The sequence below is a fragment of the Lactuca serriola genome, chromosome 4 (genome assembly GCF_051521515.1).
Source record: "Lactuca serriola cultivar US96UC23 chromosome 4, Lser_US96UC23_V15, whole genome shotgun sequence".
NCBI classification, from domain to species: Eukaryota; Viridiplantae; Streptophyta; class Magnoliopsida; order Asterales; family Asteraceae; genus Lactuca; species Lactuca serriola.
Window position 1 is genome coordinate 360,794,504 of NC_136411.1, and position 72,089 is coordinate 360,866,592.

General features: G+C 37.6%; 2 protein-coding genes across 2 annotated transcripts; both read left to right on the top strand.

The window, feature by feature from the left end:
• The first annotated feature begins 26,504 nt into the window (after nucleotides 1-26,504).
• On the top strand, nucleotides 26,505-39,219 carry LOC145100744 (uncharacterized). Its single transcript, XM_079037893.1, has 5 exons — nucleotides 26,505-28,129; nucleotides 28,247-28,379; nucleotides 37,741-37,874; nucleotides 37,959-38,100; nucleotides 38,832-39,219. The coding sequence occupies exons 1-5, from the start codon at nucleotides 26,591-26,593 to the stop codon at nucleotides 39,161-39,163; spliced, it is 2,280 nt and encodes a 759-aa protein (XP_078894019.1). The 5' UTR covers nucleotides 26,505-26,590; the 3' UTR covers nucleotides 39,164-39,219.
• Nucleotides 39,220-50,151: 10,932 nt separating this feature from the next.
• On the top strand, nucleotides 50,152-50,640 carry LOC145099720 (putative serine/threonine-protein kinase PIX13). The gene has a single exon (XM_079037243.1). The coding sequence runs from the start codon at nucleotides 50,152-50,154 to the stop codon at nucleotides 50,638-50,640; it is 489 nt and encodes a 162-aa protein (XP_078893369.1).
• The last annotated feature ends 21,449 nt before the right edge of the window (nucleotides 50,641-72,089 follow it).

Genomic DNA, 72,089 nt, shown 5'->3' on the forward strand with positions numbered 1-72,089 from the left:
CTTATCCAAGTAGGTACTCTGACTAAGTCCTATGAGTCGTTTACTCCGGTCTCTCAAGATCCTTATCCCTAGAATATAGGCAGCTTCTCCTAGGTCCTTCATAGAGAAACTCATCGAGGGGCCCAGATATCATCTTCTAATCCAAGAAGGAACATATAAACTTTGACTCGTATGTTTCTTCTACCACTCATTGAATTACACACAAAAGCAAGTTTTATAACATCGAGTTACCAATGCGTTTACTTACAATTCATGCATAACCAACTCGGAAGTGACAAATCATATCTCTAGGTTTGAAGAATTATATGATATTACCATCTCACCATCACTCGAGATAAATTCCATGAAGTGATTCCTGTGAGCGTGGGTTGTGTCCAATGCTCAGAACCTATGAGCACTCATGATTGTTGTAGCCATGTCCAACACCTTAGACCTCTACAACCAATCATGATAGTCTTGATTCATACCTACTTCCGACATATGACCGACTGTGGATGTTCGAATAATATGATATACCAAACATAATTATTCTGGAAGTCAAAACATGCAAAAGAAATATAGTAAGTGATTGACAAGAGATAACAACACTTTACTCATAAATAAAACACCTTTTTTTTTATCATCTAATGTCAATTACAGTTTACAAATTTCAAGGTTATCTAACTACTAAATCTAATATCATGCTTCAGCCCTATGCTCCGAGCATGCTGGAGATGCTTAACCCGAGTTAGTCCCTTCATGAGGGTTCTGCTGGATTCTCATCCGATGATAACCTCTTTGCCACGAGGAGTCCTTCTTCTATTCGATGTCTAATGAAATGGTATTTTCTGTCGATGTGTCTGGATCTCCCGTGATCCCATGGTTCCTTGGCTAAGGCAACAACACTTTCACTATCACAGAAAATTACCATTGGCTCTTTAATAGCTGGTACAACTCCAAGGTCTCCAATGTAGTTCTTCAGCCATATCGCCTCCTTTGCTGCCTCGCTAGCTGCTACATACTCTGATTTGCAAGTTGAATCAGCCACTGTCTCTTGCTTGGAAGTCTTCCAAGAAATTGCTCCTCCGTTTAGAGTAAAGACCTAGCCTGACTGAGAGTGGAAATTATCCATATCAGTATGAAAGCTAGCATCACTATACCCTACAAGTCTCAATTCTTCACTCCCACCGAGGGTAAGAACCCAATCCTTAGTCCTCCGTAGGTACTTGAGGATATTCTTTATTGCAGTTCAGTATGCCTTTCCAGGGTTCCCCTGATACCTGCTAACCATGTTCAAGGCAAAGGCTACATCAGGTCGAGTACACGTCATAGCATACATGATCGATCCTACAACCGAAGCATAAGGTATTCGACTCATTTCTGCTATCTCAGCCTCAGTACTAGGGCTTTGTGTCTTACTCAATCTGGCGTTACTCTAGATGAGTAACTCTCCTTTCTTGGAATCCTGCATGTTGAATCTCTTCAGCACCTTATCCAAGTAGGTACTCTGACTAAGTCCAATTAGTCGTTTACTCCGGTCTCTCAAGATCCTCATCCCTAGAATATAGGCAGCTTCTCCTAGGTCCTTCATAGAGAAACTCTTCCCAAGCCAGGACTTAACTTCCTGTAGAGTTGGGATGTCATTTCCTATGAGTAGTATGTCATCCACATACAATACCAAAAAGCTAAGTATACTCTCACTATCCTTGACTAATACACAAGATTCATCTTCACTCTTAGAAATGCCAAACTCTTTCAAAGAAAATATTCCTTCCGTGAGGTGCTTGCTTTAACTCGTAAATGGATTTCTCAAGCTTACACACTTTATTAGGGTACTCTGTATTGACAAAACCATCTGGCTGACTCATTTAAACATCCTCAGCCAACTCTCCATCAAGGAAAGCAGTTTTGACATCCATTTGCCAGATTTCATAGTCATGAAATGCAGCTATGGCTAACAGAACCCTAATTGACTTAATCTTGGCCACTGGGGAAAAGGTCTCATCATAATCAACTCTCGGAGTTTGTGAGAAACCCTTTGCAACCAGTCGTGCCTTATAAGTGTGTATATTACCATCCATGTCGGTTTTCTTCTTGAAGATCCATTTGCACCCTACAGTCTTATGACTAGGTACATTCTCAACCAAGTTCCAAACTTGATTATCATACATGGACTGTATCTCGCTTTCCATTGCCTCTTTCCACTTGGCTGACTCAGGGCCTGCCACGGCTTCCGCATAACTGTTAGGTTCATCCTGACCTATCAGTGTCTCCTCACTGATAATTGTATCACCTTCCGCAGTAATATGGAATCCATAGTAATGCTCAGGTGCATTCCTAACCCTTGTGGAATGCCTCAGAGGTAAAGACTTGTCAATTGGCTCAATAGGAGTTTCCTCCTCAAGTTGAGTGCTAGGGTTTGAAGTTCCTTCACCACTTGACTCTTAAATTTCTTCAAGTTCAACTTTCCTCCCACTGTTTCCTTGGCTTATGAACTCTCTCTCTCGAAAGAACACCCTCCTAGCTACAAAGACCATATTTTCACTAGGTCTGTAGAAGAGGTAACCAAAGGATTGCTGTGAGTAGCCGATGAAAATACACCTCTCGCTTCGAGGTTCGAGCTTATCATGAGTCTTGCGTCTCACGAAAGACTCGCAACCCCAATTCTTGATGTGGTCTAGTTTGGGTACTTTACCAGTCCACCTCTCATGAGGAGTTATGGCAACTTTCTTTGTAGGGGCCAGATTAAGGATATGGGCGGCAGTCTCTAAGGCATACCCCCAAAACGAGATTGGTAGTGAGGCTCGACTCATCATGGAATGAACCATGTCTAACAAGGTCTGATTATACCTCTTAGCCACACCATTCAACTACGGTGTCCTGGGAGGTGTCAATTGTGAGACAATCCCACATTCCCTAAGATAGTCGAGGAACATTGAACTAAGATACTCACCACCTCGATCAGATCGAAGCATCTTAATGTTCCTGCCCAATTGATTCTCGGCTTCCTGTTTAAACTCTTTAAACCTTTCGAAAGTCTCTGACTTATGCTTGATTAAGTAGACATATCCATATCTACTATAATTATCAGTAAAAGTCAAATAATAACTATTAGCATCCCTTGTGGCATGTTTGAAGGGCCCACACACATCCGTGTGTACAAGATCCAACAAACCTTCACCCCTCTCACAAGAACCTGTGAAAGGTGACTTTGTCATTTTTCCAAGTAAGCATGATTCGCAACTATCATCTGACATTAGGTCAAATGACTCCAGGACTCCATCCTTTTGGAGTTAGCCTATGTGTTTCTTGCTTATATGTCCAAGACGACAATTCCATAATGATGTTTTTTCCAAGTTATTATCATTAACAGAATCAATACACAAAACATTATTTCTAAAGTTATCAACCACAAATACAGTTTCATACACACCATCACAAGGTAATGCTTTAAAATAAAAAAACATTATTAAAGAAAGCATTAATCGAACCAACTTCATTATCGAATGAAAATGTGAAACCTTGTTTATACAATGCATGAAAGGAAATAATATTTATTGCCATTTCTGGCGAATAACAACATTTATTCAAATATAAATTAAACCCACTACTTAGCGATAAAGTATAAACTCCAATCTTGGTGACAGGTAAAGCTTTCCTATTCCCCACGATTAAGTTTATTCTTCCTTGCTCCACATTCTCACTTCTTCTTAGTCCCTACAAATCAGAACATATATGAATACCACAACCGGTATCAAGGACCCAAGAGTTAGAATGGGGTGAGTTATTAGATAAGATAGTGTAAATACCAGCATGGTTTGTTTAACTTTCCCATCCATCACATCTTCCTGGTACTTTGGGCAGTTCCGCTTCCAATGTGATTTTTCATGGCAATAGAAGCATTCAGCCTATTTTGGGTCAGAAGAAGGAGTAACAAAACCTTTCTTGGTTCCACTTGAAGAGGAGCGATCAAGGGTCCTAGTCTTGGTACCCTTCGAAGAGCTCTTCCTCTTCTTCCCTTGACTTTTCCCGATTGCCAGAACCGGGGCGAAGTTTGGAGTAGGAGTGTTAACAACCGACTTCCCCTTAAGACTTGTTTCTGCGGTCTTGAGAAGTCCTTGAAGTTTGCTGAGTGTGACCTCTTCCTTATTCATGTGATATATCATGCGAAATTGATCATAGCACGATGGTAAGGAGTGCAAAATGATATCTATTGCAAGCTCCTCAGGGAAGTGCACATTAAGCTTCAGCAACCGATCCACATACCTTTGCATTTTCTTCATGTGGCTCTTGACGGACTCTCCGTACTTCATCAAGGTTGTTATCATGGAGCAGATGATTTCATACCTCTCTTGTCGTGCACTTTGATGGTATCTTTCCATCAGATCTTGGTGCATTTCAAAAGGGTAAAAGTCCTCATAGGACTTGTGGAGTTTTGCTGTCATGGTGGCCATCATGATGCATGCTACTTTGGTAGCATCCCTTTCATGTGCCTGGAAGTCAGCGGTCTCCTAAGGAGTTGCAGTGGTCTCATCAATCTCCTTAAGCTCCGTGTCAAGGACATATTCTTTGTCCTCGTAGCGGGTAATCATCCTAATGTTTCTGATCCATTCATTGAAGTTGGATCCATCAAAAGTGACTTTCCCACACAAGTTCATAAGGGTAAAGGAGCTATTAGGATTAGAGCTAGAAGCAGCATTGTCTGAAGACATCTGAATGAAGAGAACAAGATTAGTTTAGATATTAAGAGAGTCCTTAATAAAACACTTGTAACGACCAAAAATTTCAACCAATTTAAAATTTTCGAAAACAACCCGATTCCATTAAAGTTATTACAAAAAGGTTTTCAATACAATTTATTTTAAGTATTCCCAGAATCTCATCACAACATAAACACGAGGAGCGGTACGATCACGCCTTCGCCTTGCCACGGTCTCCTGAAGAACCTGAAAAACATAAAACCACAACTATAAGCCCGAAAGCTTAGTGAGATATCCCCAAAATACCAACCACGTATACCATACATGCATAACATGCCATAACATATCCGATCACAGAACAGCCACGCACTTCGGGTCTACTGTGTGACTGGTCCGCCGCACCGGCCAACAGTCCACCTGGTCCACCCTCCGAGTCTAGCCATATACCTCGAGTCTGCAGTGTGATTGGTCCGCCCGCACCGGGCCTTCAATCCACCTGGTCCACTCTCCGAATCTAACCACATACATCGAGTCTGCGGTGTGATTGGTCCGCCCAAACCGTGCCTTCAATCCACCTGGTCCACTCTCTAAGTTTACAGTATGACTGGTCCGCCCGCACCGGGCCTTCAGTCGGCCTGGTCCACTCTCCGAGCCTCGGCACGTCTGGTCCGCCCTCTTGGGGCCTACAGCCTATCCGGACCGCTTGTTGGGCCTTCGGAACAACCGGTCCGCCCTGGGTATCTTGGCCTACAACACAAAGCAGGACCCGCCTCAACCTAACTCCAGTCCAAACAACCATGTGCACATAAACATACAATCATATAGCAATTCACAATCAACAAGCCGATCAAACATATCACATAACATATCATCATCCTAACCAGGATACCGACCTCACCGGTCACTAGCATAGCATCACCCTACATATCAGGATACCGATCTCAACCAAGTCTCTAACATATACCATCCTAGCTACCAGGATGAAATATATCAAAGCAATAACATACAACAAATACCCGGATCTCAATCCGATAAAGGGCCACCCTTGGTGCCTTAGACGCTGTTGATATAGTGAGGATAACTCACCTCGAAACTCCCGACTGAACAGATAACCCAAGCTGCTCCGATCACTGATACGATCTCCACCACTGGACAACCACCAGGGCACTGAACTCAAAACAATATCCAACAATTACCAAAATGCCCCTGGAACCACTGGTCAACCCTTGGTCAAAGTCAACCCCTGACTGACTCTACTCGCCGAGTCAACCCGATGACTCGCTGAGTCCCCATGCTCAGAAATTCCCCAATCCGCGACTCAACTCGCCGAGTCACCCCGAGACTCGCCGAGTTCAACAACTCTGAATCACACAACTCACTGAGTCATCCCCTGGCTCACCAATTCGCGGCTCAACCAGAAAAGATTGGGACTCTTCGACAAGACTCGTCGGGTCCAAGAACAGACTCGTCGAGTCTAAGGCTAACTTCAACCTACTCGCCGAGTTGTTTTTCCAACACGTCGAGTTCCAGGCCACCTCATCCAACTCGCCGAGTTGTTCTTCCGACTCGTCGAGTCCCAGCCTATGAGTCCACCCATGTGACTCGTCGAGTACTACCGGGTCTGAATCCATATAGAGGCTTTCCAAGCCATGCAGATGATCCAAACCATAGATCTACCCTTCCTAAGGCCATCCATCACGTAAAGTGGCAAACTTTACGTGAATCCAAGGAGATCTAGGCACTTTACACTCTAGGGCTAGGGTTTGGGACAAAATAGCTCCTTCAAACACTCATCAACAGGGACTTTATGACATATAGGACCATCACAAGCTTAGATCTGAAGTAGCATCCTCAGATCCAAGCTTCTATCTCATTTTAGATGTCATACCAACCACCACACATGAACCTATGAAGAAAATAGCTTAAGGAAATGGTTCCTTACCCTTAGAATGAGCCCAACCAACTGTAGATTGTTGATTCCACCAAGCTTCCTGATACAAGCCTCCAATCTTCAAGCTTAAAGCACCAAATATCCTTCTCCAAGCTCTAATTCACTCAACAATGGGTTTTCCTCACGAAATTCGGGCTTCTGGAACTCAAGGGATGATAAGGAGGCTGGGGAGGAGACATAATGTTCTTTATATAGGGTTTAACCTCCGGATTTAGGGTTTTCTCCACTCAGCACCAACTTGCCGAGTCCACCCATGCTACTCGTCGAGTTGGTCACTTAACACGCGACTAGAGTCGCGACCCTACTCGCCGAGTCCACTCGTGGACTCGCCGAGTCGCTCTTTCCCATTTTACTCTTTTAGCCCTTCAACTTTACTCTTGCTATTCCGAGATGTTACAATTCTCCCCCACTTACATTAGGCTGTCAAAGCCTGCGGCAATTCAACTCCAGAACTACTCCCGTAATGCACCACCTGGCATTAACCATGCCAGGCTCCTTAACGCTCAACCATCGAAACCAGAAACTCACTTTCTCCTTTCTTGCGGTGTCCTGACCACCATCTCAAGCCGGGCATCGGCTTTACCCTCTGATAACTCCACTTAACAACTGAGTACTACTCATGATGCAACACTGCTCCAAATCACAACCATCACTCGACCCATATGAGCTAGAAAATAACCATGCACCACCGGATTCCCGATCCGAGTCCAACTCTAACAATTCTGCTGACAGAAAGACTCATTCTTCAGAGCAACTCCCATGAGTTCTCCTCTTGCAATCACATACACATGCTGAACTAGCTCTAGCACCCTCAGGTTGGCAAAACCCGATACACTGATGACATCTTCAAACATCCCCCAGGATGAACCACTACTACATACGCACTTCCCTGATCAGAATCACACTGAGAGCCCGAGAATCCCTCCCTGCATCCCTTCCGAGCCTATTGGTTCTACACCCGCAGAATTCCTTCCGCGACCTCAGCAGACATTCTAAACCGGATGTGATTCCATTCCACTGCCGCAAACACGCTGCTCAAGGACCATACTCGGATCACTCTAATCATAACTCTGCTCTGCCGATTTCACTTCTGTGAACTTGCACTCCCTCTCGGAGTTACACACCTCTCTCTTTCCTTTACCAAGGATCCACTTGGCCGCCTTGTCACTCCGACAAGTGCCACGGTGCTCGCCCAACGCTACACCACTCCCTCATAGCGTAACCGCTATCCATCCAACACACATGCTCTGACTCTGATCGCAGGGACTCTCAAGCCCATGCACTATCTCAACTAATCAAGATCACTACCCGGGGCCAGACCTCCTAATGCTATCACACCGCAACATACACAGTCCATATCCTCGAACCGATCTAAAAATACCTGCAGAGTCTTCAGCATGACTGGACCGCCTTACCAGGCCTTCAGCCAATCTGGACCACTCTCAGAACCTTCAACCAATCTGGACCGCTCTCAGTGCCTTCAGTCTGGATGGACCGCACTCCGAGCCTTCAGCCTGACTGGTACGCCTACCGGCCTTCATTCTATCCGGACCGCTCAACTAGCATTCATCATTCCGAGCTATCTCTCTGAGAAATCCTCCCATGCATAACGTTCTAGTCCTCTAGGGGTTCCGAACTCTATCTCCATCACACATAATCGATCCCGGCCTGATCCCAGGCCCTCCACAATCAAATGCCCTAGGTCTGTATCCCGCCCAGCATGCCCGACACTTTCTCCTACCAGCCTACACTCTGGGCTGACAGAACACTGCTGAATCCCAAACAGCTAAGCACCCTCAAATGCTCATCGATCTTCCGGAGAATTTTCCAATTCTCCCCCACTTATAGCACTGACTATCAAACACCGGTCGCCATTACCGACCACCCAAAACAACCCTACACAAAACCAACACTTACATGCGGACGGCTTCCCACAAGCATAAACAACCTTAACAAAATCCCATATCAACACTGATTAACCCGCTCAAAAGAAACTCAATCCGCAGCAAACCACTCCTCAGAAAGCAGATGCTACCCGGCCTTCAGACCAATGCCAGGTTTCCACTAACAACCCCTCATAAAAGATAACCACAAAATTCCCAATACTAACCCATAACCATGCCATAACCCTCAAAGAACAACGAATACCACACCGAGAACCACACAAGGGTACTAGCACATAAACAATACTCCACAATACTCACAAGATAACAAGACATCAAGGAAGAAACATACCCGCAGCTGCATCCAGCACTGCTCTGACCTCCTCTGCTGTAAGCTGAAAAGCACGACCCTGAGCCCTTGGGGGCTCCGCTCTACCCTGACCTCCACCTGTGATCCTCAAAGTGGCCGGTGCTGGAGCCTGCACCGGTCCTGCACCGAGCTGTGGACAGTTGACCCTCACATGTCCGACCAGATGACAATGATAACAAATCCTCAAATCCCGAACCGGCGTTGACTGCTGACAATCCCTCGCGTAGTGCCCCTCCTTTCCGCACTTGCGGCATGCACCACCGGACCTACAAACTCCGGTGTGACCCCTCCCATACATCCCACAAGTGTGGCTGCTCAGATCTCCCACTCTAGCATCAACGGTCTTGGACCATTTCGGCGCCGGCTGCGACTGCACCGGAGCCTGCCTCAGCTCACGCAACTGCAACTCAATCTCTAACTCACGCCGCCTGGTGGCCTCCTACAACTCCAACAAGTTCTCGCACCTCTGCGTAGACACAAACTGTCTGGTATCCCTCTTGAGCATGCTTAGATATCGAGACATCTGAGCCTGCTCCGAAGCGAACTCTAGGCAAAACATCGCCCTCTCAGTGAACATCCTGGTGATCTCAGTCACCAACTCCGAATCCTGCTTCAACCCAAGGAACTTCTGAGCCAATCTCTCCCTCTCAACTCGTGGAACATAACGAGTGTTGAACATCTCTCTGAACTGATCCCATTAAACCGCAGCCCTCTGCGCATCCGAATATGACCCCGTGGTCAACCTCCACCAATCCTTCCCCGAGCCTCAATAGGTTCAGAGCACACCTCACCCTCTGATTAGCAGGGCATGAACACGTGAAGAAACACCCCTCCACGTCCGATAACCATCTCATAGCAACAATCGGATCCTGAACTCAATCAAAGGTGGGAGGCTTCGTATTATCGAAGTCCCGATACTGAAAGCCCCGACCAGCTCCTCCCCCTGCCGCTGCTACAGCCGCTGTAGCCGCCGCGACAGCCGTCTCTGTGAGAGCTGCATAGCGCTCACCAAAATACTCAACCATGGCAGTCTTGATCGACCCAAACAGTTCCGGCAACTCGGCCCGGAACAACGCAGCAACCTCATCATCCTCGCATCCAACTCGCACGTGCTCATCTGACCAATAACCTCGGGCGGTACTGACCCGCCGTGAACTCCCTCTCCTGCTCCCGATCCTGACTCGGATCCACTCCTAGCATGCCTCGAAATCTCCATACTGAAAAAACACCACAAAATCTCAGACACTTCCCACTATCTTGGGAACCAACTCTCTCAACCCAACCCTAGAGGTCAAGGTTTCCCTGATACGCGTATGGGTCCTATGCTTTCAGTAGTACGGGCCCATACTACCTTCAACACTTACCCATATTTGTATGAAGTACTACCACAACACCCTAGTGAAAACATACAAACAAGCGCTCAACCCTCACCACTAGAGGAACACTGGAAATCTCCCACAAGGAAACCCTAGGCTACAGGCATCACAAATCAGGCAGCATTATCATGAAATCCTAAAGATCCCTAGCCTGACACTAGCATGTTGTTCTATCAAAGCTCAAAACAAATATCATGTATGGTATTTTAGGGTTACTTACTGGCTCCGGCTGATCGTACCTCCGCGTCCTCCTTTACTCATTTTGAAAAGCATTTTAAATTCTCTTTTGAAAACTGTCCTCGATTTGAGACTGGAGTCACACGAGTGTTCCTCCAATTCACTCAAACCAAGGCTCTGATACCAACTTGTAACAACCAAAAATTTCAACCAATTTAAAATTTTCGAAAACAACCCGATTCCATTAAAGTTATTACAAAAAGGTTATCAATACAATTTATTTTAAGTATTCCCAGAATCTCATCATAACATAAACACGAGGAGCGATACGATCACGCCTTCGCCTTGCCACGGTCTCCTAAAGAACCTGAAAAACATAAAACCACAACTGTAAGCCCGAAAGCTTAGTGAGATATCCCCAAAATACCAACCACATATACCATACACGCATAACATGCCATAACATATCCGATCACAGAACAGCCATGCACTTCGGGTCTACTGCGTGACTGGTCCGCCGCACCGGCCAACAGTCTACCTGGTCCACCCTCCGAGTCTAGCCATATACCTCGAGTCTGCAGTGTGATTGGTCCGCCCGCACCGGGCCTTCAATCCACCTGGTCCACTCTCCGAATCTAACCACATACATCGAGTCTGCAGTGTGATTGGTCCGCCCGCACCGGGCCTTCAATCCACCTGGTCCACTCTCTGAGTCTACAGTATGACTGGTCTGCCCGCACCGGGCTTTCAGTCGGCCTGGTCCACTCTCCAAGCCTCAGCACGTCTGGTTTGCCATCTTGGGGCCTACAGCCTATCCGGACCGCTCGTGGGGCCTTCAGAACAACCAGTCCGCCCTGGGTATCTTGGCCTACAACACAAAGCAAGACCCGCCTCAACCCAACTCCAGTCCAAACAACCATGTGCACATAAACATACAATCATATAGCAATTCACAGTCAACAAGCCGATCAAACAGATCACATAACATATCATCATCCTAACCAGGATACCGACCTAACCGATCACTAGCATAGCATCACCCTACATCTCAGGATACCGATCTCAACCAAGTCTCTAACATATACCATACTAGCTACCAGGATGCAACATATCAAAGCAATAACATACAACAAATACCCGGATCTCAATCCGATAAAGGGCCGGCCTTGGTACCTTAGACGCTGTTGATATAATGAGGATAACTCACCTCGAAACTGCCGACTGAACAGATAACCCAAGCTGCTCCGATCACTGATATGATCTCCACCACTGGACAACCACCAGGGAAGTAAACTCAAAACAATATCCAACAATTACCAAAATGCCCCTGGAACCACTAGTTAACCCTTGGTCAAAGTCAACCCCTGACTGACTCTACTCGCCGTGTCAACCCGATGACTCGCCGAGTCCCCATGCTCAGATATTCCCCAATCCGCGACTCAACTCGCCGAGTCACCCCGAGACTCGTTGAGTTCAACAACTCTGATTCCAGTCACACACAACTCACCGAGTCATCCCCTGACTCACCGATTCACGGCTCAACCAGAAAAGATTGGGACTCTTCGACAAGACTCGCCGGGTCCAAGAACAGACTCGTCGAGTCTAGGGCTATCTTCAACCTACTCGCCAAGTTGTTCTTCCAACTCGTCGAGTTCCATACCATCTTCATCCAACTCAACGAGTTGTTCTTCCAACTCGTCGAGTCCCAGCCTATCTTCAAGCAACTCGCCGAGTCCACCCATGTGACTCGCCGAGTACCACCGGGTCTGAATCCATATAGAGGCTTTCAAAGCCATGCAGATGATCCAAACCATAGATCTACCCTTCCTAAGGCCATCCATCATGTAAAGTGGCAAACTTAACGTGAATCCAAGGAGATCTAGGCACTTTACACTCTAGGGCTAGGGTTTGGGACAAAATAGCTCCTTCAAACACTCATTAATAGGGACTTTATGACATATAGGACCATCACAAGCTTAGATCTGAAGTAGCATCCTCAGATCCAAGCTTCTATCTCAATTTAGATGTCATACCAACCACCACACATGAACCTATGAAGAAAATAGCTTAAGGAAATGGTTCCTTACCTTTAGAATGAGCCCAACCAACTGTAGATTGTTGATTCCCCCAAGCTTCGTGATACAAGCCTCCAATCTTCAAGCTTAAAGCACCAAATATCCTTCTCCAAGCTCTAATTCACACAACAATGGGGTTTCCTCACGAAATTAGGGCTTCTGGAACTCAAGGGATGATAAGGAGGCTGGGGAGGAGACATAATGTTCTTTATATAGGGCTCATCCTCCGGATTTAGGGTTTTCCCCACTCAGCACCAACTCGCCGACTCCACCCATGCTACTCGCCGAGTTGGTCACTTAACACGCGAGTAGAGTCACGACCCTACTCGCCGAGTCCACTCGTGGACTCGCCGAGTCGCTCTTTCCCATTTTACTCTTTTAGCCCTTCAACTTTACTCTTGCTATTCCGGGATGTTACAACACTCAAATGTAATATAAGGCTAGGATCCAATCACAATATATTATAACTTAGAAGAGGTATGTCGTAATCCAAGCTATAACATATATGAAAGGTAGGTGAATGACGATTCACCAATTTCCCCCACGAAAAACGAAATATCGATATTAGGTTTTTAATTGGTTATTAGAAATTCCTAGATTCTTTGAGATTCATTAAACTTTTCAATGGCCAGTTTCAATCTCGAGTGTTCCCTCCAAGTTTTGTGACTGGAATACCAAGGATCACAAAACGAGGTGTGAAGTAACCATGCAAATCACTTGGTACCCTTAAAGTTTATCACTCCATCGATGTGTCGGTAAACCACACACGCTCCACCGATACTATAATAAACCTTAAGTCACCCTTTACCTACCTTGTTAAGTCCAAGTTAGTGTACAAGTTAACCACACACGCTCCACAAACGACTTAAACAAAGTGTAAAGTGTAATTTCATGGATTAGCACCTTATTCACATTTTCCTAAAGTAACTAATATTGGGAATTCAATAAAACATTTAGTTACTTTATAATATTCATCATACATTTAATGAGAATTTATAAGTCCTTGTCTTACCCGTTCGGCTAACGACCCTCCACCAATCAAGAAAGCGGTGGGTGAGAGTGGACACAAATTAAGTTGCCACTTTATAGGCGACAACCTTATAATATTATAAAGTATAAGGGTTGAATTTTAACTTTTAAAATTCTAAGGGTTGGAACTAAAGTTTTAATTAAGACTTTACTTGTTCCAAAACTTGAGGGCAAGTTTTGTAAACTTTCAAAACTTTTCATTTCTTGTAACTTATGAGTTAATAGAGTAATAGAGTATTAAAAACTGAAGACTCTTCATTTTTTATAACTCATGTGTTCTTTTAATGGCTTTTAACAAAGTGACTTTTGGTTTTCCATAACTTGAGGTCGAGTTATGGACTCCATTAAAACACATTATGATCATGAATTAATCTACCACATAGGTTACAAACAATTCATATGATCATCTAAACATCATAAGAACAAGAACAGGAATATGAACACTTTCAAGAATCAAAAAATTACACTTAAAACTTGTAATTTTTGATAATTGTCATTGTAAATGGGTTAGCATAAACATTACACCATCTAAAAAATGTTTTCAAGTACCCAAACAATTTAGGGTAATGTTTCTAGTCCATTTCCAGCAACTAAAATCGAAATTCTGAACACTGCAGCCTCTACTCATCGAGTGCAAGAACAAACTCGACGACTAGCTTGCATTTGGTCATGGACTCGTCGAGTCCCCCCATGGACTCGGCGAGTTCATATGAGCAGAAAGCAGAAAAATGATTTTTTCAAGCAGTTTGCACAAATAATCAACAAACAAGCCTATGCTCTGATACCACTGATGGGTTTTGAGCATTCTAACACTTCCTAAGTGTACATGCAACCCTAATAACCTTGGATCTATGTTTGTCTAATTATCATGCAAAGTTGAATTCCAAGGTTATATTCCTGTCTAGCATACATGGGGAACAATTTTTAACTTGAATGAAAGATAGAATAACATACCTTGTTGTTGCTTATGATCCTTGAAACCTTGTGAGCCTAGCACCCCAAGTGTGATGCCTCAAATGCTTCACACAACACCAAATTCTTTTGGAATGACTTTAGAGAGAAAACACATTTCTAAAATCGGCCTCGCCCTCTTGTTCATGTGTGTAACCGATTTTGGTGGAGAATATGATCCTTATATAGTGTTGACACATCTAGGGTTAGACCATGTAAACCCTAATGTGTCATGACTCTTCATTTCCATGATCCATGGGTTTGTAACTCCCATGGAGCATCCTATGGGTGGAACCCAACTTGATGATCCATGGAGCCTCTTAGCCTACTATACAAGTATGGATGATTAACATAATCAACCCATATATTTAATTAGTTATCTTTTGATCACTTAATTAATTCTAAATTAATTCTTGATCAAACTAATTAAATAATATTATTAATATATTAGAACTTGTAATATATTAATAAACCACAAGTGTTATTTCTCTCATTTAGTCTATCCAATTGCATGGTGCCATGCAACCCAAATGGACCATGCCGGGTCGGGTCAAGTACATACCAGAAATTGTTATGGACTTAGACACCTTATCCAACAGAGGTTTGTCAGTGCATGGAAAGGGTTATGGTTCATAGTCGTAGGCATAAAAACTGAAGGAATTGGTATGGTATCATTGGAGGTGATTTAGTACATCAGACTGGTTATGGTCTCAAGGGTATTCTTTCCGATTCCTGGAGTTGGGAAATCGTTGAGATTGGCAAGTAATAGAAAGATATTTTTGATAAGCACAAGCCATAGCGGTTCATGCTATATGAGGTTTGATGGGTTGGGAATCCATCAGACTTATTGGATGAAAGAGCTTCGTCGAATCCAAGTGGGGGAGAATCGATCAGAATTTCTGGGAGTTGGATCGGGTGTGGAACTAAGGCAAGTTTCGCATCTTGGTAAGGAATAGAGATGACCCAAGAGGCCATCTGGATTGAAGTTGTATAAGTTAGAAGTTCAGGAAAAACTTCCAACACCTGGTCGGCACCTTCTTTCTTATGCATAGTAGGTGATAGTTTCACTTTTGTTACTTTTTTCATAGTTTATTTCTAGTTAAAACCATCTCATTTTAGTTAAGCTTCATGCATATTTTCTCTTTTTATTATTTTTTCCTTTGTCAGGTGCTTTCTAGTCTTTTGAGCTTATTTTGCAGGATTAACTGAAGACTATTCGTTACTGGAGGTATGGAAAGAGTGTGGGACTTTTGGAGGCTTGTGGATTGCTTGTGAACTTGAGGTAGTGCAATTCGGCTCGGTGTCAATATAAGCAAGAAGCACGTTGGACTTAATCTTTGGAAAAGAAATCGAGCTACGGAAGATTGAAGGAGCATTGGATCATCATTGGAGGCTTTGGAATAACAGAATTTGGCTCCCAAGAGTTTTGCATGTGGGCTTGAGCTTAAATTAGAAGATTAGGCTGGATTGTATTTTTATTGGGCCAAGGCATGCAATCAGCGTGACCCACGCGGTCCGTGTGGATCCATACGTGGTCCACATAAATGGTGCAGAAGTGAACCCGGGTTTTGACTTGTTGACTCTATTTTTGGAAGGTTGGTGGGGTACCTTTTGGGAACTTTTTGAATCCAGAAATGAAGCCTTTTTGTTGGAGATTTGAAGCATTATTCATTACAATCACTTGGGAGGAGACTACTCTTTTCTCTCAAGAACACTTGGGAAGGCTTTGAAGAACAACACTTTTGCTCTCTAGAAGATTGGAAGATTTAGAAGCTTGGAACAATTTTTCTTCCAACTTGCATCTTGAACAATGTTTGGTATCACTAATCTACTTTTCATTTCTTTCATTTTAGCCATGCTTGGCCATACTCATATTTGGTTGACTTGGATCTAATTGCTTGAATGTTTTGGTTATTTTGAAGAACTCCTTGAACTTGTGTTGAATATCTATGATTATATTTTCTATAAAAACTTCCTTCATGTTTATATATCTCTAGTCATGAATAATGATATATGAATGTAATTTTTGTTGGTTAAATTCTTGGCTAAGTAATGGGTCTTCAATTTAACAAGCAACAACTAGTTTAAATGTTCGTTTTCATTTCATTTAGACTAAGAAAATATTTTCTCCATAGTGGTAATAATGAAAGCAATAGATTACTCTTTGGATTTGGTGACTCTTAAATCCTAATGCTAATTTATTTTCACAAAATTACATGCTTCATTAGTTTTGTGACTTTGATTTAGGAAATGTGCTATGAGCTTCTCTAGTCATTTTAATACAAAAGAAGAGTTGAGGCAAGTTATGCTTATAAATTGCTATAGCCAAATTAGATTATAGACACAAGTATTGCACCTTGATATTCTCATGATTATTTAACTAAATGTTCAAGTAATGAAAATCCAAAGTCAACCATCTTTATCTTATTAATTTTACATCAAACTCTTGTTTTTGTTGAAATTGTCTAATTAAATCTTAGTTTAATTATAGTTTGTATCAAGTAAATCAAAACACTAAAGCCCTTATTTTTAACTTATTGTCATTTTACAAGTATCTTTACAAAGATATTTTTCGTACAGTTATTAAATTGAGCAAGTCTATGTGGATTCGATCCCTTTACCACTATACACTATTTTAGTGTAAAAGACATAGGGTTATTAATTTTGTTGGCCTCGACAACCACCAGTAGGTTTGAGGATGGATCTAGATCAAGGGTCGTGTTAGGGCCTCACTGCTTTTTCTTGACTGATGAGGGTTTCAAAATTCAAAGTATGACCCAAACAGCTGGTTGGATGAGGGTTTTGACTCATGTGCGTGGAGTTGTGATGGTTAAGGTGTGATAAGGTCATGCATGGTAACCATGGTCGATTTGAAGTATTGAAGTACTGCGATGGGATTCTAGCATTCACTAGGATGAAGTAGACGAACGTTGGTGATGGTCATAAGTGTAAAGGGGAAATCAGTTGTACCTTTGGCACGCTGGCCAGGACTGTCGAGGAGTATTTCTCTGTTTTGGTTCGAGGACCATTGGGGTCCGTAGTGGACCTGGGACTCTATAGCTCTAGGCGATTGGTACTAGTGAGCGAGGGAGATCCGTGGTATAGTTAGGTGGGACCCGTTGGTGAGGCCCGTGTGATTTTGGTAAATACAAGTGGGACCTAGTCGAGATCATTGGGTCAAGGATTTGGACCTTGAATGACATAATATGTTGGGCAGTCAGTGTGTAACACATAGATGTTTATAGGCTACATAGCCTTGTTATTTAGACTCTTGGGAATCTAGTGGTTGAACAAGGTGAGAGAATGGTAGTCTCAGCATTTGTTTGGGAACCTTTATATCTTTGTCTAGGAAGGGTTGTCGTTATCAGAAGCTCTTGGGTGAAATGCAAGTGAAAATTTGTGGATCTTGGGTTATGAGTTACGTATCAGGTTAGTTTTAGGTAAGACCTTGAATCGGGTATCGTAAATGTTTTGTGCATAATTTCCATTTACGTGGGTTGAAGATCAGGGTATCTATATGCCGAGGGCATCGGTCAAAGGGTTCAACGGTAATGAATGGATTCAGTTTGGAATGGTAGATCAGGTCTTGTGACTGTGTCTTGGATTGGTTAATTATTGGTGGGCATCATGATAAGTCAAGATAGTATTATTGATTTGGAAGTTAAGTGTTGGGTAGCTTGTTATTTGGAGGAAATGTCAGGCCACTTGTAGTTGGGATTGGATAATCTCAAAGTAGATGATTTGATCATGTTGCGCAGCTCTCGTCTTAGTCTAACTGTTGCAGGGATAAGTCTCCTACTCGAAGGATTATCTGAGGCTTCTATCAAGTATAAGTTTTCTGCAGGGATAATTGGTCAGTGATTCTGTTTCTAATGGGAATCTCAATTATCATAAGTAGAGTGGTTAGTTGGGAAAATTAATTGGATGGATTCAATAATAATTCAGTACGGATGATCTGTCAGGGAATCAGACCATCTCGAGACTACAAATTTCAGATCGAGTATATGTGATTATGTTGTAAGGAATTCGTTCATCTGCTGGTTGGAGAGCCCTGCGAGGGTTGGTTTCGATTATTTTGGGAAGGTTGTGGTATGCTCGGGGTTGTTGGCTTGTTGAGATTGCTAAGAAATGATTTCGAGGACGAACTATAATTTAAGTGGGGGAGAATTGTAACATTCTGTTTGAAATTAAAATGAATAAATAGATAAATTTAAATTAAAGAAGTAAATAAATAAATAAAATTTATTATTGAATAATAGCCCGAAATCCATAATAAATTTAGCATGATGTTGGTTTTTGGGAGTTAAATGTCATAATTTTGGACTTTGGGGATTAAAGTGTGATTCCGGGGTGGTTTTGTAAATATGTTAAGTCTTTACCTGATCCGTTTTAACCATTGTTGGACCCCAATCCAAAAGGTCAAAGTTGTCAGATTTTCAATTACAAGTTTTTGTGTTTCTTCTTTTTCACAAATGGAGTTTAACTTAATAGATAACTCATAATTTTTTATGAAACACTTTAATGCTACCACATGTCTATTTAATTATCAACATACATAAAATATTGAAATTTGAAATATATCTCAACCTGGTTTTAAATCTACATATAGGTATTGTTCTTATAATTTTAATAATAGCAATCATTGTTGCTATCTCCCTTTTCTTTCCCCCGCACTTGATTTCCTTCTCTCCTTATGATTTTAGATCTCGCACACCCATAATAGTAACATAATACATTGTCTAACTTTGTTTCTGTCTATTTTGCTTCTCCTGGTATCATGTTCATACACATACAGACTAGAAGTCTACCCTTTCGTTTTGAGCGATTAATGCGTGTATAGTCGTGAGGCATAATTTTGATTTAGTCAACTTTGATATATTCAATTACGCCTTTTATCACATACATCTTGTTTTTATATTAAAATCTACTATAAACAAGTGATCCTTATTTACATTTGCTCTTTCGTTCTAAATTCGGAAACTTGATTTAAAATAAAATTTTCATTGTATTTTTCCTTATAATTAATACACAAGATGAATATCATTATGCTTATCATTTTTTTTCTATATCCAAAAAAATATATGTGAATGATATGTTTTATTATGCTTCTTCTTTTCTTTAAATACATCGAAAGTCTTGTATTTTACTATTATCTATTCTCTAAATGATTGTTTTTGTAGAAACACTAAATTAAGAATGCACTATTTTCAATGATCGATATTTTTACATGTTTCTTAAAATAACACTCTACTTTGTAATTTTCAGTGAGTTCCTAAACTCTCAACCTTGTTTTCATAAATATTCTGACTAGTAAGCTTGAATTTGTCCTGACTTAGACAATTAGACAATTTTTCAAAAGAGTAATCAAAATATTTATGTATAAATTCCCTTATTGATGACTTAAACCTGTAACCTTAATTAATCTTTATATTATTTTACTACTTCGTTTGATCGCCACACATGTATCTTCATTATCTTGGAATTATTACACATTTTGATAATAGTGAAATTATATTCATTTCAAAACGCATATTTTTTATAACAGTGAGATTTTTAACACTTCTAAACACTTAAAATGCTATCTACACAATGTGATTTAAAATATCATAAACTTTCACCACCTTTATTAGAAACAATGACTCTCTAATTATATATACTCTTCAAATATAGTTCTATTATTGTAAGAGTAACCGTAGTAGTAATTATGGCCTCGGAGATCCTCAATCATTTCGTAATTTATTTTGTAGACGACACTTAAATAGCCTTTACATTTGAGATGTACCAAAACTTCGTTGCCTACCCTTAGTACATATTTTTAGGAACTTACCCTCAATCACTTCCTTTTCATTCATGCTACCCCTTCTTATTTCGGAATATAAATTTTCCAAATATAGTAGCCAACCCAGAAGTGAACAAATTGTTCCTAATCTCTTCTTTATTAGGCGGCGAATTTACACTTGGTGCTAATTTAGATTGCAACTTAAGGATCAATGCGGATCTAACGCTCAATGTAGTTGGTGCTTCAGCAAAATTTATAACACACTTTTAAGTTAGATAATATCTAACTAGATAATCTTTTCAACTAGGTTGCCATGGTCGGATCATAATTTCCATGATCCTAATTTCTCACAATCTAGACTGTAGAACTCGAATTAAGGAAACATTACTTTGATTATAGCTAAAGAATTGGGCTCTTCCCTTGAGGAATTAACCCAAAATAATATAAGAGTTCTCCAAGTCACCACCTCTCCAACTATACAGTTGTAGTCGGCTGAGTTCTAACAGAATACGTCACGAATTGAATTTCAGGACGAAATTTTTTCAACCGTGGGAGACTGTGACAACCGTCAAATTTGAGAGAGTTCTAGATTTTAATAAACTTAGTTGCACACATAGGCACGACACATACTAGACTTTGTAACTAGATGCTATGTTATAACCTACTAAAAACTAGGAAACAAGTAGAATTGATGGATAGTGTACTTAGATTTCACATTCATAGGTGGATTCTACAACTACTTAACTGTAGTGACTATCCAAATTTGGATCACTCTTTGACTCGAACACCTTTTCATGAATCATATACACACATCATGCACTTGACCTAGTGGTATAAATTAGGTCTGAGTCTCGTAGGAACTTAAGTCAAAGTTGAAAACTAGGGCTAGTATACTTGATTCCTCAATTTTGCTTAAATGTCAGAATCATTACATAGAATGCCAATAAACCAATAAAAATAAATTACAAACATTGTTTCTAACTTGAATAAGAGTTAGGAAACACAAAAATAATTGGAAGTCTCAAAGATTCAATTTATTTTGATATCCAAAGATGTATTAAACTCCAAAACCCTAAATGCCATAAAAACTCATATTTATAAACTTTAACCTTAAAATCCTATAAAAATAATTATGAACCTTATAATATTATATTATCATAATAATTATTATGAAATACAATCAAGAAAAATAAAAATTAAGTTATTAACATTTACTCTTGATTTATAAGTCAAAAATCAAGAGTTTAATGCGTAAAAACTTGGTTAGGGTGTACATTTTATAAAAAGTTTGATATTCCTATAAAAGATTTGAATTTTTATAAAAGAAACAAGAGAGCGGTCGTCTTTCTCACCCAAGATTTTGGCCTCCACTCTCCCAAGACACTCCCTCTCTTCCCAACACACACATAATTTAATTTTTCTTCTCTCTCACACTCCACCTTCTCCTTTATTCTCTCTCATTTCTCTCTACTTTCACCACTGCATTTCTCTCTTCTCCACCCTCTAAACCACGGAATTTCCAGAAAATAGGACCCAAGAACACTCACCAAACTCAAAATCTTCTTCATCCGGTGGCGTTCTTGAAGGTAAAATCGATTTCTACTTCATTATTCCTTCAACTTTACTATTTTTCTTGGATTTTCTCCATCTTCTGCTCCATTCTATTGTAAAATCATGAACACTTGCTCACACTCACATTTTTGATGATGATGGTGGTATGATTTCACCCAAAAACAACATGCATGTTGTAAATGCTGAACTCTAAGGACCAAAACGTAAGTCAAAATCAACATAATGCACTTTTCTACAATTTTTGGGGGAAAATCACCACATGAACCCTAAGTTTTCTTTCCAAAATGATTTATGACCATTTCAAACTCATGAATGGCCTTTAAAACAACATGCATGTGATGATCTTTAAGCTTAGATGTTTGATGATCAAAATTTGTTGTTAAAAGATTTCAAATAGGTTCATAAAGGATTTATTCCCAAATAAATATCAAAAACATCTTTTCTGATCAAATCCGATTTTTCCCAGAATTCCATCAACACAATTAGAAGTTCTACAAATTTTTAGAGAATAATTCATTTTTATCGAATTATTATGATTATTGCAAGAAAATAGGGAAATAATTCATATAAAATACTTTCTGAGGTCTATAAATCCTATGTAAATTTGTGGATGACCCGCAAAGTAAATAATGACATCTCAATGAGTTTCATCGATTTTGGTTGTTGTTTATTATGGTTTTGGATTGTCTTTTTGTTTAGTTCCAATAAATCATAAAACCACATTATATAATGTGAAAATGGTATCTAATAATTTTTGCAGCTCCTACCCCATATGGAATACTCAGAAAAATATTTTCAGAATTTTTAATAATGCATTCCTATTTTCCCCCAATTTTTGTATTTATAATGGACTAATAATGGTAAATATAGTTCTACTCATCCAAAAGTCATGAAAATATACCAGAAGATCTTATAATATAATCGAACTCTAAATAAAAATTTGGATGATTTTTCTATTCACTATGCTATTTTTTTTCTATTTTCTAAGATTAAATACACTTGATCCACAAAATCGGATTACAGTATATAAAAATCACCAATGGTATTTTTCCCGGATCAGGTACACTGTAAGTGAAGTTTAGAAAAATCTTGGTAATTTACTTTAACTGTTTGATAATTATTCACCAAATAGTGATTATTCAAGAGAATAAAACAAGGAAGATAGCAAAACTAATTGAAAAATATCTTTTATATTTTTTACAGATTCTACATGTATGATAACAGCGTTACAAAAAGTTTGGGCAATTTTCGAAAGCGTCTTCTAATTATTTCCATTTTTGTTAGAATAAATGCACAAAAATCATAAAATGGGGTTAAACTATTTAAAAAACCATTTTTAAATTTTTCCCAACTTAATTATATTTAGTGGAAGTCTTATAAAATGTTTAGGAATTTTTATCTTCTGGATACTAGTTTTCACGAATTTATATTGTTATGAAGGCTTAAAAATTTGGAAAAATTAATCACATCAAAAATTCAAGGGAAAATTTATGGAAGACCTCTACTGTAATTAGAATGAAAATGTAAATTTTGATTAATTTTGGAAACTGATTGATAATATTTTTGGATTTTAGGATTTTAAAACACCTTTAAATGTATTGAAATACCCTTAATTAATATTACAAAATCTGGAAAATAATATCCAAAATTATCTTAATCACATGAGTTATAAAATTTCACCATTTCAGAAAAATGTTTGTAACTTAACAATATTAAATTTCGGCGCAATATTGGCATAACTCTATTGTAGTAGGTATACTTGTGTTAGATTTCGATTAGAGACTCACTAGTATATACCATTATTGTAGGATTCGGTAGTGGTATAAGTGGAACTTAGATCAATGCATCATTTGCATCATCTCAATGTATTGTGTGTATTCATGACTCCCCTTATTTTCGGTTTTTAAATGTTTTGGGGTGGAAAAGCATGTCATAAACTATTTATGTTCGTTGTATTTATTTTGACTGCTATGAAACTTGGTTGCTATATTTTGTATGTATATGTATGTTACTTTAATTCATGAGGACTGTATCGCAGTTAAGTCCCTGAATCATTCGACACAACTCATTAACTCTTTTGAGCCTATGGTTATTATGGATAGCACTATCAGGAGGTAGACAACTCCTCACTCGCACGATTCGTTTGAGTGCATTTTACCGTTTTATTCTCTCTGTTTGCGATACACATAGTAGTCAATAGGGCACGATTCGGTCATTACATTTGGGTTGTGAACTCATGAATGGAAACTTGATACATATATGAATCTTGTATACTTAGTTTAGCAATGAAACTTGTATACTCATTTTAGCAACGAAGCTTGTATACTCATTTTAGCAAGGAAACTTGTATACTCATTTTAGCAACGAAACTTGTCTACTCATTTTAGAAATGAACTTTATTTCCCATGAGAATATGAACGTTGCATCTCATTTGGGCAATATACTTTATCTCTCATGATGACAACGAACTTTGTTTATGCAAACTTGTTACTCATTTTTGCAATATATTTCTATTTGTGGAAACTTTATTACTCGCTTTAGCAACAATCTTCTATTCATGAAAACTTATTTACTTATTTTAAAAATGAACATTTTTTTTATGGAAACTATTATCATTATTCTGGTTATCATGATTTCAAACTATATTATGTTATAAACATGTGAGTACTCACCAACTATTTTTGTAGTTGACACTAGTTTTACATGCTTTTTCAGGAATCATCGAGTAAGTGGCACTTAGGGACACATCACTTTTAGAAGTATTCGTATGTGTTGTATTTCAATTCACATTGTAATTTCTTTTAAAGTTGTTCAAACCCATTGTAAATTTGTAATGTTTTTTAATACTATGGTTGGTGTTGTCTTTATCTTTTGCTATGAAACCCTTTGTACTGCCACGCCCTGTATTTCCGCTTTAGCGGGGTGTGACAATAAAGGTGGTTTGTGCCTGGCCTTCAGCGTAACGATGGTCCGCCCGCGCATGTTGGCCTTCCACGTAAAGCAAGACCGTCTGCAACTCACCACAAGATATGTCAACTTATATGACAAACAGGTAAACAAATACTCCAACAACACAAACTGTCTACACTAGTCTACATGTTTATGTCTAACAGTTCACTACAACATACAAATGACTTATATTGCACTCTAAACTACAACTAACATATCATATTTATGCATATTTTCTTAGACAATCATATGAAGATACCTAACCCACAACAAAAACATAATGAAATTCATGCAATGCAAAATATTCATATCTTATATGCATAATATTTCAAATAATTATCATGCAATGCAAAATATTCATATCTTATATGTATAATATTTCAAATAATTATCAGAAGTATATAAAATATTTTTTTATGTTAATAATATAATTGTTTGTCATTATTATTATTATACATAATAAAGTAAAATGTTATATGTATTATACAAATAAGCCAATATAAAATATCATTTTTGGTTATTTTACATGTATAAATAGAAATTGCCAAATATTAAAATAACTTACAACTCTTTAAATTTTTTGTATTCAATAAGTACATTCAAAAATCTATATAAAACTATGCTTTAACACTAGATAAATTAATAAACATGTTTATAAACAAAATAAAAAAAAAATATAGTTGTTTTAACTAGACAATCCCAAACACCCCTAAAAAGGAAAAGAAAAGCTAAAAATTGCATGTTTACCTCACAGATCTTCTCCCCCCTCACCTGTTCCTCATGTGTCTCCTTCATCCTCACATATTTCTTCCTTCTCTTCGGTGTTTCTTTGGAGTTTGGTACTTGTTTGTGCATATTGCTCCCATTTATTTTACTGTTGTGCAGTTGTTCGTCCACCGTAATAGTTTGTAGAGCGTTTGGATTATTTGATTTGTGTTTCTTTGGAGTTTGGCACTTGTTTTCTTCTATTATGTTGTACAACATAGATAATAAATTTGTTACTTTTGAAAGTATCTAGCTATTATCAACGACAATATGATAGATGATATGTATTTGTCTAACATAATTTTGGTTTTGTATGTTGTCTTGCATATGTAGCTAGTTTTTGTTGAGAAATAAATCAATATTGCATGACCAAAAAGACCGTGTGAATGTGAAGAAGAAGACGACGATGAGAACTGAACTCATTTCCATATGTAATAGTTGTCGTTGATTCGTTCTTCATCCTTTCGGCATCGGATCTTCTGACAGCAGTGAACTAATATTACTGCCTAACATTTATTATCGTAGATCACTAAAGCCTTGAACTAACTGTAGCATATATGCCTTCCTATTTTAATAACCTGGCACTATTAGTTAGCCAGTGATGAGAAAATGTAGTCTATTGAAAGGTCATTGTAACCTAATAGTAATACATGAGACTACGATAGGTTATTTTAAAATTTTTTGGTTATGCTAAGAAAATAATTAGAAAAGTTGATTATTTTTCGTTTTTTGTCTATAAAATATACAATTAAATTATTCTGATTCTTATTATATATTATCTGTAAGAAAATTATTATAAAATTTCCGCCGGCCAAAAATATTTGCTGTTACAAAAGAAAATTAACATGAATCGACAAAAAAAGGAAATTACTTTTAGACCAACAAAGTCGAGAGTTAATAGACATCCGCTAGCAACACAATAACAACCAGACAAAATCAGCTGTTCACTTCGGCATATCTGAAGCTCCTTTTCTGGATACAAGAGATATCCATCGTGAAGAATCAAAGGTCGGCTTAGGAGAAGCTACCCAACGATGTTATCCACGCCTATCAAAGATACAGACTCCTCTTTCATACTTCCATGCGAGACATGTCAACGTTTTACTCTTTCTGAAATTCAATCGGCAACCCAAAACTTTGACGAGGCTTTAGTAATTGGCCAGGGAGGATTCGGCAAGGTGTATAAATGTTCCAAAATCGGGTCTATAACTGAAGTTGCAGTCAAACGGTTGCACTCCATGTCCAATCAAGGAGCCAATGAATTTGAGTCGGAAGTCAAGGTCCTCTCTAAGCTCCGACATGGTAATCTCGTATCCTTAATTGGTTATTGCAAAGAAGAAAGAGAGATGATTCTCATTTATGAGTTCATACCGAATGGGACACTTGAAGATCATCTTCGCACACCTAATTTATCTTTATCCTGGTTACAAAGACTCAAGATATGTATAGGAGCAGCTCGGGGGTTAGACTACCTTCACATGGGTACATCAACTCAACATGGAGTCATACACCGCGATGTGAAGACCTCCAATATTTTGTTGGATGCAAACTTTGCAGCTAAAATTTCAGATTTCGGATTGGCAAAAGTTGGTTTAACAGATCAAACACAAACTCATGTGAGCACAGCTGTCAAAGGAACATTTGGGTATATGGATCCATGTTATTTCTACACCGGAAAATTGACAAGAAAATCCGATGTTTACGCGTTTGGGGTTGTACTCTTCGAGGTGTTGTCAGGGAGAAAAGCTGTTGATACCAGTTTTGATGAAGAGCAATGGGGTTTAGCTGCTTGGGCTCAACACCTAATCAAAGAAGGAAAGATTGATCAAATTATTGACCCGAGATTGGTTGGAAAAACTTCCAGAAAATGCTTGAAGGAGTTTGCAAGCGTAGCAGGTCGTTGTTTACACACACAACCAAAACACCGCCCTACCATGGCAGAGGTTGTGGTCAGGCTCGAGTCTATTCTTTCACAAGAAAGAGAAATCGCCAATTCGGTTGTTGATGATGAAGGATTCATTTACAAACTAAAATCTCTTTTCATTGGGAAATTAGTTGTTGCTGCAATTGGAAGCAAATCTGATTTCATTGCGCATCCTAAACCGATAGTAGCTGAAAATAATGCTGCAAAACGAAAAAATCCTTACAGAAGTTTTACAACTTTGTCATACACTGAATTGGTAAGTGCAAAAAATGGTTTTGAGGACGAGGAACATTCCCCAGATTTTAATAACTCCATTTTTAAAGGTTGGGTTGATAAAAGGACATATATGCCAAACAAAAAAGGTGCTAATGCTGCAATTGGAAGCAAATCTGATTTAGTTGCGCACCACAAACCAATAACAACTAAAGTTGATGCTGCAATAGGAAGCAATAGTACTAATCAAAGATTTAGAACTTTTACATACGCTGAATTGGCAATTGCATCAAACAATTTCAAGGACAAGGAATATTCCCCAACTTTAATGGATTTCATCTGCAAAGGTTGGGTTGATGAAAGGACGTATGCACCAACAATAAAAGGTGTTGGTTTAGCGATGTATGTTACAAAAATGGACATTCCAACACGAAAGGTACTTCCAATGTTCGAAATGATTTGGATGTGGGAGTCACTTTAAATCGCAGCCTCCTATATTTTTCATGCATTATGATATTTTCTAACTTCTTAAGTTAACAATTTGGCTGTGCAGCAGGACATCAAACTAGAAGATTTCAATCATCCAAACCTTGTAAAATTCTTGGGATATTGCTTGAGTTATCACGAACTATTTTGTGTTTACGAGGTCATTTCCGGCATAACTTTGGATAGATATCTTTACAGAGGTAAGCATACCTTCCGGTTAGTTGTAAATATCTTTCAGCCATAGCAGTTAAACCAGGTAAATTGTATCTTTTAATATTGCCGTAATCGTTACAATACATGTGTATATATTTAAGAAATACATTTACATAATCCACCCTCTAATATTATAAATATATAAATGTTCGTCTAATGTTCCCCTCAAGCTAACGTCGGGGATCGACTCTTAGCTTGAACTTTAAAAAGAGGAAACGCTGGGAAGGGAGTGGCTTAGTGAATACATCGGCTATTTGATCATGTGTAGAAATAAGTTGAACCAAAAGTTTTCCTTGTGCAGCCTTCTCTCGAACGAAGTGAAACTCAACCTCTATTTTCTTTGTCCACATATGAAAGACAAGTTTAGCAGTCAAATATGTGGTTCCCAAGTTATCGCACCATAAACTTGGAAGTTGGAACCTATTTCATTGGAACATGAAGTTCTCATAAGAGGGTTTCAAGCAAAGTTAATTAGGTAACTGTGTCAGCTAACACCTTGTATCCGGATTAAGTAGATGACCATGATACAGTCTTTTGTTTTCTAGCAGACCAGGAGACTAGGTTTGAACCAAGATACATCATAAATCCGCTGTGGATCGAGTCATCTGAGCATCCAAGCCAATCGGAGAAGGCAAGAAGGCGAGAAGGCGCTCAGGGAGTTAAACACATCATCTAACACGGAGGATGATGATCGAGAAATTAATAGGTCATGTTCAAACATACCATGTAGAAATCGCAAAATACGGAGGATGATGATTGAGAAATTAATAGTCCATGTTCAAACGTACCATGTAGAAATCACAAAATACGTTTCACCGTACACCAATGATTTATAGTAGGTGACTGCATAAATTGACAAACTTTGTTAATTGAAAAAGTAATGGCAGGTTGTGAGAACGTAACATACTGTAATGCCCCCACCATTTTTCTATATTTGATCAGATCATCAAAGGAAGCACTATCAGTAAGTGACAAAGTAGCGTTAGTGGTTCATGGTGACGGAACATGATTGGAGTGAGAGATTTTCGTTGGTCAACAACTTGTGTATGTATTTCCCTTGAGAAATAATAATGTCAGAACCTCTATGTGAAACCTTAATTCCCAAGAAATATGATAAAGGACCCATGTCTTGGACTGCAATGGATCGACTCAGACTCTGAACAATATGATCGATAGCTTTGTTGTTGTTTCCAGTGAGGATAATGTCATCAACATAAACAAGCATATACAAAAGCATACTATGAGCCGAGTAGATGTATAGTGAGGGGTTAGTTTTGGAGTCGTTGAAACCAAGCCCTTGGTGCCTGTTTCGGCCCATATAAGAACTTGTGAAGTAGACATACATGATCTGGTTTATGTGGATCAACAAACCCTTGGGGTTGTTCGAAGTACATAGTTTCCTTTAGATCTCCATGTAAGAGGGCATTTTGGACATCAAGCTATCTGAGGGACCATTGTTTAGTAACCGCGAGTGAGACAACAACTTGGATAGTTGTTGATTTTACTACTGGACTGAAGGTCTCAGTATAGTCAATTCCCCATTGCTAGTTAAAAACTTTGGCAATAAGATGCGCTTTATATCGCGGAATCGCCCCTTTTTTTCTCTTTTAATTTGATAAACACATTTGCAGTCTACTACATTGGTCTTAGGAACACGATGAATGAGGGTCGATGTGCCATTTTAGATTAATGTCGAGTATTCATCAACCATAGCTTTTCGCCGGTGTGAATCTTTGTTAGAAACGGTGAAGGTAATGAGATCTTGGATTGCTGGTTTGACGGATGTATGAAAGGATGATGGCTCTTGGATTGCTAGTTTGATGGATGTATAAAAGGATGATGGTTTGACAAAAATGGGATGGTCTTAATGGTTGTGAAGGTGGAAGGTGAGTATATGTAGATTAAGAGGGATGTAATGGTTGGCCGGGTAGGGGCTCGTGTGTCGGGTCAAGTATTGGAATTATAATTATTGAGGAATGAATGGGTTGGGTGGGGGCTATTTGAGTATGGGTGTACCGGACAAATAAGGAAGTGGTGATGTTAGGCGGTTCGGTGGAGTTGCGATGGGAATAAGTGTGAGTTGGTAAGGGGTTGGTTTGTTGTGGAGGAGTAGTGTGGAGAGGGATTTTCAGCTGCGAAGAGTTATGTGTGGAAGGAGGAATAGGTGGAAATGGAATGGTAGAATAAGAGGAGATATAAGAGTTGTTGGGTGTAATGGTTTAGGGATCGATAGATTTTGTGGGAAAGGGGAAAGAGTTTCCATTAAACCGAACGTATCAGGCAATATAAATGCATTTCATTTTTGGATCGAAACACCAGTACCTATGATGTTTTGGTGCTATAGCCAACAAAAATACAAGAAATGAATCGAAGATACATCCGATTTTTGTTTAAAAGGTTATTTAAAAGGGAGAAATGGTGGAGTTTGAATGTGAAGCCATGGGATTTATAAAATAGACTATGGTTTCAAAGGCAAAGTGCCGAAAACGCTAATGGACATGAGATTGTGTCATGAGACTGAGTTCGGTTGTAACAACATGACGATGACGTCTCTCGACGACACCATTTTGTTCATTGGTGTGAGGACAAGAGAAGTAATGAATGACACCAATTGAAGAGAAAAAATATGATAGTTTAGAAACCACCTCCCCGATTAGTTTAAACCGTTTTAATTTTGGTTAGGAATTGACGTTCATCCATGGTGACAAAACATTTAAACACATCAAACACATCAGATTTTCCTTTTTAAAGGAAACAACCACATAAATTTGGAATAATGATCAACACATAAGTATACGAAAATAAATTGAGTTTGGAGGAATTCGTAATTGAACATGAATTATAATGAAAATCAAATGTCTTATTGGAAATAACCATCAAACGAGGTACCTGATATGAGTCCCCAAACATCCGAAAACCTAAGTCTAGAACACAGGTACTTTTATAAGTAGAAGAAAATAAATTGTTTTTGGAAGATTTCCGAATTGAACATAAATTACAATGAAAATCAAATGTCTTACTGGAAATAGGTAAGAAATATTTTGAAAAAATAGTTTGAAATAACTAAGAATGTGGATCTCTCGGCCATTGATGACATGTGGTTGTAGTAGGTTAAGTTGTTGAGAATGTGACTTTTGGAAATGGTAGAGTTGTTGGAAGATTTATGGAGTAGAGTCCATCATTACTTGGACCTGTGAAGAGAGTAGTGTGAGTATTCAAGTCCTTGATAGCAAAAAAAAGAGGAGTGAAATTCAAAATATACATGATTATCAAGACAATTTTTGGATAGAAAGAAGATGTTTCTTGATTTCAGGCACATGAAGAATGTTGCTCAAGTGAAAAATTTTGCTTGGCGATTAAAAATAGGGCGGAACCAATGTGATGGATAAAGGGGGCCTTATTGTTACCAACATGTAGATTGTCATCCCTATAGTAGGATGAAACAAAAGTAAATCTTGTCATATCAGGCACAACATGGTTGTTTCAGTCTGTGTCCGTGAGACATGAAAGGGACACTTTGTTGGGCTAATAGAAGGATAATGGTGGAGAACCGGATTCCTAATGGATCGTGTAAGGTCACTTTATGAACTGATATTTCAATGTATGCTCGGTTTGCAGGAAATCCAGTCTAATGTATCCAAAAGGACACTAGTGAATCTAGGAACTGAAATAAAAACCGAATTGCTAGATGAATTCTGAGTTTGTTATAGAAAAGAGAGAGCTGAGAACAGATTAATGACGATTCAGTAGAGGAGCTGTATTTATACACCAACATAATAGTGTTTCCATCTTCTAAATTAGTTAAGCAAATCATGAATTCATGGCATAGTCAAAGGCCAACGCCAGGGGCTTTACCCTTAGACCCCACTAGGGGCGCTGCTCTTAGGACCATGCAAGGGGATGTAGCCCCTTGAGCCTTACTATTTTGTCGCACCAGCTTATAATTTGATCTTATATTTGCATGCACTCCACATTCACAAAACATATAATATTGAGTACAAATAATAAGCCCCTTAACTCACATATTAGTTCCAATTACACAAAATGCCTGCTGACACTAAAATCATCAATATTCCTCCCCCATTTTAGTGTAACCCACGAACTAAAATAAAATTATATAGACAAACCAAACCAATACATAAATAAAAATGTCGAATCAAATGATTCCCTATCTTATTATTAAGCAATTCAAATACTCGATAATCAAGGTGTTCTATGAATTGAACCCTTAAACCCAACTGAATACCTGAAAGTAAAATATATACTACTTTATTGAACTTTCTAGCAAAATACAACCTGACACTATTATAAACTTGTGTGTCCTAATCCTTTCATGATTGTATCAAGGCTAAGTCCCTAACCTCTTGAAATTCGGCTACACTTCACAATCACGTAGTTAATTCCTTTACTTCCTGTATCGACACATACATTTTACAAAAGGAATTATTAAGAAGCTAAAACTCAATCTGGTTAACTGTAGAACCAAACACATACATGGGTTGTATACTTTATGTGTTCCAATCTATAAGTGTGATCTTTCCATATTGAATTCAACTCTTAATGTTATAGTATAAGGGAATTATGTGTCTCACGATTACAAAATCAAATGGACTTTAATCCCACCCCAACAAACAAACTTATGCTCTAAGTCTCTTATCAGAGCTTTAGTCAAATGATCTAACAAATTTTGTTGCATTTTCAAAACCTCAATCGAATTCACATCATTCATGATCAGTTCTCTAATCATAATGTGTCTAATACCTAGGTGCCTGGACTTGTCATTATAAACCTGGATGTAAGCCTTAGCCAAGGTAGCTGCATTATTACAAAGAATAGAGATGGGTGTTATCAACTTTGATCACAAAGGTATCTTTTGGACTAAATTTGTTAGCCAATCTGCTTCTTTACTAGCAGAAACGCAACAAACTTGGATTCCATTATCGAGTTTGTAATGCAAGTTTGCTTCTTGGAAAGCCAGGAAATGGTGCCTCCCCAAGTAAGCATACCCAATCAATAATTAAGGAATAGTCCTCCATGTTGGTTATCCAACCTGCATCCGAATGACCTTCTAAAACTGAAGGACTTCCCAAGTAACTCAATTCATCATCAAGAGTTGCCTTCATATACTTAAACACTCTATTAACTCCTTGTCAATGTCGAGCACTAGGATTACTAGTGTACCTACTCAATTTTCACACAACAAAAGCAATGTCAGACCTAGTACTTGTCATTTCATACATGAAGCTACCAATAGTCTTAGGGTCTTCTAATTGTGAAATAGCAATTCCACTATTTGGAGAACAACTACTAAAATTGAACCGTTTGAAAATTTTCTCAACATAATGACTTTGAGTCATTACTAAGCCCTTGTTCGCCCTCCTAATCCTTATACCAAGAATAACATCAGCCTCTCCCAAGTCTTTCATGGAGAATTTATATGAAAATTTTCTTTGTTTCATCTATTTGATCTTGGTCGGTACCAAAAATTAACATGTCATCTGGATATAAGCAAAATTACTCCTACACCAGTAGCATCATTAAATCTACTATAAATACATTTCTCACATTGGCTTAGTTTGAAACAAAAGGACAAAATAACCTCATCAAACTTTTGATTCCAGTGTTTGGATGCGTGTTTCAACCGATACAAAGATTTTACCACTTTACATACCATATGCTCTTTACCAGGCATAATGAAACCTTATTTTTGTTTCATGTAAACTTCTACGTCAATTTCACCATCTAAAAAGGCTATTTAAACATATATTTGATGGATACTAAGATTGTGGATACTTGTCAAAGAAATTAACAATCTAATAGTAGAAATACATACAACCGAAACAATCGGGCTTTCTACTTGTCAATAGTCCCATTAACACTCATTTTCCGTTTGAAAACTCATTTGCAGCCAAGTGGTTTAGAGCATGGAGGCAAATCAGAAAAGACCCAAGTGTTGTTCTAGAGAATTGACGATATTTCTTCTTCAATCACTTCTTTCCAAGAGACAAAATATCGAGACTCCATTGCCTCTTGAAAACAATAAGAGTATTCGAGACCAATTTCATCCCTTGAACCTTCCACCAAATACAGTTGGAAATCGAAACTAAAATGTTTCATAATTCGGCCTATTTTGCTTCTACGAAGCTCTTGTGTTTCTGGTACAACAATGTCATCTTGACTTTTTGGATTTTGCACTTCATTAGTTCAAAAAGTCAGATCCTTAGGCCTTTGAAAAAATAAAAAATACATCTCATCAAAAATTGCATCCCGTGATTCAATAACGGTGTTAATCCATATGAATCTTTAGATTCTATTACATAGAACATATATACCTTGGAATGTTCAGCTTATCCAACGAATTTACAATCAATTCCACGTTCTCGCAAAGTTTTTCTTTTGGGCTGCGTGATTTTTACAACTTCTTGACATCTCCTATCCCGAAAATAGCACAAATTCAGCTTTTTCTTGAACCAAAGTTCATATGGGACTATTTTTTTCTTTTTATTTGGAACCCTAGCAGGCCATTTAGAATGCGTGTTTTACATTTTTCCGGATTCATGTCAAATGATGGAATTAGACCATCTTTTGACATTCATGCATCCTTCTAAAATTTACATGACCTAATCTAGCATACCAAAGCATAGAGTTATCATTTTTAGAAGAAGATGAAACAAAAGAAAAATTCATAGCAGGTAATAACTTATCAATAACATTCAAATGGAACATTCTATTATTCAGATATCACATACCAATCAACATTCCACCTCGAGATATGGTATACCTATCCGACTCATAAACTTGTTTACAACCATCAAAATTTAAAACAACTATCACTAACAAGATTATTTTGAATCTTAGGAACAAATAAAACATCGAAAAACTCTAACAATATTTCCAGAAGTAAATTCAAGATTAACAACATTGACACCACAAATAGTTTTAAAGAATCAACTCCCATGCGCAACACATATCCATCTTCAAGTAATGTTAATGTTTCAGACAACTGTTCATCCTTGCATACATGGTTTGTTGCAACAGATTCGATCCACCAAGAAACATCATCACCGTATACATAGACTGATTCAAGAATAAGTGAAACATAATAAATAAAATTTTGTTTAGAAATATCAATGTAAGTCAATTAATGACCTCCTTTAACATGGTGCTTTAAAACATTTCCACTTCTATTGGCTCCATTGTTTCCAGCATCATTGTTGCCAAGATTCACACGATAATCCACAAGGACACTTATGAATCTAGGCACAGAAACACAAACAAAATTTCCAAATGAATTCTAAGTTTGTTATAAAGGAGAGAGAGAGAGAGAGAGAGAGAGAGAGAGAGAGAGAAAGAGAGAGTACAATAATGATGACTCAATAGAGGAACCGTATTTATACTTTGATAGATTAGGATTTACGTCTATTAAATTAGTTAAACAAATCATGAATTCATGACATAATCAATGGTTTCTAAAATTGACGATATTTGTCAATCTTACCATAATTAGCCACTAAGCTGGGCCACCACTAACGACCCTGTCCCTTGGACCCCACTAACCTCCTATAATTTTGTCGCACCGGTTTATAGTTCGATCTTTTATACACATGCACTTCGCATTACACAAAATGGTTGGCGACATTAAAATCACCAACACACTTGTGAGCCATTGTGACTATGTCCACCATGACCACGGGAGTTGAACCCCCTGGTTACGGTTGTTGTTAGGTAGTCTAGATCTATTAGTCTAAAATGCCTGAGAAGTCGGTGTCGGTGTTGGTGATGTACCAAAAGTCCGTTGTAGTTGGAAACTAAGGTAGGACCTAAGTTGTTGTAAAGCTTGAACTGTATCAGCTTGAAAGGGATAATCGGGTGTTGTAGCAGCAGTGAATGATTGATCCTTGGAAACATTTGGAATTGTTTTTGTACCAAAAACTCATGATTAGCTAATAGACCAGAAGTTCTGAAAAGATAGTCGTGAATTGTCTAGAGAGGAGCCTTTGTTTGAACCCGTTGTACTCATCTCGAAGATGTGCAAAAACTAACATAACACCACCTTTCTCTGATATAGGTCGTCCAATATTAGCAAAAGCGGTAACATACTCTTCTGCTCTAGTGAGATAAGCTACAGGGTATCATTTCCCTTCATTTGTATTTTTAGGAATAGAGTTTTCAACATGAATTCTCTTGAAGAAGTATTAGGTGCGTAGGCACGTTTAAGAGCTAACCAGAGATCACGAGAAGTAGTACCTTGAACGTGTTGAACGGATGCTTCTGATATGGTTGACATGAGTAGCATACAGCCGTGGGCATCATTAGATATCCAAACTTCATGACTAGGATTTGTTTTGTAAGTGGTTGGTTCACCTTATTTTCTAGGTGATGTGATTAGCGGTATTAGGCACAGGATGGTGCTATCAACATATCTAAATAAATTGTTTGTGACAAGAAAAGGTTGTAGCATAGCCTTCCAATATCCATAGTTTGTAGGAGACAATGAAAACCCTATTTTGTGTGAGTTGTGTGAAGTTTTCATTGTAGAAGTAAAGGAGATGAGTTGGGCTGCCATGCATGTCGACTGCTGCAATCGATTTGGATGAAGAAATCAATAAGGGGAGGGGTCGATGATTGAGAATCGACAAGGATCAGAAGTGGCGGTAGTTTGAGACTAGGGTTATTTTTTTCTTTCTAGCTCTAATACCAAGTTACTGGGTAAATTATATCTTGTATTATTGACCTAATCGTTACAATACATGTGTATATAAATAAGAAATACATTTACATAATAAACCCTCTAATAATAAATATATAAACATCTATCTAATATAGCCTTGCATAACACGCATGCTTTGAGCGGTTGGTATGCTATAAATGGAAAATTGCTAAGAATAGCAACTTACTTTACTCTCTCTACCTTACTTTCTTAGAGTCTTACCAATAATAGCAACGTTCATACATTTCTTTACCAATAATAGCAACCTACTTTATTTTTAACCTATTATAACAATGTACTTACATTTTTCTACCAATATGAGCATCGTACTTTATTTCATACATATTGCAATTTGTGGTAAATTGTAAATGTGTTGCTATTAAGAGCACATAATTGTTTGTACGTTGCTATTATTTGTAAAGTGAATATTAGTATATTACTATTATGTGATACATATCGCTATTATTGGTTAAAAAACAAAATGTAAGTACATTTTTGTTATTGGTAAATTAAACTAAATATATTCTATTATGTGTGAAAAATAAAGTAATACAGTAGTAAAAATGAGTACAATCTCCCTTAACTTATATGCAAGATTGAAAATTGCATTTCCCTTTCTTATGTTACTTTATATGCAGAGTCAGGTACTTCACTTTCTTGGGTTGCAAGATTAAAAATAGCAAAAGGAGCAGCCGAAGGCTTGGCCTATTTACATAAAAGGAACCAGCCAGCGTATAGCCAATTTAAGACCAATCTTATATTGGTGGATAAGGTAAGTTACACTCTCATTAACGTTTTTTAACATCAATTTTAGTTTATCTTTTCATATGATTATATATTTCATACTTATTTTCAGGATTTTAATGCTTGGCTTTCAGATTTTGCTTTTGTTACTCACACCTTCCCATTAGATGCATATTTTTATGCAGCCCCTGAGTCTTTTTGTCACCAAGTAGACACATTTGATGGCCTTCACCCACTGCGGCTGCCTGAAGATGGTATCTTCTTCTTTCTAAGTGAAATATTTTGCATGTCTAAAAATAATATTGCAACAATTTGTTTACCATGCACTTATAACTTACCCCAACACAGCTAAAAGCCTTTGGTTTGATGTAATGGAATAACCAAAGTATTGGAATAAGCAAGGAAATGGATTGGATCATTACATTCCACAACATGTTTAGTACCCGTACAAATGGATGAATTTTATACAAATTTTCTATTGTATATATAAATTAAATACGAGGTATAGTTTTTACAGTATTTTATATATAATTTCTCTAAATAAATATAGAATTTATTATTTATAATACTAAAAGACTAAACATAATAGAAGCTCACCAAAACCGAAATGCGATTATAATAGAAAATATCAAAATATATAATTATAGTTATTTTTCAAAAATAAAATCATATTTAATTAAAATCTTGGAATTCTGAAAAGATTTGTCATTAAAAATTTATAAATAAGGATTGTTTATATTATAATTTTTCATTCCACTCCATTATAGAATGAAAAAAAGCAAATAAATAAAACAATCTCATGTCTATCGAATGTAAATCAACTAAATGGATGGAATTGAATTCCTTAAGGAATATAATGCTCTATCGGGCAATCCTAACATCTTTCCTTTTCTAACCAAGGAAACAAACAATTCCACTCCTTCTCTGATTCCAAAATACCAAACACATGTGTTAATGGCTGACCAATCAAACATCACTTTGACAGGTTTTTCAATTAAGAGTGAGATCTATGCTTTTGGAGTGGTACTGTTGGAAATACTAACAGGATTGAAGGTGTATGATAGGAGAAGACCCCTTGGAAAGCAAAACCTGGTGGAATGGGCTCTTCCATTGCTAGCAGATGAGGTTAATTTGAGTATGATCATGGACCCACGACTTCAAAATATTGATTATGCTCCAAAGGAAGCTTTTAAGTTCGCTCAACTTATTTCAAACTGTCTTCAAGCAAAACACGACAAACGCCCATCAATGAAATACATAGCGCAGGGCTTGCATCATTGCTATCAAAATGAAATCAAAAACAAGTTTCACTCTTAACACTCAAACATAATAGGTTGTATGTAAATAGACATGTAAATCGGCTGAATAAACAAGTAGGGATGATAGTAATGAATGAATGCTTGATCAATTTGTAGAATGTCTAAATAAAGTTAATATGTTGTTGAGATTTTTGGGATACTTATCGGTACTCATGTTCAAAGTTAACAAGAATTAAGTAACTGGTTAGTAGATCATGTGGGACTACATTGAGTAAAGCATGTTGTATTTCCACATTCCAACCTTTTAGATCGAAGTCGTCTAACAAAGTCTTAGAATTTATTTGTTAAATTGTTTTTCAGAACATCAGCATTTTATAAAGTTAACAAACTGGCTAGACTAAACAAAATAACATAACAGTAACAACAGCAAGGATGGGATTTTGAAGCCGCCTGACCGAGTTCACTTTGACCTTCCTACACATATTGTTAACCTAGATAAACTGACAAACTACAGAGTAATAATTTTGTAAAACAAATCAGCTCCTTTAGATATAACTTTGAAACAAAGCACCATTTCAAAATAACCATAAACTCCACCAAGCAGTATAAAAAGTGGCTTCGAGAAACTCCTTCAATAACTTCTGGCTATGCAACAAAGGGAACCAACACAACAATCAACCTACTACCCAAATATGTGTTTGTTTATGACAATATTTGGCTACAAAGGCGCAAACACAATGGAACGGAAGCAATAATAACAAAAATAGTAACTTATAACTTAAAAGATGGATCTCTTGGTCAACCAATCAATGCAACAAATAAATCAACTAAAGAGGAGGAATCTGGTGGTTGGTTGATTCCATGTCCAACAAACGATTTAAGCAATAACATGGCTCTTCTCATCCTTGTAGTTGCTTTTCACATCCTTTTTATGCTTTTTATTCATATTTTGAAATCTGGTTACGACCATGAAAACATGAAACAACTTTTTATGAGAAGAGTGGACCACGCCCAATAACAAGGAACATCAAAGGAAGGTCGACTAGAGGGAGAGCACAAATGGAAGGCTAGGTTTCTCTCGTTTGGTGATAAACGGCAGAGAGATGATTATATTGTAGAATAATATCTCGTGTGTATATTTTATAGAATTAGGATCAATTAGTATCTCTTATTTTAGTTTGTATATATTTAGTTTCCAGATTTCTCATATTCTCCCCTGTATATATTTATATTGCTCGATTGAATGAAGAGATATACAACTCACAAATTACTCTGTGTCTTCATGGTATCAGACAAAAACACTAAATTGTATTCTGAATCATTCACACGTCTATTCCTTGAAATCCAAACTCGAAATTTTCAAGAATGAGTCTTGATGAAAATCAATCCTCTGAAGAACCAAATACCCAATTATTCTCGCAAATCATCCACCACCACTACACCCAACATGATAATTTTGTTTTTCCAAAACCCTTTCATTGGATGAATCCAACTACACCATTTGGCGCCGCTCATGAGAATGCGTATTAGAACGAGAGGGAAGATTGGATACTGACCAGTGCAAAAGCTGAACCCTCAAAGGACTCTTCTGAATATGAAACATGGGCCACAGAAAATGAGAAGTTAAAAAGTTGGTTAATTGATTCCATGGAAACTTCCCTCATGAATAGGTACATTCGTCTCCCAAGTGCGAAAGACATTTGGGATGTATTAGATAAAACCTTTTATGATGACTCAGATGAAACTCGAATCTTTGAATTGAATAAAAGTGTTTTGAAGCAAAACAAAATGGCCGACCTATTCCTAGAATTAGTAGCCATGTTCCAGGAGATCGATCAAAGAGTGACGTCTCAAAACAATAATGTAACAACAGCTGTTCTCCAGACGTCAATGATGTCTCGGTTGCAGGTGCATATGTTTCTGAGTGCATTTGATCCTGAATATGATCAGGTAAGAGGGGAAATACTATGAAAGGATCCTAAGTTCTCACTGGAAAAAAGTTATGCATACATTAGGAAAGTTCAATCTGAAAAATAGACCATGGGACACTCAATTCCTATTGAAGCCTTTGTGTTAGCTGTTCAACTTAGGTCTACTCCTGTTGATGGTCCTCACACTTTTCGTCCCACAGGTAAAACAAACTCCTACACCAATAAAAAATGTAATGTGTGCGGATAATTAGGTCACAACAAGGAGAGATGCTATGAAGAGATCGGATATCCTGATTGGTGGGAGTTCACTAAGAAACAATGAAAGAATGTGAGCAGAGCTGTTGTGGCTACTACTAAAGATGAACAACCGAACACAACTGCAAACATAGCACACTCAGGTATGAATCATGATGTTATTTTGAATAGTACATGGATAATTGATTTTGGTGCATCTGACTATATGACGAATGATCCAAAACTTATAAAAAAAACCTTAAAACCTCTCCCCAAAATGTTGTCTCAACAGCTGATAGTTCAATATCTAAGGTCAATGGTGAAGGCCCAGTAGTGTTATCTGATTCCTTAACACTTGACTTGTAACGCCTGGTTCGTGATACACATTTCATCAATATTTTATTACTTTTGTAGAGCAACTCGACGAGTTGGTAGCCCTAAACTCGTCGAGTAAGAATCAGATTTGTTGCGGGATTTTAAGTCACCTACTCAACGAGTCGAGAGCCTCGACTCGACGAGTAGGGCTGCCAGGATGAAACCCTAATTTTGGGATTTTGCACCCTATTTAAGCATCCTAATCCCCAAATGCTGGCCTCATTTCCAGCCTACAAGTCTCAAACCCTAATCCACGAAACCCTAATGCCTTGTATGAGCTTGTGAGTTGTTTTAAGTGAAGATTATGTGTTTTGAAGCTTGTTGAGGAAGAAGGAGCTTGGAAATTCAGAAGGAAGCTAGTAGATCCAGAAACAACATCTCATCCTCTTCATTTTCTGGTAGTCAAGTCTCAACCTTGCTTAGTAGCTTGTTAGATCTCCTTCTTATCATTTTATGGGGTTTTTGGTCCAAGAAACCTAATCTTCGAGACATGGACATCTAGAGTGGGAACACCTTCGGATCTATGACCTTGAGGGGCTCACATGGCATAAAGGTGCAAACTTTATGGCTATGGAAGCCCCATACAAGCTATAAGTTGCCATTTTAGCCTTTTAAGCTTCAAAAGTGTATGCATGGAGGAAAAGACAGAAGCTTTACGTATTCATGAAGTGTTTAAGGTCTACATCTATGTTTTTATGTCGTAGTTTGGTGTAAGGATGACTTGTGGACCACGATCTAAGTCCTAGAGGGTTGGGGTTTGAGCTAAACCCGTCAAATGAGGGTATTGATAGGTAAAGTTGGAAACTTTACCCTTAAAAGGACATATTCACTGTATATATATGAAGCAATAAGCTTAGATATGAAGAATAGGGGCTTAATCCTTCAAGTTGGCGCAAACAGACTTATGAACTCGGCGAGTCTAGAGAGGGACTCGGTGAGTTAGTCGTTGTGTCTCAATTCAGTTTAAGGTAGAACTTGACAAGTCTGTGAAGGGACTCGACGAGTTGGCTCGCTTTGTTGCGACTATGAGTAGCCAAGGAACTCGCCGAGTCAGGGGGATGACTAGACGAGTTGGATCGCGATTTCAGGGTTTTGAGTTATAGAACTCAGCCAGTTAATGTGTCAACTAGGTGAGATGAGTCAACCCAAAACGTTGAATTTGACCAAAACATTGACTTTGACCAGGGGTTAAATGGTTATTTTACCCTAAGAAGGATTATCAGATTCTGACTAAGTGTTATTGTGATAATGATAGTCGAGGAGTCACGGGAGCAGCCGATAGAGATTCCTTACTGAAAGATTTAGCAGCCAAATTCGTGAGGCGAGTGTTCCTCCAGTAGGAATGTGTCTAAGGCACCAATGTCGGCTCGTTTATGTATGTTAGCATATGCCAGACTTCGGTCTGATGTCAAGGCTAGCCTGATGTAGATTACATGTTTCCAGACATCAGTCCGATGTCGAGGCAAGCCCAAGGAATATTTGCATGCTTGATGTCTTCATGATTCTCGTATATGTTTGTTTATATGCTTCGGGCTTTGGTCCGATGTCGGGCTATACCCGAGGAATGTTTAGCTTATATGTTATGTTTGTATGTTTTGGGCTTTGGTCTGATGTCGGGACAAGCCCGAGGAATGTTTATATGCTTATGTTGCGTGTTATGTGATATACTTGTTGATATGTTATGTATACTGGACTTCAGTCCGGTGGCGGGCGGGGCCCGATGTAGTTGGCAATGCCCAATGTATGTTATTACATGATTATATGTATGGTATGTGGTAGTTTGGGGATACTCACTAGCCTTGGTGTTTACAGTTTTCAGTTTTGGTTTCAGGTACTTCTGCTAGTAAAGGGAAGAACTCGCAATGACTGCATGGCACACACCATAGTTTTTAGCCTGTGAGAATTCACTCTGATGTTTTGACATGTGATTTTGAGATATTGACAAATGTTATGATATTTTTGAGATACACGATTTATGACTTTTTGATACTTATGGTTTTAATGAATGAATTTAAATGAAAATTTTGGACTATATTTTTTGGATGTTTCAAGTTGGTATCAAAGCCTTGGTTTGAGGGATTCGGGTACACTCTCAGGTGTGTATGAACTCAAACTAACGAATTGGTATGAAAATTTTCAAGGAAAATCATTTTATAAAGAACTTTGAAAAGGATTTTGAAAAAGTGAAAAGGGTGCGGTGCGTGCAATCAACCGAGCTCAAGTAAATACTCCCAAATTAGTCATACAAGTTTATGGTATGATATGCTTATAAGAACTGCATGCTAGATTAGGACTAAGGATCTAGGAAGGATGCGTTATGTGCTTGTTATATGTATCTCAGCTTTATGAACTACATGCTAGTATAGATTAGTCAGGGATGGCTTGAATGAGATATACTTGATTATGTTTATGTTTACGCAATGCTCGAATGTTGCTTGCTTTGTGCTAATAGGAGTTCTATGTATCTTTTACTAACTAGTAAACGAATATGTTAAGTTACATATTGTGAGGACTAAATAATTTTAGAAGGTAGGTTTAGCTCTATTTTGCAGCTCTTGTCTGAGTGCAACCATTGTAGGGTAGGATCTCTCATTCGAAGAATTATCTAGTCTTAGTGATATGTATTGGTATTCGTGAGCTAGTTAGGGAGAGATAGCAAGGACTTCTTATGCAGCTGATAGCGGAGAGTGATAGGTGATTACCCTAGGGCAAGCCTAGGATGAGATTAGCGTGAGAACAACAGTAGTAGTAGAGAGGACTTGGCGGAGTCAAGGCAGTTCTTGAGGAAAGTACGGATATATGTGCAAGGTAGTATGGGCACATACTACTAAAAGTAGAGGATCCATACTCGAATCAAGGAAGGCTGAGATGAACCGTCGGTAATCCGTCGCTAATGCTCTTTACTGACAGAATTGTAACGAACCAAAATTCATCGGTATATTCTTGTCGATAATTGTTTGTAACGGATTTCCGACGGCTGTGGCTAATTTTTAGTGACAGATTATTCCATCGGTAATAATAACGGATCACCAACAGAATATATTTTGCAACGGATTACCGACGGAATTTGTTTGCAACGAACTACCGATGGAAAATTTTACTAACGGATTACAAACGGAATCTGAAATGACTTACTAACAGATTACCAACGGAATTTGGAATAACTTACTAACAGATTACCGACGGAATCTCGAAATGACTACAATTTTTTTTTTGTGACAGCATAGCGACGGATTTTGGCATTATAAAAAAATTTACAAATTAATGAAAAAATTAAAAACTAAAAATAATTACATATTCAACTCACAAATTTTTTAAACATACATCAAATACCATAAATGTCCTCCAATCTTGACAATAAAGGGGGATAAAATAGTAAAAATAAATGTTATTAAAAAGTAGCAATTATGATAATGTGTAATAATATGTGATTTTAAGTAATTTGGTTTATTCAGGGGTGAGTGTACAGTGTTACAAAGGGTGTCCATGGAAACCCCTAAATCTCAAATTTTATTTACAAGATATAACGTAAATTCCATGGGACACCTGTTGGGAAAAAGTCCGGACACCCTTGGATACAGTAACACAAAAGAATAAATAATACAATATTTTGATTTGATTTATCACATTTGTCAATCATAATTTCTTATTAATCTTACAAAAAAAAATCAAGAGCAGAAATTTAGGAGTTTGTTAAGTAAACAAACTATTTTTAAAATATATAATAACAAAGAATATTGCAAGCTCAGATCAATCTATAAACTGATCTATAAACTATAAAGGGTAGAAAATTAGTAAAGTGGAAAAACAAAAGCCTAAAAAATTATGATTTTCGAATGCCCGTTGTCTTCCAAAAACCGAATTGCCGCCTTCCGGCCGTCGCTGATTTTTTTGGTGTCACCGACAATAACGACTCCGACTGTCTCGATCTCCGGTGACCGCAGGTTGTCTTCAACATGTCTTGGGGTCATAGTTTTAGACTACTGGTCGTCTCTCACCTGCTCTTCGCCACTCCTACCGGATACTATCCCCACATTCATCTGACCGGACTGGACCATCTATCGTCGGCACTGCAACCGAAACATGCGTTGCTTCTCCTATTCAATTTTTATTTGGGTAAGTCTTTCTTTTCTTTCTTTTAGGACTTAAGGTTAAATTTCTTGTAGCAGTCGATATTGTTGATATGGACCGTAAAGCAAATAAAGGAAAAAAAGCATTGTCTACCTACAAACTAGAAAAGTCATAGTCTAAACCTATCATTGCTTTTGTGATCATATGTCAAGCATCAGATGTCTCTTATTGCTTTCTATGATGAACAATTGTAATTATTAATTTAATTTACTTCACTAAAATTGTACTGAATAATACTTCCGACATATATAACGTAATAAAGCTTAAATGAAACAAAAAAAAAAAGGCACTCTTCTTGTTAGGTAACATGAACAAGTATGATTATTATTTTATTATACTTTTTTAAGTGATTTTTTATATATATTATTTGTTTAGATTATATTATAGATATATAGTGATAGTGTATATGTATTTGTTATTATTTTTGGCATAATGCTAAAAATTTACATAAAAAGGTGAAGCTCTTTATGGTATGATCATGATACTAACAACAAAACGATGAATAACAAACACCTTGATCAAAGTGTATCAACAAACCGACTCATATCCAAAATTTTCAACTCATTTATTTTATAATGGGACACACGTGAGTTTGAATCCTAGTTTCGCCACTGAGTGTATTACAGTAGCATTGAGAGATTGATGAGGATGCTAAATTGCTTATTATTATAAGAACATGGCTGATGAAATGGCCATATACCGTTATACTCGATCCACAGTAACAAAAGGTGGTCACTGTAGGCGATTCATCATGATCATGATCGCTTGCTCCTTGATCCAATGAAGAAATCGTTGATGACTCAAATCCCAAATCAGAAGTCTCTTCTAAGTCGTCTAATTTCTCCATTCTTAATAGTCTCTGATTTTAGAAACTTTGGATTAGTGGTACAAATTCAGTCCTGCATTTATACAAACAGTTGGCGTGAATTAAAAAGGATAACGGAAAGAAACGCCACGAAAATACTAGAATTGCAAGAATCTTCGTAAAGGACAAGCAAATTACAAAAAGAAATCACGAAACGTCGAGTAAATCGCTAGCAAAAAGTTAATATTTAAAAAAACTAAAATCAACGGTTAGATCATTCAAAATACCAATATCAACATAAAAAGGAGATTAAGAATCTTTTTCGAGAGTTATTACCTTTATTCGAATTAGAAACAATTTCCTCCTTAACCGCAATAAGAGCAAATACTAAACAATCTTGATTTCATTTTTCTCTTTCTTCAATGTGTATACCGACGATAGTGTACTTTGTTGCAAATCTGTCGCAAATAACATCACTAATATCCTAATAATTTCGTTTTCTTATTCCGTTGGAAATCCGTCGGTATTCCGTAGCTATTTCCGACGGATTTTTTCCGTCGCTAAAATCTATCGCTAATGCCCAGTTTTCTAGCAGTGTCCTTTTGGCTTCAGATCTTGAGACAGTGGTGTACAAGAGCGAAAAAATATTACTGCCTAACATTTATTATCGTAGCTAGATCACTATAGCCTTGAACTTAACTGTAGCATATATGACTTCTTATTTTAATAACCTGGCAGTATTAGTGAGACAGTGATGAGAAAATCGTAGTCTATTGAAAGGTCATTGTAAGCTAATAGTAATACATGAGACTGCAATCCGTTAAAAATCCATATGCGATTTTATTGGCTAGATAGGTTTTAAAATTTTTTGGTTATGCTAAGAAATTGATTAGAAAAGTTGATTATTTTTCTATTTTTTGTTTTTCTAAAAAATATATAATCAAGTTATTCTGATTCTTATTATATATTATCTGTAAGAGAAATTATTATAATCAGATTTTAATGAATCCATTTTTAAAGGTTGGGTTGATGAAAGAACATATACGCCAACAAAAAAAGGTGTTGACGCTGAAATTGGAAGCAAATCGGATTTCATTGTGCACCACAAACCGATATCAATTGAAATTGATGCCACAATAGGAAGCAATAGTACTAATAAAAGTTTTAGAACTTTCACATATACTGAATTGGCAGTTGCATCAGGCAATTTCATGAACAAGGAATATTCCCCAACTCTAATGGATTTCATCTACAAAGGTTGGGTTAATGAAAGGACGTATGGACCAACAATAAATGGTTATGGTTTAGCGATGTATATTAGGAAGATGGAGATTCCAACACGAAAGGTACTTTCAATATTTGAAATGATGAGGATGTGGGAGTTACTTTAAATCGCATAATGAATGGGCCTCGTATATTTTTCAAGCATTCTGATATTTTCTATCTTCTTCCGTTAACAATTTGGTTGTTCAGCAGGACATCAAACTAGAACATTTCAATCATCCGAACCTTGTAAAATTCTTTGGATATTCCCTGAATGATCGCAAACTATTTTGTGTTTACGAGTACATTTCTGGCATAACTTTGGATGCATACCTTTATGGAGGTAAGCATACCTTCCACTTAGTTGTAAATATCTTTCAGTATAGCCTTACATAAACACACCTGCTTTGAGTGGTTGGCATGCAATAAATAGAAAATTGTGAAGAATAGCAACTTACTTTTCTCTCTCTACCTTATTTTCTTACGGTCTTACGATTAATAGCAACGTGCATACATTTCTGTACCAATAATAGCAACTTACTTTATTTTTAACCTATTATAACAATTTAATAACATTTTTATACCAATATGAGCATTGTACTTTATTTGTTACATATTGCCATTTGTGGTAAAGTGTAAATACGTTGTTATAATGAGCACATAACTGTTTCTATGTTGCTATTATTTGTAAAGTGAATGTTATTATATTACTATTACGATATGAGATAGATAATGTCATTATTCGTAAAAAAAATGCATCTACATTTTTGTTATTGGTAAATTAGAGTAAATATATTTCTATTATGTGTGAAAAGTAAAGTATTATTAAAAAGAGTAAAAGACGTTGCCACTTTCTACAATCTCCCCTAACTTATATGCAAGATTGAAAATTGAATTTACCCTTTCTGTTGTTACTATATATGAAGAGTCAGATACTTCACTTTCTTGGGTTGCACGATTAAAAATAGCAATAGGAGCAGCTGAAGGCCTGGCCTATTTCCATAAATGGAACCAGCCAGCGTATAGCCAATTTAAGATCAATCTTATATTGGTGGATAAAGTAAATTACACTGCCATTAATGTGTTTTAACATCTCTTTGATGCTTGTCGGCGTGCTGGTATTTCTATGAAGAAAGAAGCGCCAATGAACTTTTTGACGGACCCGCAGGATGGCAGGTCCACACTTAGACCGGCTGACATTTTGGTCTTTGGATGGATAGGAGGGAAGCATGCGTGCGTAGATCTTACTGGTGTCTCTCCTCTCGTTGGTTTGGGGAGCGGAGGTTTCGCAGCTGCGTGCAAAGTGGTAAAGCACGAGAATGCATGTAGAGAAAATCAGCATGTGTTTGTTCCTTTTGCATTCGATACATTTGGTTTTCTCGCACCAGAGGCGGTGGACCTCCTTAATAGAGTCCAACAGATCATGCCTTCTAATGTCATATCTCCTAGATCCACAAATGTTTTTTTTAAAAGAATTGGTTTTGCCATCCAGAAAGGGCTAGCGGCGCAGCTTGTTGCCCGTTTGTCTTCAATCGATATGCATTGAACTTTCTTATTAATAAAAAAAATAGTTTATCTTTTCATATGATTATATATTTCATGCTTATTTTCAGGATTTTAATGCTCGGCTTTCAGATTTTGCTTTTGTTACTCAAAACTTCCAATTGGATGCATATTATTATGCATCCCCTTAGTCGTTTTGTTACCAAGCAGACACATTTGATGGTGTTCACCCACTGTTGTTGCCTGAAGATGGTATATTCTTCTTTAAAAGTGAAATATTTTGCATATTTAAAAATGATATTGCAACCGTTTGTTAACCATGCACTTATGATTTACCCCAATAGCTAAAAGCCTTTGGTTGGATGGAATGGAATAACCAAAGTAATGGAATAAGAAAGGAAATGGATTGAGTCATTACTCATTACATTCCACATCATGTTGACAGTACCCGTACAAATGGATGAATTTTATACAAATTTTCTATTGCATATATAAATACGAGGTATAGTTTTTACAATATTTTATATATAACTTCTCTAAATAAATATAGAATTTATTATTTATAATACTAAAAGATTAGACATAATAGAAGCTCACCAAAACCAAAATGAGAATATAATAGAAAATATATATTTCTAGTTATTTTCCATAAATAAATCATATTTAATTAAAATCATGGAATTCTAAAAAGATTTGTAATAAAAAATTCATAAATAAGAATGGGTTATATTATAAATTTTCGATCCAATCCATGATGGAATGAAAAGAAAAACGTCTCATGTCTCACGAATGTAAATCAACATAATGGATGGAATCGAATTCTTTAAGGAATGCTCTATTCCACTCCATCGGACAACCCTAACATCTTTTCTTTTTCTAACCAAGGAAACGAACAATTACATTCCTTCTATGATTCCATCATACCAAACAGGTGTGTCAATGGCTGAACAATCAAACACCACTTTGACAGGTTTTGCAATCAAGAGTGAAATCTATGCTTTTGGAGTGGTACTGTTGGAAATACTAACAGGGATGAAGGTGTATGATATAAGGAGACCCTTTCGAAAGCATAAACTGGTGGAATGGGCTATTCCATTGCTAGCAGATGAGGTTAATTTGAGTGTAATTATGGACCCACGACTTCAAAATATTGATTGTCCTCCAAAGGAAGCATTTATGTTCGCTCAACTTATTTCAAACTGTCTTCAAGCAAAACAAGACAAACGCCCATCAATGGAATACATAGCGCAAGGCTTGCATCATTGCTACCAAAATGAAATCAAAACAGTTTGACTCTTAAAAGTCAAACATAATAGGTCGTGTGTTAATACACATGTAAATGTAAAGTATACAATCCTGGACATCGGGTGAATAAACAAGTAGGGGTGATAGTAATGAATGAATGCTTGATGCATTTGTCACAACTGGAAATTTTCAAGCCTTGAAACTAAGCCAAAAGAGTCTCGTACATGTAATGTTTGTATCTATGCTATTCTTATATTAAGGTAATGTAATGTTTTGAGGATTACACTATTCTAAAACTCCTTTGAGCCATGCAAATTAAGGCAACATTGAACTTACTTCAAATAATGATCACATAAACAAACATATTAAGGATCTTACACATCTAGACCATAAACACTTCCCTAGGAAGCCCTTGAACGTGAACTACATGTGGTGGAGTGGTTTTGGCCATGAACAACTTCTAAGGAAGCTATATGGCCGTAAAATACCCTAGATATTCAAGAATGACCATGAACTCCTCCTTAGGCCACCTTTTTGGCCGTAACCCCCCCCCCCCCTCCCAACACCTTTTTGGCCGCAAACTACCCTAGGGAACTCCAGTCTTGTTCGTCAGGAAGACGGGTCCTTCAAAATGTGCATCGATTTTAGGGAATTGAATAAGCTCACTATCAAAAACCAATACCCACTCCCTCAGATTGACGACCTATTTGACCAGCTTTAAGGAGCTAGTTACTTCTCCAAAATAGATCTAAGGTCCGGTTATCATCAGCTTCGAGTCCGATAAGAGGACATTCCAAAAAAAAATGCTTTTCAAACTCGATACGGCCATTTCAAATTCGTTGTGATACCCTTCGGTCTAACGAATGCCCCCATGGTATTCATGGACCCTACGAACCGAGTTTTCTTAACCATTCCTAGTCAGCCTTTTCATTATTTTCATCGATAACATACTCGTCTACTCACGAAGCAAGAACAAAACCTTGTCAACACCTACGACCGGCCTTAAATGCATCAAAGCCGGAGAATATCACGGAGGAAGCACTGCGTGGATAGGATAAAACTCTTGCAGTCAACAAGACGAAGCTTATTCTTACAAAAGTTGGATTGGGCACTACCTAGGTGATCGTCGATAGGTTAACCAAACCTGCTCACTTCTTGCCAATAAAAGAATCGTACAAGATGGAAAGATTAACACGGATCTATACCGAAGAGACCGTGAGACTCCAGGGAGTGCTAGCGTCTATACTCTATAATCTCGGATCGGGATAGTAGATTTACCCCATGATCGTTGGCAGTCACTCCAGAAGGCAAGGGGAACACAGATAGACATGAGCACTGCTTACCACCCTCAAACCGATATCCAAAGCGAACGGACCATCCAAACGCTCGAAGACAAGCTTGGAGCTGGTGTGATTGATTTCAGCAAGTCATGGGATACCTAGTTACCCTCGAATGAATTTTCATATAACCACAGATATCGCACGAGCATCAAGGTTGCTCCTTTCGAGGCTCTTTATGGTCATAAATGCAGATCACCTGTCAGTACTCTCACAGGACCAGAAACCATTCGTGAAACGACATAAAAGATAATCCAAATCAGAGCTCGACTTCAAGCATCACGAGACTGACAGAAGAGTTATGCTGACAAACGGCGAAAACCTTTGGAATTCCAAGTCAGAGACCGGGTACTTTTGAAAGTCTCTCCCTGGAAAGGAATGATTCGCTATGGGAAACGGGGAAAACTCAAACCGCGGTACATTGGACCATTTGAGATTCTTGCCCGAATTGGTCCTATGGCTCATAGGCTGCAGCTATCTGCAGAGCTCAACAACGTACACCCCGTGTTCCACGTTTGAAATTTTAAAAAAAAGTGCTTATCAAATGAAACTCTTGTCATTCCTTTAGAATAGATCGAAGTAAGCGAGAATCTCTTGTTCATCGAAGAACCAGTCGAAATCATGGATAGAGAAGTGAAGCGTGAGAAGTAGAGCCGCATTCCAATTGTGAGGGTTCGATGGAACGCCAAGTGCAGACCAGAATTCACATGGGAACAATAAGACAAGATGAAGCAGAAGTACCCTAACCTATTCTCTCATTCATGAACCTATCTTTCGAAAAATTTCAGGACGAAATTCCCTCTAACGGGGGGATGATGTCACAGCTAGCATTTTTGCTAGGAAATTTCCACTCTCATGTAATCATTCACCTAGTATGATAACTTGTACTCTAAGCGAATATCATACTCTATGCTCATTTAAATACATCTCATATGTTCAACTAAGGGCTGAAAACCTTAAGAAATCCCGATTCAAGTTCTTTATGGACTAGGATTTTCTTATTGGGCCCAACGGACCAATAAGCATTTAATTCGACTATTTTGACCCTAAAAACCCTAATTTGGTTCTAAATGGACCCGCATTCATAAAACTTAACATATTGGGCCATGAGGACCAAAAATGATTCATGTTATCCCTATTGGGCCAAGTTGGGCCATAAACTCCATTTCCTTGATTCTAATGGACCATAAACCATCTTAAAGGCCTAATGGGCCGAAAAATATTATTGGGCCTATGAAATTCGAACAAAGCCAAGAAATTGAGACCAACACCATTTTCCTTCATTCCATTAGGCCCATTCACGACCCAAGAAAAAAAAAAGGAAAAGGAGGATTTGCCTAACAATTGACACCTAATCTTTATTTGTTGGATATCCATGCAAGAGTGCATCTATCCATGCACGTGTCACACCACTATTAATCAAACTCTATATCTCTCTCTCTCTCTCCTCTCTTATTCTCGGCGGAGAGCATGTATACACACACATCTTCAATTTTTCCTTCAAACACTCTCAAATCTCTCAAGAACACTTCCTTCTTACATCAAAATTTTGAGATTTGTGAAGTGCTTCAACATGATCCTTCACCAATATCATCATCCTTGGTAAGTTTTTGCTTAGATCCATGGTTTAGCTTCTTCATTCTTCAAAAATCTCCTCCTAACTCATAGCATTTCGTGAATCATGCATCTTAGAGCCATCTAAGTTCAAAAGTTGTTCAAGAAGCTTGCTAGGACCAAAATCTCTTCACTTCATCACCAAAAACCGAGAACAACAAGAAAAGGTGATTTCATACCCCCCTTGTTTTCGGTTTTACATGTTTTTGGGTGATAACACAAGTGTTCATGTGTAGTTCTATGTATTTATGCATGTTATGTGTGATTTTCTTGGTTTATGTTGTAATTATGTGATAACACTTGATGAATCTCGAAAACTCTAACAAAAATAGGTTAAATTCATAAACTAAAACACTCTAAACATTATGCTACAAAGATAAAAGTGTTATGCATGCTTAAGATGTGAAAAACAAAACAAAAATCATGTATAAGGATCATTTTTGAAAAGTAAACAAAAGATTGGGATAATTTTTACCATTTACGGTTTTATAGGGATCAAAAAGGTCACATTTGTATAAAATGACTTTTTATAGTAATCATACTTTTCAAAGGGCCAAAAGTGTAAAATTTAGTATTTTGGGCCTCAATTTGGGCCTTACGGCTTTTTGGGCCCAAATTGCAAAAATATCAATTTTTAGGGATTAAAATGTTATTTAATCAAAAATTGAGCCAAAACTTAAAATAAACGAAAATAAGGGCTGAAAATGACTCTTATTTCAAAATTGGGCCAAAATGTTAATTTTATAAAAATTGGGGCCGAAAATGTCATTTTATAAAAAATGGGCTGAAAATGTAATTTTTGTAGAAATGGGTTCAAAACAGCAAAATTTATATATTTGGGCCAAAAATATTCATTTAGGTGTATTTGGGTCAAAAATATTAAATTATATTTAGTTGGACCGAAATTGTAAATATTAATGAATTTTGGGCCGAAAGTAAATTTTTAACCAAAATGGGCCACAAATGGTCATTTTATTTGAATTAAGCCCATAAATTGAAGATTTTTAGTTTTAAGGGATCTAAAGTGTCAAATTTTCCAAAAATGTGACTAAAATGTATATTTTCGGTCTAGTGGGCCAAAAGTGTCACTATTAGAAAATTTATATATTTTTGTTGTCTTGGTAAACCGCAAGCTATAATAAACAACGAAATAATAACGAATGGACGAAATACATTGATAGCAATTTTTATTGGGCCTAATACTCTCGTTACATGGCTACTGGGCCTTAAGTGCCCATTTAAGTGTATATTGGGCCTACTATTTTCCATGACATGTTTATTGGGCCTTGCGGCCCATTACATGTTAATTTGGGCCTGATCTATGGATTACATGTTTATTGGGCCTTAGTGGTCCATTTACATGCCTATTAGGCCTAAATTACCCTTCTACATGTTTATTGGGCCTTAGTGGTCCATTTACATGCTAATTGGGCTTGGAGGAAACTCCCTCTAATGGGGGGGCTGACATCACGACTAGCATTTTTGCTAAGAAATTTCCACTCTCATGTAATCATTCACCTAGTATAATAACTTGTACTCAAAGGGAATATCATACTCTATGCGCATTCAAATACATCTCATATGTTCAACTAAGGGCTGAAAATCTTAAGAAATCCCGGTTCAAGTTCTTTATGGACTAGGATTTTCTTATTGGGCCCAACGGACCAATAAGCATTTAATTCGACTATTTTTGGCCTAGAAACCCTAATTAGGTTCTAAATGGACCAACATTCATAAAACTTAACATATTGGGCCATGTGGATCTAAAATGATTCATGTTATCCGTATTGGGCCAAGTTGGGCCATAAACTCCATTTCCTTGATTCTAATGGGCCGTGAACCATCTTAAAGGCCTAATGGGCCAAAAAATATGATTGGGCCTATGAAATTCGAATAAAGCCAATAAATTGAGCCCAACACCATTTTCCTTCATTCCATTAGGCCCATTCACGACCCAAGCAAAAAAAAAAGGAAAAGGAGGATTCGCCTAACAATTGACAGCTAATCTTTATTTGTTGGATATCCATGCACCTCTCCATTAATCAAACTCTATATCTCTCTATCTCCTCTCTGATTCTCGCCCGAGAGCAAGTATACACACACACATCTTCAATTTTTCCTTCAAACACTCTCAAATCTCTCAAGAACACTTCCTTCTTCCATCAAAATTTCGAGATTTGTGAAGTGCTTCTAGAGGATCCTTCACCAATATCATCATCCTTGGTAAGTTTTTGCTTAGACCAATGGTTTAGCTTCTTGATTCTTCAAAAATCTCCTCCTAACTCATACCATTTCATGAATTATGCGTCTTAGAGCCATCTAAGTTTAAAAGTTGTTCAAGAAGCTTGCTAGGACCAAAATATCTTCACACTTCACCAAAAACCGAGAACAACAAGCAAAGGTGTGTTCATACCCCCTTGTTTTCGGTTTTACATGTTTTTGGGGGAGAATACAAGTGTTTATGTGTAGATCTATGTATTTATGCATGTTATGTTTGAATTTCTTGGTTTATGTTGTGATTATGTGATAAAGCTTGATGAATCTCGAAAACTCTAACAAAAATGGGTTAGATTCATAAACTAAAACACTCTAAACATCATGCTACAAAGATAAAAGTGGTATGTCTGCCTAAGATGTGAAAAACAAAACAAAAATCTTGTATAAGGATCATTTTTGACAAGTAAACAAAAGATTGGGATAATTTTTATGACTTACGGTTTTATTGGGATTAAAAAGGCCACATTTGTATTAAAATGAGTTTTTATAGTAATCATACTTTTCAGAGGGCCAAAAGTGTAAAATTTAGCATTTTTGGCCTCATTTTGGGCCTTACGGCTTTTTGGGCCAAATTTGCAAATATATTAGTTTTAGGGATTAAAATGTTATTTAATCAAAACTTGAGCTAAAAATGAAAATAAACGAAAATAAGGGTTGAAAATGACTCTTATTTCAAAATTGGGCCAAAAATGTTAATTTTATAAAAATTGGGCCGAAAATGTCATTTCATCAAAAATGTGCTGAAAATGTAATTTTTGTAGAAATGGGTTGAAAAGAGCAAAATTTATATATTTGGGCCAAAAATATTCATTAGATGTATTTGGGTCAAAAATGTTAAATTATATTTAGTTGGGCCGAAATTGTAAATATTGATGAATTTTGGGCCGAAAGTAAAATTTTAACCAAAATGGGCCACAAATGGTCATTATATTTAAATTAAGCCCATAAATTGAAGACTTTTAGTCTTAAGGGATCTAAAGTGTCAAATTTTCCAAAAATGTGACTAAAATGTATATTTTCGGTCTAGTGGGCCAAAAGTGTCACTATTACAAAAATTAGATATTTTTGTTGTCTTGGTAAACCACAAGCTATAACAAACAACGAAATAATAACGAATGTACGAAATACATCAATAGCAATTTTTATTGGGCCTAATACTCTCGTACATGGGTGATGGGTCTTAAGGGCCCATTTAAGTGTATATTGGGCCTAATATTTTCCATGACATGTTTATTGGGCCTGAACTATGGATTACATGTTTATTGGCCCTTAGTGGTCCATTTACATGCCTATTGGGCCTAATTTACCCTTTTACATGTTTATTGGGCCCTAGTGGTCCATTTCCATGCTAATCGGGCTTGGACTGAAAATCACATGCTTAATGGATCTTAGCTAGGCCTGACAATGGAGCGGGTTTTGACCCTGATCCGATCCAAACCCTTAACAATTATATGGGTTTGGAGCATAGTTTTTGATCCGTTTACCCGTTAACGATCCGTACCCGCTAACCCTTTTATTAAAAGGGTCGGGTATGGATCATCACCGATCCGCTCCATTTATAACCCGCCCCATATAAATTTTAGAATTATACATTTATACTTTATACTGCCTAAATTTTACTTTAAATTCCAATCAAAAGTCCAAAGAGAAAAGGCCAAAGACTAAACTAATTATACATACGACTCAGGGACTCAAATTCTAGACTTCCAGTCTTCTCCCAAGAATCATGATGTCATTTCATTTAAATTTCATCATGTAATCACCAATTTCATTTATAAATCAATAAATTCATTTATCAACTGGAAGAAAGTTTGTAATTGTTATTCTCTATCAATGCAATCGAGGGTTAAAAACCAATTGGAAGTAACTACAATAATGATTTTAATTCCAATCGAAAGTCTTCGAGTACAAAATGTGTTTTCTAAATCAACATTTGTTTTATTTAATAAATGTGATTTTATGATTTAAGTAAAATGTGTTTGATTATTTAAAAACCCTACGGGCTACGGGGCGGGTTTGGATATCTACTGTTTCGGTGGATAAGGGTAAGGGTTTGGATCGGGTTTTGGAATTTGTTAAAAAGGTTTGGATCAAGGTCGATTCGCTCCAAACCCGCCCCATTGCCATGTCTAATCTTAGCTATACCCTACATATTTATTGAACTTCATATATTCATACACATACTTTTGGATTTGAAAACATAAAACATACATGTAAACATTATACTTGGTGAAATACATTACTCGTGAACAAGTTGAGAATCTAGTAAGATTTGTCGGTTGACACCTTTGAGTGTATGATCGTAGCATGTAGTTATAACCAGAGTTTCCTGGAGGGAGAGCGGGAGTTTGTGTATAGATCTATACGGGGTGACCCCCCACGCCATAGCTGTTCGCTACAGTTAGACTAGTCCAGTCTAGGGCGACAAACCTTACCTATATCAAAATCGGCGCCTGAAAATGCCAAGACATGCGAATTAGTCATTATCAAGCATGGTTGTAACGACTCACTTAGAGACTAACTTCATCAAATACTTTAGTATATTTATACAAATCAAGACAATACTAAAAACCATGGTTCTAAATAACGTAAGGCGTGACTTGGTAGCATACCCGAGCCTCAAGCTTTAAGAGACATGGTGAGGCCATGGCGTTTTTCAAGGCGTGACAAGGCGGCAAAATTTTATATATTTGCATATATTTTTACCATCATTAAATAATATAAAAAAAAACATATATTAACAAAAAAAATCCCCAATGTTTTCATATGTCAATATACATTTTATCTAACATATATATAGTCACCGATTGACAATTATACTAAGAGTTTACAAAAGTGTCAGTTTTCAAAACGTCGGTGAACATTACAAAAGCATGTTACATCCTTAGATTAGTAACAGTCTTCATTTCTATCCACAAAACCTTCTTCATCAGAATTAAATTCAAAATCTTCTTCACATTCCACTTGTTCTTCATCCAACACAAAATCATCATCATGGAGTTCTCTAGCCTCTTGGTTTGCATTATCAATTGCTTCTCCACCAACCTCCAAACCCTCACCTTCTTCCATTTCCTCATCGTCATCATTAATAGCAACAATCCACGATTGCGCCTTACTAGCATCAAGAGAACGCAATACATCTATATTTTGGTTCTTATTTCCTTCCTATTTGTTGATGAGTTTGGAATTAAACCGAACAAATACAAGATTGTGTAATCTTTGACTATCAAGCCTATTTCTTTTCTTTGTGTGTATCTGATTAAAAAAGTCACAATAAATTTAGATAATAATAAAATTACTTGTTAAGTAACAAATTATTACTTACTCCTTTAAAAGCACTCCAATTTCTTTCACAACCAGAGGAACTAGTGGTTAATGAGAGGATCTTTATAGCCATCTTTTGCAAAGTCTGGTGTTGAATTTCCATAAGTCATCCACCAAGTAGCTAACAGATAAAAAGAAACATTAAGCTGTTTTTTGTCTTGTTTTAATTTGTAAACTTGTCCAACGGACGCAAATTGCTTCGCCTTTTCTTCTTGGACCCTGCATAAAACTCATTATCTTCTACTTCAATTTCAACCTCTGCCCTCATTTCTTCTTCTCGTTTTCTTTTTGCTATCTTATTCTCTTTTGGCTTCTCAAGCAAAGCAACACACACAACCTTATCTTATTTGCTTGCATTCTTACATATGGCTACACCATTTCCTTTTAGTCCTGAAACATGGTACTTTAGCCTAGTGATTCCAGCTTTACATATAAATCCACAAAGCTTGCATTTGATTGCATCTTTATTTAGAGGAGTACACAGTGTGCCATAATTCCATCCTGGATCATCCGAGTTTATTTTCAAGGGTGCATTTGCATCAGATTTACCTTCTGTTGCACCATCCAAATTATAATCTTGATCAACATTAGCCATTCTTGAATAAAATTATAATATATCCTGTTTGAAAAAAAAGTTGAAAACAGATTAGTAGCTTAAAAACATGATGTATATAAGTTTTTATATCAAAAGGGATGCAGAAAACAATGAGTTCAGTGAAAAGTGAAAACAAAACCTCAAAGAGAAAATTAACCACAACTTATACCAGTCAAAGAGAAAACAAAAACTCAAAAGGGATGCAGATTACTTCTTGTCTTCTTGATCCCCTATTCAAATTGAGAATACTTATGATTTATGAACTTAACCATTGAATGTATAACATCGAATGTATAACATAATCCAATAGAAGGGAGATTTTTCTTAGGCTTAGTGGTTACCTCTCGAGTCTCGATACACGCAGGTGAAATTGAAGAACAAAAGCTGGTTGTAAGTAGTTCGATCAGTGAAGAACTATAGTCAATTACATTGATTAAAGAACCGAAGTAGCCCAGCAAGTGAAGATCGAGTGATGAGATCAGTGTAGAGAGTTCGATCGAGAGAGCATGGTGTTGAATTGTATGTTGTAAATTTAGGTTTTTACTGTCCCGATTTCCCATTTGGATATAATGGACTTGATTTTTACTTTTTTAGTTATTTAATATTTACTTTAGCCCAAAGTCAACAAAGTCAACAGACCCATAACGCGTTACGGAAAAAAGAACGCGAAATGGCGCGCCTTACTACGTTATTTTTCCGCCAAGCTTTACAATGTCGCCTTGGTCGTTTTCGGGACGGCTACCCCTCGCCTCGACGCCATGGCACGCCTTGGCGCCGCCATGACGCGTTATTTAGAACCCTGCTAAAAACATACACACATTGATACTCGGTCTTGGGATTTTATGATTACGATACTTTTATAAGCAGAAAATATCGGATTTTCTGGGATAAATACATTTATACATTACCATCTACTTACAATAGATTTTTATCTGTATTAAATTTTTGTTTATCTATACATTCCAAAAGCAGCAAACACACATGCATTAATACTTGATTTCGACACATTACTTTCAAACTACTTTACAGAAAATATCGGATTTTCTGGTGTTTTACGAATCATACAAAACATTTCATTCAAACATGCTTATGAACTCACCAACATTATATATGTTGACGTTTTCAAAATAACTTGTATTCTTAGGGACTCGTTAAGCGGAAGAATCAACAAGAATAAGGGATTTTGTTTTGTGTACTGTTAAACATCATGTTAGGTCCAATATTGTGTTGCGTCTATTGGGCTCGTTAGCTAGTCCAATGTTTATCTCCGGTATGGGTCTGTCCATCCGTGAGTTTTGTAGGGTTTATTATAAATAGATGCTTGCATGCATCCTAGAAAAAAAAGGATTAGAAATGATTAGATAAGTAATTTCAAGCATATTCATCGTTCTTGTTTTGTAACCCTAGAATCATCTACAGCGGAAGTTCTTAGTCGAGCTCTGCTGAGGATTGAGTAATCGAATGATTCGACTCATTCAGATCCATACTTGTGTTTTATTTCACTGTTTTTACGTTCTTTATTTACCTGTTACGAAGATCTAATCGATCAAAAGAGTTTTTATAACTCATCAATTGTTATCAGAGCAGGAGGCTGTGTAATCCATACACATCTTTTCTGTGAAAGAGTTTACGATTAGGGTTATTCCGCATTAACTGATATTTATTGAGCCGTCATTCCATAATTGACGTAACTCAGCATTTATTCGTTTTGCCATAATATTACGTATTACAAGTCTGATCTTTCAAACAGGTTAAACGATCAAGCATGGACGAGTCTCAATCTAATCTTATCAACATCTCAAACAGCATTGGATCAACGACAAAGATTCCTATTCTTTACACCCAAGATTATGAAATTCTGGGCGCATCACTTTGAAGATTATGGCATCGGATCTGAAGATAATGGATATCTTATTTGGGAAGCAATCGTGTCTGGACCATTCGCTCACTCAGGAACATCAAAGATCATCAAAACTCAGAAAGAATATAATGATCTGTTAAAAGATGTAAAAGACATTGCTCAAGACGAAAAGGAAAAGTTTCAGTGCAATATCAAAGCATTGAGACTGATCCAATTCGCTCTTCAATCTGATACATTTAGGTTGGTGAGTTCCTGCAGTACCGCTAAAGAAATCTGGGATAGGTTGCGAGAGCTTTATTCCACAGATGAAGATTTGGAGCATTCTATTCAGACGTTGCTGTTGTCTGAGTTTGGTGAATTTAAGCAGAATTCTGATGAAACTGTTACTCAGACATTCGATCACTTCAATCATCTTCTTAGCAAGATGATCAAACATGATATAGAAAGGAAGCTGATTGAACAGAAGGTCACCTTTTTGAATGGCCTAAGACCCGAATGGAGAGCTATTGTGTCTACAGTCAAAGATCATGAGCAGTTCAATTCTTATTCGCTGGCAAAGCTGGTGGGAATTTTGAAATCCCAAGAAAAGATTGTCATGCAAGAGAAGAATGTGGTCTCAAGTTTGGGGTCCTTGGCTCTCTTGTCTAAAAGCAAAAATGTGGTAGAAGATGAAGATCTAAACCTAGAAGACTATGATCTTACTTCTGAAGATTATGCAATGATGGTGTCTTATCCAAAGAGGTTTATCAAGAAAAGGTTCCCTACCAATAAGAACCGAAATTGGCAGGGAAGCTATAGTTCTGAAAAGGTTAGAGAGGAGCCAAAGACAGAAGAACCAAAGAAAGAGGCGAAGGTTGAAGGAGATTCTGGTGTAAACTACTACTACTGTGGATGAAAGAACCATTATGCCAAAGACTGTGTTCTGAAGAAAATGGCAGAGAAAGATGAAGAAGCTGTCTTGATGAAAAAGCTAGAAGAGATCAAGAGGAAGAAAGCTGCTACTAACCCTTCTATGAATGCTCTTATTGTACAGGGTTCGGCAGAAGATGATGAGTTCGGTGGCGTGCAGGTATGGTCTACCGACTCAGAGGATGATGAAGTGAGAAGGCCTTCGCATGGAAAGGCGTATGTAGCAAGAGGTGACGAAAGCAGTGGGAAGTGTTTGATGGTGACTGATGTATCTCACATGAGGGGATACAATACTGATGGCGGAAAAGAGGACACCAAGGAGCGAGAGGACTTATGCTTCACAGCAAAACCTCTCAGTGTGCAGATCAATGAGCTTGATGAATTGATCAAGAAGGTACAATCTCTTTTTGTTTCATTCAAAGTCCCACATAAATCATATGAAAAACAATTAAATAGCTTAAATTCAAGAATCTCAAATCTGGATAGTTGTTTAACTCAAACAAGGGTCACCAATTCTAACATAACTGACCAAATAAGCAGGGTGTCATCCAAGAGTGAAGAGCGGAGGATGTGGATAGAGCTGAAGGAGTCGGAGCTGATTAAGTCTAAGGACGAAAACATTTATTTACAAAGAGACAATTTAAAACTTTTAAAACAGAGAAATGTTTTTTGTTTAATTGCTAAACGTCTTTATGCTAACATCACTCAACTGCATCTGAACTGTGAAATAGGGCAGAAAATTCATCGCATGATTTTGCCCTTCCTTGAGTTTAAGGAGGATGAAATCGATGCTAAGGCATATAACTGCGAAAGTGTTGTTTCGTCTGATGATGTAAATCCCACTTACATGTATGGTCTGGACAAAATAGAATCTTTCATAAAGTCCAAAGACCATAAGGACATGCTGAAAAACCTTTTGGATGAAAATGATAAGCTGAAACTAAGGACCGAAACTATACAAAAATTTGACTCATTGAATGCCAATTTAAGTTCAGAAAATAAAATTGATGTTGAAAACGCGTCTGAACTTAATGAGGACGATGATATGAGTGTAATTTTTGTAGAGGATGAAGTCGACTGTTCTGAGTTTGTCAAGAGCGAACCCGAAAACCACAAAAATCTTATTTCTAAAAATTCTGTGGAGTTTGCTCGTTTGTCCCAAAATAAGTCCCCGATTCTAGAAGAAAAGGTTGCTGTGTACCAAAAGGTGAGAACAACACCAAATCAAGTATATAAAGTCACAGGAGTAACCGAACATCAAACAACTGAACTCACTGCCATAGTGAACGAAGATAATGCAGATGGCTGTGATGAGTTTTTCTGGTCTGCTCCTATAGATAATGCCGACGAAACTGTTGGTCTGTCAGAGCGGACGTCCTGGAAAACCAAAGGCAGATATGTGCCTGAGCCACTAAACAAGCCTGACAACTTTGATGTGCCAAGCACTAGTGGTACAAAAGAAGCTCCTGTAGAAGAAGTCACTTCCACAAGCGAAACATCATCTGTGAAAAGTGAACCGGCTGACAAGAAGCAGAAGCAAAAGGCTAACATTCAGAAACAGCCGAAACAAGTGAAGGATCAAAAGCAGCAAAGGAATCTGAGATACAAAAAGAATCTCTCAGAGCGAAAGCAGTTTTGGCGATCTCAAAACGCCCATTTCTCTTATCATGACAAAAATTCAAAGTCAGAGAAAAGTGTTGTCAGGCTGCAAGAGGGCAACAACCGAAAGGACAAGTTCGGTTCAGAGAGCACCAGCAACCGAAAGCGTAGGTTCGGTTCCGAAAGCAAAAGCTACCAAAGTTCAAGGTTCGGTCCCTCTAATGATCAAAAACAAAAGGGTCACTTAGAACCTCATGTCAGGAAACATTCTCAGTCCAAATTCTCTCATTCTAATACTTCTCATTCTAAACCTAATTATGTTCCTGCTCAAAATTCAAATTCATCAAAGGATTTGAAAGGAAAATCGAAGGTTTCCACAGTCAAGAATGACCAAAAGCAGTCCAAGGCCCAAACGCCAAAACCTGAAACCAAAACAACTGTAACTAATCCTAACAAAATCAAAGTATACACCATTAAGAAGAAAGATGAAACAACTTTAATAAAAAGAACATATCTTGTTGATGTTTCTCTTACTATACATGTGAAAGGCTCACGTGGACCCAAGAAACTTTGGGTTCCTAAATCTGCTGAATTTTTGCAAGTTATAAGTGACGAGCAGTTCGACGAAGAATGGTACATTGACAGTGGCTGCTCACGTCACATGACAGGAAGGAAGGAAGAGCTAAGGGAATTTCGATCTCTTCAGAATGGTGGGAATGTCAAGTTCGGGAACAACTCATATGGAATGATAAAGGGATATGGAATGATAATCAATGGAGATTTCACTATAAGAAATGTGGCGTACGTTGAAGGGCTACAGCATAACCTCATCAGTGTATCTCAGCTTGTTGGAGGTACCGGTCTTAAAGTTTCATTTGATGATGAGGGTTCGGAAATCATAGAGAAGAAAACAAAAAGGGTGATTCTCAAATCAAAACGCAAAGGCGAAATGTTTCCTCTCAATCTCAAACCTATCAAAGGAAATCCAGCTATTTGTCTGTTATCCAAAGCTCATTCTGACGAAAGCTGGTTGTGGCACCGAAGGCTCTCCCATCTCAACTTCAAGGATATCAACAAGCTTGTCACCGGAGGTCATGTTCGGGGTCTTCCATTGCTCAAGTTTGATCGAGAACATTTGTGTGCCGCATGTGAAATGGGGAAGCAGAGTCGTCAAAGTCACCCATCCATTATAAACACTAAAGTTGTCGAACCACTTGAGTTACTTTACATTGACTTATGTGGTCCATCATCTATCGAAAGCATTGGCGGTAGTAAGTATATTCTTGTTATTGTTGATAACTTTTCACGTTTTACATGGGTGTTCTTTCTGAAGCACAAATCTGAGGCCACTCTCAAGCTAAAAATGTTTCTTAAGCAGGTTGAAGTGCACCTGAGGAAAGTCGTTCGCAACATCAGGAGCGACAATGGACCGGAGTTCAAGAATAAAGAATTTGAAGACTTTTTGGCAGAAAAAGGAACCAGTCACAACTTCTCAGCACCCTACACCCCTCAACAAAACGGAATTGTCGAAAGACAAAACCGGTCCCTGTGTGAGGCGGCCCGAACAATGCTAAGTTTCGCTTCTCTACCTTTATATTTTTGGGCTGATGCTATTGTTGCAGCATGTTTTACGCAGAACAGGTCGTATCTCAATAAGCGTTTCACTCTTACTCCTTATGAGATCATCAACAACAGGAAGCCGAACGTTAAATTCTTCCATGTATTCGGCTCACGATGCTTCATCTTCAACTCTAAAGAACATCGCAACAAGTTCGATGTTAAAGCTGATGAAGGAATTTTTCTGGGATACTCTCTTACTTCAAAAGCATACCGGGTTTTAAATAAGCGTTCGAGGAAGATTGAAGAAACGTATTATGTGACTTTCAATGACAGCTATGTCAAGAAGCTGAAGGCCACTGAAGAAGTAATTGGAGAGATTTTCACTCAAACGGGTTAAGTCACAGCCTCGATTGCTAATTTGTTTGAATAGTTTGTAGAACTATTCGATGAACCAGAGAAAGCTACTCTCTCAGAAGCCAAGGCAGCAGACAACAAAGTCGACCATCTGAAGCAAATCGTCGAAGATGCCGCCAAACGAATGGGTGAAGGAGAACAAGTTCCAAACGAACCTCCAAAGCATGGTGCTTCAGTTGAGGGGGAGAATCCACCTTCTTCAAAACAACTGAGCTCACAAATTGAGGGGGAGAATTTCATTCTAGTTCCACCCGAAAGCTCAATTGCACCCGAAAGCTCAACACCACCCGAAAGTCATGTAGCACCAGAAAGTCCAGCTACACCTGAAAGCTCATCAGTCGAGGGGGAGAATGCCGATGTGTTTTACGACGATGATAGCCAATCTAAATTAGAAGAGATGGTGAATGCTGAATTGGATCCATCCTATGATCCAAATTACCCTCCTCTTGTTAAGTGGACCAGAGATCATCCTGTTTCACAGGTAGTGGGTAATGTATCTGAAACGGTTATGACCCGATCTCAACTAAACGCAAAGAAAATTTCTCTATTCTCCAAAGTAGAGTTCTGTATGTACAATTCTTTCATCTCAAAAGTTGAACCAAAGACAGTTAATACTGCTCTTGATCACTCAGACTGGGTTCAAGCTATGCAAGACGAACTCAACGAGTTCGAAAGAAACAAGGTTTGGCGCCTCATTCCAACTCCTAAAGACGCCTCAGTCGTTGGTCTCAAATGGGTATTCAGAAATAAAATGAACAAGGAAGGCAATGTGATTCGAAACAAAGCTCGTCTCGTGGTGAAAGGATACTGCCAGGAGGAAGGAATTGACTATGAGGAAACTTTTTCTCCGGTAGCGAGGCTGGAATCTGTTCGAATATTTTTGGCCTATGCTGCACACAAAAACTTTGAGGTCTACCAAATGGACGTGAAATGCGCCTTTCTGAATGGAGAACTTGAAGAAACCGTTTATGTGGAGCAACCTCCTAGGTTTGTTAATGAAAAGTACCCCAATCACTGCTATATTCTGGACAAAGCGGTTTACGGTCTAAAACAAGCACCAAGGGCATGGTATGAAATGCTAACCAAGTTTTTAAAGATGTCAAAATTCAAACAAGGTTTGGTTGACCCAACCTTCTTTCGTAAGAAGGAAGGTAACCACCTTATGATTGTTCAAATCTATGTCGATGATATCATCTTTGGCTCAACGAACCCTAGCTTAACAGCTGAATTCAGAAAGCTGATGGAGACTAAATTTGAAATGAGCTCAATGGGTCCGATTAACTTTTTCCTTGGTTTAAATATTAGATAGGGACCCGAAGGCATCTTTATCAACCAGGAAGCTTACACCAAGACTCTTCTTGCTAAATTTGGCATGAAGGGAGACTCAAAAGTTAAAGTTCCAATGGCATTCGGCACCAAGCTTACACCATCCTTGGAGAAACCGGCAGTCGATATTACGTTATATCGTCAGATGATTGGTTCTTTAATGTACCTTACTGCTAGCAGGCATGATATAATGTTTTTTGTTTGTTACTGTGCTAGATTTCAGGAAAACCCTCGTGAACCCCATATGCTTGCAGTGAAGAACATACTCCGGTATCTAAAACGAACCACCTCTCTCGGTTTATGGTATCCATCAAACTCAGGTTTCTTCGTTCAAGCCTACTCAGATGCAGATCTTGGAGGTTGTGGTTCAGACAGGAAAAGCACCACTGGAGGCTGCCAATTCCTAGACGGGAAGTTGGTTAGCTGGAAATCAAAGAAACAGACATGTGTATCTCTGTCTACAGCCGAAGCGGAGTACATCGCAGCTGCCTCCTGTACATCTCAAGTGATTTGGATCCAAAGCCAGCTCCGGGACTATGGACTCAATATGAAAAAGATCCCACTATATTGTGACTCAGAAAGTGCAATTAGGATCTGTCATAACCCAGTGCAACATTCTAAGACCAAGCATATAGCACTGAGGTATCACTTCATAAAGGATCATGTGGAAGATGGGAACGTCGAAATTCACTTTGTTCGAACCACTGATCAACTGGCCGACATCTTCACCAAAGCTCTTCCTGAAGCTTCTTTCAACAAAATTCTACAAGGGCTAGGAATGATGGAATCGGAGTCAGTACCAAAGATTACTTCTCAAGATCAAAAGTTGGAAGCGAAATAGACCGAACGTTCGGGTTCGGGTCTCATGTATGCCAAAATAAACCGAACGCTCGGGTTCGGGTCTTGTTCTGGTATACCGAAATGAACCGAACGCTCGGGTTCGGTCGTATCATCTTCTCTTCGCTTATCACTCAAAGATAGTTTCTTTGGTTGTAAATCTATTGTATTATTTTCTCGAATTCATTTATCTTATTTTCAAAGTTCTTTTCTTTTTCAAACTTATTTTTTTTGGCACCCGAAATAGACCGAACGCTCGGGTTCGGTTCAAAAAAAAAAATTTAAACCGAAATAGACCGAACGCTCGGGGTTCGGTTCCAAAATTTTTTTGTGTTTCCATTTTTTAAGTTTTTTTAAATCAAAAATTCCAAAAATATTTTTTTTCGTTACTTCAAAAACTTAAAATATATATATATATATATATATATATATATATATATATATATATATATATATATATATATATATATATATTCTATATTTTTTATGTCTTATCTTTTTGTGTGTCTATTTGTGGGTAAATTCTGGTTCTCACATTTTTATTAGTCAAGTGTCCCTAGAAGCATGCTGCTGTATGTGTCCAAAGCCTCACCTGATTCTGAATAATAGCCTTACTGACTTGGTATAAACAAACCTTGTCTTCCCAATTAGGCTTTCATATTTATTCTAATCATGAGCTACCTAACTCTCCTCTCACATGAGATAAGAGTTTTCTGCTTAGTCCCTATTTTAACAGCAGAGGTACTTTGGTTTCTTTACACCATCTATACTACTTTTCTCCATCTTATTCGCTTCACAAACGTAACCCTTGAGACTCTCAGAAATTACCACTGAGGTTTATGGTTACACAATTTCTGTGCTCATGATCTTAGCCTCGTGTCACTACGTGCTAAGTGAAACCCACAATTCAATTCCTACTATGCATTGACGGTGAACAATAAATTTGCTCTAGCTTTCACTAATGAATTGGCGGACTCATCCATGGGGCTACAATGTGAAATCTCTATTTTTATTTTGAGTGATTCCTATGAACTTGTTAAATCCAATAACATTTCTTCCCTTGGAATCCAGTTTTTTTTAGGTTTTACATACATTATTTTACCTTACCACTTAAATTATCTCCAACCTACTTGTTCAACAGACTACACTGGTCTCACAAGTACTTCGTTCGATTTCTGTCTTATATCAAGATCAGGAATTCTGAATTGAAGCGAAAGCCACCCAAATAAGCCTAATTAAAAGAAGCCTTTCAATACTTCTTAATAAGTGTCTGATCGTTATTCAACGGGAAACCACACAAACACTTTAAGGTCTCTCTTGACTTTGAAGGAAGAGATTTGTGCCCGGGATCCATTGTTTCGTGTCTTTATTAACATCACATAATCCCTCAAATGTGTTGCTTTATTTCTTTTTATTTTACACACTAAGCACGAAAATCTTTTTGATTTTCCAAAAATCTGATTTCATTAGTTACAAGGCATTTTAATGGGATTGGCAGTTATAAACGGGTTGTGGTTAATATTAATCCACGTGGGTAATTTTGCTTTAAAGATACCGTTAACTCTAAAAGGATAAGATGATAAAATGCTGACTCAGGCGGGAGTCAAATTGATTTGATTTCAAATTGTCACACCCCAAAACCAAGAACGGCGGAAACGTTCTGGGGCGGAGGACGTCATGTAAGGTAATCACAACACAGTAAATGTAAATAGGCAAACAACATCATCCATTGCATTAAATATATAAATTTAATACATGTGTGTTCTGTAAAATTTTAGACACCAAAAATATAACGTAAATCAAAATAACAAAATGATGAGTCTTGAGTACGCTCCATCATCTCAAAAGCTGGCATCGGTACCTGTCTACTGATGACTTGAGAATACAAGTTATTTTGAAAGAGTTTATCAGCATTAAGCTGGTGAGTTCATAAGTATTTTAGTGTCAATGTTCATTGTCAAAAACGTTTGAACTTGTCCCAATGTATAAGTTTGTAAAAATGTAAATAAATGTTTAAAAGTATTTGCAAAAGTTTGAATCTCTCAGAAAATCCTATATTTTCTATAATAGTAACCTTCTACCAAGGCTTAACTGTTTTGTAAACTCGTCTGTTGTAAAAGTGTGTGATTACCCAAGTATAACTATCATTTGATAAAATATAGTTTGTACATTAATGCTTAAGTGAGATTATCACCAAAATATGTAATGGGTAAATCATTGTAGTACTGTAGTTTTGTATAATAAGAACTACTGTTGTACTGATTACTACTACCTTAAACCGGATTTATATTAAGGTATAATGTGATAATTGCACCATACTATCGACTAATAACAACGACATAAAGAACGGTCGTAATAACGGAATGACGTTTGGCACCCGCAGACCTGCAGGTCCGGCTGTAGCTAGCAGCGAGGTGTAGGATAGTCAATCCAGTATAGATCTATACGCAAACTCAACGCTCTCCCTCCAAGAGAATTCTGGCTACAACTCGGGCCATGACATTTAAGGCATGCTCCGATACAGTGGATCACATTTGTTATCGTATTCTTGCATGTGTGATGAAATGTTTCTTGTTCTAGTATAGTTGTATATGTTCTCGTAGTATAGTTGTATATATTCTCTTCCTAGTATAGACTCATGAATGAACTGACTCATTGATCTAGCAGTTGTAATAGTTTGATTCTGTGTTACCCCGATGGTAACTTGTTAACAGTGCGTTTAGTACATATGATTATGGAAGTACTTTCATGTCTATGTATGTATATTTGATATATAATTAATATGGAAACGACCTTCGGATGGTCACCCAAAATCCTATCAGACCACATCCAAATCGAGGAAAAGGAAACAAGGTGGATAGCCTTCCTAAGTCCTTTAAACATTATTTATACGTCTATACATATATGGGCATGCAATTTGTAATATAAAAGCATAAATAAGTATTTATAAGACATTTGAAACATAAGTATTATTTTTAAAGAAAGATTGACTTGATGTCAATCTATAAAACCATTTGAAGGTGTAGATTTGATTAAAACAGTTTAAGTATAAGGAACATTTGCTTAAATCACAGTTGCAGTGTAAATTCGAAAAGTAAATGGGTTTGGAAAACATTTAGAAGTAAAACAGTTTGATAGATAGTTTGAATAGTGATAAAACCACTGATTTCCCTAGTTATTAATCACATGTGATTAGTACAATCACAGGTGATTGAAACAATAACTATAAGTATTTAACTTGCATTCCCCCCCTTTTGAAAGCATATAAAAGCATTTAGAATATTTAACAGGTTGATTAAGGGGTATGAAACTCACTTGATTGATTGAAGAAAGCGAGATGGAAAACCGGGCAGAGTTTCGTTTCGGAAAACGGATTTTTCTCGGGATTCTCGGGAATCTCGGGAGTAAAATCGACCCTCGGGACTTGAGCAAAAAGACCAGAGCTTCGGGTTATAACGGGCACGGAAAACGAGACAAAGTTGTGAGAGAGAGAAGAGAAATGAGCAACATTTTCGGAAAGCCTCGCATCCTATTTATAGGAAGGCTGAACCGCCTCCGAACGCGGGGCGTACGCTCGTACGCAGCGCGTACGCGTACGTCATGCATGACCGAAGCCTCGACTGCCTCGGTTCGGATGGGACGGGTTGCTGGGTACGCGGGTCGGATGGGACGGCGGGTCGGACGGGACAGCGGGTCGGACGGGTCGGAGCTTCGGACGGGTCGGACGGGTTAGAACTCTTCGGATAGTGCGACGTGGACGATCCGAGACCCTCGATCTCAGTACGCGGGGCGTACGAAGGTACGCAGGGCGTACTTCGGTCCAATCCGATGACTCCCCTTCGGA

Excerpts from the sequence above, each read along its gene's own strand:
- LOC145099720 (XM_079037243.1), top strand. The coding sequence starts at position 50,152 with ATGGATGGAATCGAATTCTTTAAGGAATGCTCTATTCCACTCCATCGG.
- LOC145100744 (XM_079037893.1), top strand. The coding sequence starts at position 26,591 with ATGTTATCCACGCCTATCAAAGATACAGACTCCTCTTTCATACTTCCA. Across the intron at positions 28,130-28,246 it reads TGGACATTCCAACACGAAAG|CAGGACATCAAACTAGAAGA; the intron begins GTACTTCCAATG and ends TTGGCTGTGCAG. Across the intron at positions 28,380-37,740 it reads GGATAGATATCTTTACAGAG|AGTCAGGTACTTCACTTTCT; the intron begins GTAAGCATACCT and ends CTTTATATGCAG.